We start from the raw sequence: 72,089 nt of genomic DNA, 5'->3' as shown, positions 1-72,089 counted from the left end.
GGTATACGATTACTTTTTCTTCTATGTTTTGAATTAATTTGTTTTGTGGAGGTATAATTTACATGTAATAAAAATCACCTATCTTAAATAAATTACTTGATGAGTTTTAACAAATATATATGGTCTGTAAACATCATCATAAGCATAACAAAGAGCATTTATATTATCTTCTGAAATTCCCTCATGTCCCTTTGGAGTCAATGAGTTCCTCATACATTTTCATTGGCAACCATTGATCTGTTCTCTGTCACCACAGTTTTGCCTTTTCTAGACTTTCATACATTAATTAAATCATGTTATGTAATATTTTATGTCTCATTTCTGTCACTTAGCTGAATGCTTTTGGAGCATGAGCTCCATGTCGATGTATGCATAACTAGTTCATTTCTGTGTATTGCTGAGTAGTATTTTATGGAATGGATATGCCACAATTTGTTTATTCACTCATCAGTTGATGGACACTAAGGTTTTTTGTTGTTTTTTTTGTTTTTTTGTTTTTGTTTTTTTACAGTTTGGAGCTGTTATCTTAAAAAGCTACCGTAAACATTCAAATATAAGTCTTCATGAGGTCCTAGTGTTCTTATTTCTCTTGGGGACATAGAGTGGAGTTGCTGAGCTATGTGGTAAGTGTGTGTTTAATGTATATGAGAGTAAAAATATATATTCTAAAGTAACAGTGCCATTTTGCATTTCCACCAGAAATGCATAAGGGTTCTGGTGACCTCATGCCCATTTTCATTTTAGCCATTCTCGTTAGGGTGTAGGAGAATGTTGTTTGGTTTTGATTTTGACAGTTTGATTATGGTATGTCTAGGCATGGCTCTCCTTGAGTTTTTCCTACTTGGGGTTTGTTGAGCATTTTGGATGTGTCAGTTGATTCTTTCCCTCAAATTTGGGAAGTTTCTGACCAATATTTCTTCCAATATTCTTTCTGCCCCTTACCGTGACCACCCTCCTTATGGGACTGTAATTATGCATACTGGGCGGTGTTCTATAGGTCTCTGAGGCTCTGTTAATTTTTCTTCATTCCTTTTTCTTCATATTCTTCAGATTAGATCATCTCAATTGACCTACCTTCATATTTGCTAATGCATTCTCCAACCTGTTCAAATATGCTGTGGAGCCCCTCCCTCTGGTGACTTTTCACTTGTCATTGTACTTTTTGATGTCATAATTCCTGTTTGACTCTTTTATATAATTTCTATCTCTTTATTGATACTCTGTGTTTGGTGAGACATTGTTCTCATCATTTCCTTTAGTTCTTTAGACATGGTATACTTTATTTCTTTGAACATATTTAAAATAACTAATTTAGATTCTTTGCTTACAAAGCCCAATGTCTGTGCTTTCTCAGAGAGTTTCCACTGATTGCTTTTTGCTTTTTGTTTTTTCTTCTGCATATGGGTCATACTTTCTTATTTCTTTACATGTCTCCTAATTTTTTGTTGAAAACTGGATATTTTAAATGATATATATAATGTAGCAACTCTGGAAGTCAGGTTCTCTCCCCTCCTTAGGGTGTGTTGTCATTGCTGGTTGTTGTAGTTCTTGCTGTTAGTTTGCTTGGTGACTTTTCTGACATATTTGTATTCGTTGTTGAGTGTGGCCACTGTGGTTATTGCTTATAGCTTACTGATCATCTGATAATTAGACAGTTTTCCTTAAAACACTTAGAACCAATATGAGTCCCAGTCTTTGCAAAGGGTTCTGCATTAATGTGGGAACATGCCTTGAACTCTCAGGCAGGTAGTTGACATGTCTATCTTATCCTTCACTTCCTGTTTGCACAGAGCCTCAAGGTCAATCAGGCATAGGGTTTTCTCAGGCCTTTGCTGTGCCTGTACACAGCCCCATGTATGCTCGTGGCCTTTTAGATTCTCAGGGATATGTCAAAGCTTTCCAAGGCTTTATGGGCATCTCATACTTAATTTCCCTTTTAAGCTTTTTGGTTAGTTCGTTGCTTGCCCCAACTGTCATGGAATCATGGACAATTCATGGAATCAGACAGTCATAGAATTAAGCAATTGCCTGTAACTATTTTTGGCAAATCTACCCCCCCCCCCCGACACACACACACACAGAGGCATGGGTGAGTTCTGACTCAGGTCAAATAAATACAGATAGCAAATGAGATCCTCCAGGGAATCATTAGACATATCATATAATGACATTTCTTTGGGAATGGGGCTTTGAAGTAGCTCCAACCCCCTTCTACCTCCTCTGGTGGCTGTCAGATTGCTGGTTTTTACTATGATTCGGGGTTGCTGGTTTTCAAAACTACTCTGGAGCTGGAGAGTAGGGATGAGACCAGGGCAAATTAGAATACCACAGAACTTGTGTTCTTTCTGAGATTTATCTGTTTTTCTTGAACAAATGCTCCCCAGATTGCTGCAAGACTGATTAATTTGCAGAGTTCTGAAAAAGTTGATTCTAACCATTTTTGCCAGTTTTTTCATTGCTTTTATTGAGGAAAGAATTCTCAAAGATCCTTACTCTGCCATTTTCCTCATTTGGTTCTAATTTGCATTTCCATAATGACTAATAACATTGAGCATCTTTTCAAGTGCTTATGTACCAGTCTTATACTGTTTGATAAAATGTCTGCTCAAACCTTTATACATTTTTAAAAAATTAAGTTATTTTCCTGTGAGTTTTGAGAATTCTTTATATATTATGTATACAAATCCTTCATCAAATACATGTTTAGCCAACATTTTTTCCCAGTCTGCAGCATATGTTTTCAATTTTGTAACAGTATCTTTCAAAAAGCAATTTTCTTGGGGTGCCTGGGTGGCTCGTTTGGTTAAGCGTCCAACTCTTGATTTCGGCTCAGGTCATGATCTCATGGCTCATAAGATCAAGCCCTGCATTGGGCTCTGAGCTGACAGCCAGAGCCTGCATGGACTCCTCCCTCTCCCTGTCTGCCACTCCCCTGCTTACACTTGTTCTCTCTCTCTCTCTCTCTCTCTCTCTCCCTTTCTCTCTCGAAATAAGTAAATAAGCACTAAAAAAAAAGACAAGAAGCGATTTTCTATTTTGATGAAGTCCAAGTTTCTAATTTTTTTCTTTTATGATTCATATTTTGTGTCCTTTCTAAGATATCCTTCCTGAACCCAAGATCACAAGATTTTATGGTAGAAGTTTTATTTAAAAAAAAATTTTTTTTGTTTATTTATTTTTGAAAGAGGCGGAGCATGAGCAGGGGAGAGGCAGAGAGAGTGGAAGACACAGAATCCAAAGCAGGCTCCAGGCTCTGAGCTGTCAGCCCAGAGCCAGACACTGGGCTCCAATGCACAGACCGTGAGATCATGATCTGAGCCAAAGTCAGATGCTTAACTGCCTGAGCCACCCAGGCACCCCTAGAAGTTTTATAATTTTAGTCTTAGGTTTAGATTTATGATCAATTTTGAGTTCACTTTTATAAATGATGTGAAACAAGAGTCAAGTTTCATTTATTTTGTATATGCATATTCACTTGTTCTTGCACCGTTTTTTAAAAAGGTTACCTTCTCCCTCATTGAATTACCTTGACACCTTTGTCAAAAAATCAATTTATCATATATTGTGGGTCTTTTTCTGGATTCTCTCTTCTGTCCCCTTGTTCTATATGTCTATCCATGCATCATTATCACAGTTTGATTACTACAGTGTTATAGTTAAGTCTTGAAATTGTATGGTGCAAATCTTCCCATTTTCTTTTTCTTTTTTTAAAGGTGTGTATTTAACTTTGTAAGGGACAGCCTCCAGTACTTCAGAGGAGTCGTGGATTTTGTCCTCCAAATAGCCATGCATTAGAGTTCTACTTGGTCCACAAACTTGTCAACATTCTCAGTCTGTCTTTCTCAATCGTAGCCATTCTCACGGGATGTGAAGTGGTATCTCACTGTAATTTTAACTTGCCTTATCTTTATGACTAATGATTTAGAGCACCTTTCATTTGCTTTTTTGGTCATTCATAAGCCTTCTTTTTGTGAAGTTTCTTAAATTGGGATTTTTGCCTTTGGTATTGATTTCATATATAAATGAACACACACGTAGATAGACACATACACACGAATATACCTGCATGTCTATCAAACCATTTCCTCCCAGTTTATGACTTGTTTATTTCATTTTCTTAATTGTGTCTTTTGATGAGAATTAAGTTTTTAATTTTGATGAAGCCCATTTGATCTTTTTTCTTTAGCGGTTGCTGCTTTTTGTTTTGTACCTAATAATCTTTGCTGGGGCCCAGGTTGTGAATTACTTTCCCAAGTTTTCTTCTAGAATCAGTGTAGTTTTGGTTTTCACGTTTAGATTTACGACTCACCTTAAATTATATTTTTGACCACATAGGGGTTAGAGTCTTTTTTTTCTCAGATGATTATCCAGTTGTTACAGTATCCGTTCCTTTCTCCCTTTGAACCACTTTGGTAATTATCTGATGGGTTTTAAGTAGAAAAGCAATGTGATGTACTTGCTGATGTGAAGAAAATGAACTGGAGGCAGTGGGGCGATCAGGAGGAGGGTACTGCTTCAGTCCAAGCTAAGTGTGATAGTGGCCACAACCAAGGTGGCAATAGTGGAGACACAGGGTAGTCTTATTTTTCTAGACAGATGAAGACGGATTTGTGTTGATCCCACCTCCTTCCCATTTTCACTCATCTCTACAGTTTCAGCACACAAAAAGACACAGCATAATATGGTAGACCATTCCATGAATGATGAGTCAAGTGTCAGGGATTTTTGTCCAGGTTTTTGTCCATGGAGCCTTAATTAATCTTGTGAAGACTCTGTTTTTCCATTAAAAACTAGGTCATCAATAACATTCTCTTCTACCTTAAAATTAGATGATTCTGTGCTGTTCTCTGAATGCTCTAGGAAAGGTAGCCAGTGAATTCTGGATGTCAATAAACTCTCTCTGTTCCTTATTGTGTTTGAACTCTCTGTAGCCCTATAAACTTCATTCCTTAACATGCTCCTCCAAAGCATCTCCTTCTTGATTCCCTGTTTTGATGGCTGGCACTGCCACCTACCCAGTCTCTCGAATCAGATGCCTGAGACTCATCCAAGACTCCTCTGTCTCCTTGACCTTCCACTCCTGATCCCCCAAACAATGTTCTGCTTCATATTGTTCATGCTCTTATCCAAGTTGGAACATTTTCAAGAATGAAGAGGGCACTATTGGTGGTTATGCCAATAACGGCTTCTCTGGGTAAATAGAGATGTGTAATTAGCCCAGAGCTGAGAAGCAGAAAAAGTTCCAGAGTGGTATGAGAAAGCACGTTGCTTTTGAAGAACTGAGAGAATTGGAGTCTGACTAGCCTAGAGTGTGAGTGTGTGTGTGTGTGTGTGTGTGTGATGAAGGTGTGGAGTAGTGAGATGAATCTGGGAAGGTAATTGCAATGTCAGGTTCTGCAGGGGTAAAATGTTTCTTATCTTTAGAATTAACCACGAATGGTAGACATTATCAGTAGCCTACTCAGCATTCGTTTCTCCTTCTTCCTAACAAAAGCCATCCCCCATGTAACCAGTTCAGGAGAAGCTGACCCTATCCCCAGCTCCAGCAGTGGTTCATATCTATCCCTTTGCCAGGATTGCCTCATGGAGGACATGATTCAACTCTAGCCAAGGGTACATTAGGGGAATCTTTTGGAGGGTTTCCGAGGAAAGTTTTCTCATTCCTAATAGAAAACCACAAGAAGAGATTTTACATCTCAATGTCATGCCTGTAATCGCTGCAGCCATTTTAATTCCAAATCTGAGATTGAAACAATCACTGATGGCAGAGTGAAAAGATGGAAAAAAGCAGGATTCTGGGGCGACTTCATGAGCTGCTAAACAACCAATGCCTACCTTACCTCTTGACTTTGTCAAATATGAAGTGATATTTCCTTTATTACTTAAGTCCTTTTGAGCTGGGATTTTTCTTGGGGCCAGTAGCATTCTGCTATGCCATGAAACTTAAGAATGTGAAGCAATGGCCTTGACTTTGCGAGCACTGGTGGAAGTGACCTGAATGTTGCTTATTGTCACTATCACTTGTTTGACAATTATGGCTGGTATTTATTTCACCTTGTATGTTGTTTCCTTTCTATGTGAATATTTTGAATATCTGACTAGTCTAGAAACTTTCTGCGTCAAGGACAGAGATGGACCCTTTTCTTCTCTGTAGCCCCACCACACTTTACATAATCCATACATTTTTGTCAATTAGTAACCCTCTCTTTATTCCATCCACAGATTCTTTCAGATGGTGACCAAAATGCTCTCTCTTTTGGAGATAATAATTAGTCTCATCTTTATTGGCTTTCTCGTCAGTGTGGAGGGAATTACTGGATGAATGAATAGGAACACAGTGGCCATGTGGCCTGTTGCCCCCAAGTACTACTTGGAGACTAGCCTGGCATGGAAATGACCAGATGTTTGAAGCTCAGCCACTGGTGAGTGAAATAAAAAAGTTTGCTGTCACACGTTCCATCTGCACGGACAGTTTCTGCGCTGCAAAGCCACTGGTGCTTAGGATCTCACATGGTTCTTAACCCCTTCCTCAATTTGGAGTTGGAAGGCCCTGGAAGGCTAATTAGACCACACAGGTGTGTAGACACTGGTGTTCATGTGCTGTGGGCACTTCTGGAAGCAGTGGTTTGACTCAAATCATTGTCTAGGTATACAGGCACCCCTGGACCTTATGGGGACACCTGGAGAGCATGAGGAGTGGCCAGGTAAAGGCAACAAGAGCAACATGGAGCTATTTATTAGGCAAGTCTGAACAAGCAGAGGAAAAATGATGGTCCAAAATGTAGCATCTGCCAATAACGGGCTAGTCTTCCAGGTTATCAGAAGCCAGAAGCCGGGTCTCTCTCTTTCTTTCTGTCTGTCTCTCTGTAGCCCTGACAGTTGGGTTGGATTTTGTTTTGTTTTGTTTTCCTTTTTTGGGATGCAAGTACCCGACTTAAGCTTTGCTTGCTGAGGCATCCATTTCAAAGGGGCATCCGCTTCTTTTTTGTTTGTTTGTTTGAATTTCAGAAGAGCAGCAAATACTTTTTAATTTTTTTTTTATATATACACCACATCTTCTTTATGTTTTTTATTTTTTATTTTAAATATAATTTATTGTCAAATTGGTTTCCATACAACCCAGTGCTCATCCCAATAAGCGCTGTCCTCCATGCCCATCACCCACTTTCCCTTTTCACCCACCCCCCATCAACCCTCAGTTTGTTCTCAGTATTTAAGAGACTCTTATGGTTTGCCTCCCTCCCTCTCTGGTAAGACAGCTATCTCCAATAAGCACATTGCCAGCCACAGGACTAGAGAAAGAGTCAAGCCACCTCCCCAACTGAGACCCCTTTGTTTTAAAGGTCCTAGTTGATTTCAGCAACTGATCATTTGGGCTTCTTGTCATTTCTCTTCCCATACTTTAAATTCCAAGTCTTATATTTTCAGTTCACCAACAAAGAGTATGAAACACTAGGCCCCATCTTCGACCCAATAAAAGCAGAATCCCCAACCCTTGTGCCAAGATTCTCTCTCTTTTCTCTGTCTGTCTGTCTCTCTACTTGCAACCTTGATGTGTGGCCCCAAGTGTGCTATATAATTTCTGGGTCTTGTAAGTATAAACTTTTATTTTTTCAAAATTCTTTGATGGTTGTTGCTGAAGGGCATCTTGCAACCATAATAAGAACCATATGGGTTGGTCCACTCATGTAACATTGGCTTGGAAAGGGGAAGTATCTATCTGGGGGAAGCTCACCAGGACCCAGGTGAGTGAGCCTAGGTACTTATAGCCTATGGCATTACTATGAATAGGCTGAGACAGGCACAAACTCTCTCTCTTTCTCTCTTTCACTTTCTCTTCCCTCCCCTCTTTCAACATTGATTATTTTTCTAAATATAGTAGTAATATATGCTCTTTGTGAAAAATTCAAGAAATGGAGGAATGTGTAGGAAGAAAACAAAAATCACCTATACACTTATCTCCTAATATTTCAGTATAGATCTGTGCAGATTTTTTTCCCCTAGTTGTGTGATCATTTATTCAGTCATCATTTCCACAAATATTTATTGCTGTCTGTGTGTATGGGCACCTTGCTAGGCACCAGGAATACAGTTGTGGTCAAATGCATAATCCTTTATCTCATGAAACTTTGGGTGTAGCAGAAATGACACATAAACACACAACTGCACTTAGAAGGATTTCATGTCAAACTTGGCAAAGTCAACAAAGGGCATACTGAGTCTGTTGAGAGAATAGGGGTCCTACCTTAGCCTGAGTGCATCAGGAAGTGCACCTAAGGAAAGAACATCGAAACTGAGGTCAGGATGGTAAGAAATCGCTGGCCAGAAAAGGGGGTATGTGTTGGACCAAGGGGATAGTGGGGGGGGGAGCAGTCAGGGAACAGAGAAAGGGAAGACTCCCAGTAGAGGGAACAGCTTGCCTGAGGTCCTGATGAGGGGACAGTGACTAGATGAGAGATTTGTGGAGGTTGCAGAGGGAAATAGTGTCAGAACCTACAGGGTAAGTGTCAGCAAACTACAACCCATGGGTCAAATCCAGCATACCAGCTGCTTTTTTTTAAATAAAGTTTTATTGGAGCACAGCCATGTCCAATCATCTATGTAATGTCTATGGTTGTTTTCACACTACAGTGTCAGAGATGAGTAGTTGCTGCAGAGACATATGTTTGGTTCGCAAACCATAAACATTTGTTACTATCTCCCTTTACAGAAAGCTCACTATCTCCCTCTATCTACCCTTTATACAAAAGTTTGCTGACCCCGGCTTTGGGTCTTGCAGCTGGGGATGAGATAAAATTGTTTTATTATAAGTGCAATGGGAAGAATTTGCAGGAGAGCAGGGAAGAAGCCCAATCAGATCTCCTTTTAGAAGGAGAACTCTGGACATGGTAGGGAGAGCAGATTAGAAGTGGGGACTATGGGTGGATTCAGGGAGCCTCAGAGTAATCGGGAGAGAAGGGGTGGTGGTTTGGACTAGGGTTACGCCACGGGAACAAGAGAGAATAGATGAATATGAGATCTTCTTAGGACTTGTGTGGGACGGGACTTGGGGGCTGATTGGCTAGGGGAGGGAAGAAGAGAGGCATCCAGGAGCACCCCCAGGTTTCTACCTGGTACACTGGCATGGATGAGTGTGTCACTGCAGGGGAGCACTAGAGGAAAAACAGGATCTCGAGGCAAAGTCATGAGCTTTGAACTGGCATCTGCCTACTTCACCACTGTGAGTCAATCTAACCCACCCCCTATTACTGGACATGTAGATCGCTTCATTATTATTTATTGTTTGAAAACTAATGCTGTTATAAACTCATTTGTGCAAATCTCTGATTGTTTCCTCAGGATACGCTGCTAGAAGCAGAATGGCTGGATAAAAGGCCATGCATATTTTTAAGCTCTTTGATCCATATTGCTAAAATGCCCTCCGGAAATGTTATTTCAGATTATAATTCTCCCAGTATGTGATGCTGAGGCCAATTTTGGTTCAATAGGCCCCAAATTGCCTCAGAGTTAGGTGTCAGATTCTGTTCCCGGACTTTTTTTCTTTTAAATCTCCATGGCTTCTAGCTCAAGATATTACTACGTCAAAATCTTCCATGCGTGGAAGGGTTTCTGCGGTGCTGGCCTGTGAGGTGACCTTTCTGAGGGGTGGTATAAGAACATTCTTCAAAACTGCGGTGGACATCCGAGGTAGGAATCCTGGCCCGTGAACCTTTTTAGTTTCACTCCTCCTGGGTGTGATAAAAGTTCGCTTACCACCTGAGTCGCATTATACCCCTAATATATGTTAGCTGGCGTCCTGGGTTGCATCTCCTTTCTGTCTCCAAAGAGGCTTTTGTTTTATGTGCCACTTCCATCTCCTGCCAAGCTCGACAGCCTCTTATCCAACCTGGCAGTTTCAGCTGCCACCCGGTAACAGACAGACTAATGAAACCTTCTGGAGCAAGGAGCAGGTTTGCAGACCCAAGGAAGCTTTCTGGGGTCACAGTGTGGTGATGTGGGAGTCCTGGCTTTGGAGCCAGGCAGCCCCGGACCAGACCCCCTCACCTATCTCTTACCGGTGGTCTGTCTTGAGAGCCCACGTGACTGCTCTGACTTCACTTGCTCGTCTGTGAAATGGGGTTTTAGTTGCCAGTTCATAAGTTTTTGTGAGGAGTAGTGATAAAGCATGCCACGTACTGAGACCAGGCCCTGGTACCGAGTAGGGGTGGGATACATAGTGCTTTCTTAAAAAACAAAGCACGGGTGATGGTGTCTGTGGAGTTGGGGGCCTCTTGCCCTTTTTGTCTCAGTTCCCTAAGCTCTGAGACCCTGAAAAGTCTCTTAACAGACCAAATAGATTACAGCTCCTCATTTAAGATTGAGGAAGGATGTCTGGTAAGGGAGAAATGATGAGCGAGGTTAATTTTCCGTTCCCTGTTTTAGGTAGTCAGCTCTCAAACCGAGGTAGGAGAATCATGGGTGAGGTGTAGTGCAGACCCTGTCGTCCCCAGCTGTCTCTCTCACCAGTTGGATGTACAATCTGAAATGTCCACTGTTTATTTAGGTGAAAACGTTATCTTTGTTAAAATATAGGTATTTTCTAGAAGAGGTGCAAGGCATTAGCCCAAGATCTGCAGTCAGATGATCCAGGGGTAAATCCCAGCTCTGCCAGTTCTTAGCTTCGTGACCTTAGGCAAGTAACTTCACGTCTCTGTGTCTCAGTTCTGTCGTCTCATGGGAATAGTAATAGGGTTTGTGGGGGAGTGAATGAGAGCATGCGTGGGACATAGTACTCAATAAAAGTTAGCTATTGTAAGCAGCTATTACTAAATGCTGAGAAGGAGGGGTGCGTGGTGATATGATTCCACTGGAAACAAATTAAGTTACTTTCGCCTTACATGGGTGAATCTCCATAGGTTTATAAAATAGGCACTGTTTACCATTCCTATTTCACTGATGAGGGCAACTAAGTCTCAGAGAGATTAATTGAGCCTGAGTCACACAGCTCCGTCAGGATGCCCTCAAGAAACAAGCCATCCTCCACACACCCCCCGTCCGCTGCGGCCATGATAACCCTCTCAAATAATTTTTCTGCCTTCCCAAGAGAAGGTGAATGACAGTAGCTCTTGAAATCCACCCGTGCCACCTCCTGAAGACGGTCGGTGATGGAGAGCTCCCAAATGCTGTCCAACTTGGAGGAAGACAGGGCCTTTGGGTTGGAGAGCAACTTGCAAAAGCAAGGTTGGATCCCAAACCCAGAAGCCATAGAGATTTTACACGTCAGCTCCTGTGGCGATGACTCAGCGTTTAGAGATGAAGAATCATCTCTGAGACTACGTAGGCGACTTATTTACAGATGATTGATCCCTTTGTGTGCTGTGGCCAAATCCACTTCTGGCCTCATGCCTGGTGATGTGGGGAAAATACCATGGCTGCTGTCTCTTGGGTACATTTCCATCTGCTGGGTGTTCTCTGGGTGCCTGGGGGAAGTGAGTTAACAGTCTGTCAATACTATGGATTTAGTGTCTTCATGTGGGCTCTGGTGTGAGAGGTTTTATAATGCGTCCTATCTTCCCACCCCCATCAGCTACAATTATGATCTCAAACCCAGAAGCCAAGCACAGAAGTCCTCTCTCTCCTCCAGCTCTAGATCTCTGATAGAATCAGAGAATCTTTATTTTATTCAGTATGTGGTTAAGGAGTACCTACTCTGTGCCCAGCACTGTCCAGGAATCTGAGGGAAGTCTCCAAAAATTTAGTGTAATTCAGATGAAACTGAGCTCAGACAATAATAATTATAAAAATATCTCCTATTTATTAAGCATTTGCTATGTGCCACCGACTACATTACAATTCATCCTCCCCAAAGACCTTGGGCGATGTGTCCTGTTGTTATTCTCATTCTATTCAGTGAAAATAAAACACAGAGAGGTTAAGAAGCTTGCTCAGGATGGCACAGCGGCGCAAGAGGTGACACTGGATTTCAAACCCAAGTACAATCAATTCGTGCTATTCATAGTGACTATGTTCTATAAAGTCAGCATAAACACTGAATTAGTGAACACTGAACCATTGTTTCTAAGGGGAATGCAACGTTAGGTTCCTTTTGTTGTCCCGTATCAGCTGCAGATGTCTGAATTAGGTGACTCAAATTCTGCACTGCTTTGGGCATGTCAGCAAATGACCATGAAGGTGCCATAACTATTGATTTTGGACTTATAAGTAAATTTTAGCAGGCAGGCCAATTTACAAATTTGCAAATAATGAGGACTGGCTGTAGTCTCATTCCAGATCGTGTTTGTGCATTTCTTCACAATTGGTACTGTGATCAGCAGCCTCTACAATGGCCTCCAGTGATCCCCACCTCCTGGCCTTCATGTCCTTGGTAATCCCCTTCCCTTGAGTATGTTTTGGACCTCGTGATTGATTTCTAATGAATAGAATGTGACTTAAGGTAATAAGATGTCACTTTTAAGATTCAGTTGCAAAAAGACTATAACTTTCATATTGGACACTCTATTATGCTTTCTTATTTACTGTGTGGGAAGCCAGATGCCATGGTGTGAGCTGCCCTATAAAGAGGCCAACATAGCAAGGAACTGATAGAGCCAGCAAGGAAAGGAGGCTCTCAATACAGCAAGGAACCAGTTCCTGAACCACCACGTGAGTGAGCAGATGCTCCCCCAGTCAGGTTCAGATGAGCTGACAATCCTGACCAATTCATTAGTTGGAGCCTTGTATGAAACCTTAGGATGGAGGCAGCAAGGGGCACCTGGGTGGCTCAGTTGGTTAAGCGTCCGACTCTTGGTTTCAGGTCAGGTCATGATCTCACGGTTTGTGAGTTTGAGGGCTGCGTCAGGCTCTGCGCTCACTGCGCTGGAGTCTGCTTCAGATCCTTTGTCTCCCCCTTTCTGACCCTCCCTCGCTCACTCTCTCTCTCTAAAAAATAAATAAACATTAAAAAAAATTTTTTTTAAAGAATGGAGGCAGCAAGCTAAGCCATGTGCAGATTCTTACCCTAAAGAAACTGTGCAATAATAAATATTTGTTGTTTTAAGCCATTAAGTTTTGGGGTAATTTGTTACATAACAAAAAGTAATTAATGCAACTGCCTTCTTGTGAGCTGCATTTGTTATAGTGCATGGCATTACCTAATATGAACCAAATTCTTTGTATGCTCTATTGGCGTTTAATCTTCACAATGACCCAGCAAATTACTAATATTGTTCCCCTTTTATAGATAAAGCGAATATCCATCAGAGGTGTTGGGTAAATTGCCCAAGGTCACACAACTAGAGGTATAACAGGTTTTTAACTTCAGATCTGTTCAACCCCAAAGCCAAGCTGGACCTGACTTGTATAATACTGTGGAACTCAGATTGGAATGTAGACTTCCTGACTTCAAAGCCCATTTCTCCTCCCTGTTTGTCAAAAACAGCAAAACAAAAAACAAACGAACAAAAAAAAACCACGCAAAAAAACCCAAAAAACAAAACCTACTAAGTCCATCCACCCACAGGCAAAAGAATGTTGAGATGAAACTGAGCAAGAGTGGGTGTGAACACCCATCCCCCAGCCTGGCCAAGGTGAAGTGATGTCCTGTGTCTCTACTCCTCCTTCCTAATCTGCACCTGCAGAAGAAGCCCTTTGAACTAAGTCCTGTGTCGTTGTTATCCCTCACAGAATCTCCAAGTCAGGAATCTAGCTGTATTAGTCAGTGAGGGCGGCCATAACAAAATACCACAGACTGGACAGCTTAAACAACAGAAATTTATTTTCCCATGGTTCTGGAGACCAGAACTCTGAGCTTATGGCACAGTCGGGTCAGTTTCTGGTGAGACCTCTCTTCCTGACTTGTAGACAACCCCCTTCTCACTGTGTCCTCCCATGGTCTTTTCTCTGTGTAGGCATGGAGACAGTCTCCTACAAAGACACCAATCCCATTGGATTAGGGCATCACCCTAATGATCTTGCTTAACCTTAATAACTTCCCTTTTAAAAGTCCTGTCTCGAAACACCATCACATTGGAGGTTAGGGCTTCAACTATGAATTTGGCAGGGGTCAGAGTCGGGGGTGGGGGCGGCACAATTCATTCTATAACACTAATCAACACTTGTTTATTGACCATTATGTCCAAAGTCATGTGGAGGGTACTCATGCCATTCCCAGGGCATGAGCCTGAAACCTGGTGCTAAGGACCAAAAGGATATCCAGTTATCCAGTCAGCTCCTCACTCCCAGCAATGTTGTCCTAACAGACACAGAAAGACTAGTGGCCCCTGCATGAGATGCCTGCCCTTCAGGTATATCAGTAAATGGTCCAGCAAGTTCAGCCTCTTCATTGCACAGATGAGAACCCTGAGGCTCAGAAAGATAAAACGACCTGTGCAAGGTCACAGAGCTGGTCAGTGGCAGGACCAGGACTGGGTCCAAGTATCCTAGCCCCTAGCTTCATGCTCCTTTACCTTGGCCAGGCTGGGGGATGGGTGTGCTGAGAAACCCTTAGAAGGAGAACAAATCCTTCCAGTCTCCTGATGGGAAGCAGTGTCTGTGTGGAAGAATGTAGTGTGGGGGAGGGCAGTTATGTAAGGCATGGGGGGCAATATGGATACATGTGGGTGTTGGGAGTGTTTTGTGTGGGATGTGTGTGGGTTAGTGGGATATGTAGGAGTGTCTGGGGTTGTGGGGAGTGTTTGTGGATGCAGTGGTTATGTAGTGGGACTATGTGTGTCATGTGTACTAAGTGTGGGGGATATTTCGTATGTGTGTGTGTGTATGTGTGTGTGTGTGTCCTGTTGTGTGTGTGGATGTTGTTGGGCAGCACAGGTCAGCTCAGCTGGCACCTTTGTCTTCCGTATTATTCAGTATCTTCTCTTGGGCCCCCTTTTCCTATATAAAAGTCCCTCCTCCGGCCTGCTGGAGTAGAGATTGGTAAACTTTTTCTGAAAAGGACCCATTAGTAAATATTTTAAGCTCTGTGGGCCATATGGTCTCTGTCACAGCTACTCAACTCTGCCATTGTGGCTTGAAAGCATCCATAGAGAGTGTATAAACACAGGGCCTGGCTGTGTTCCAATATAACTTTATTTACAAACAGATGCCAGACTGAATTTGACCCAAGGGATGTAGTTTGCAGAACCCCTGGTTATGGTGCTTCCTGTATCCCTGACAGTGACCCTCTCATAACTCACCCATCCTTTTTCTTACTTCACTTTGCCAAGTTCTCAGATTTTAAACCTAAGACTCCTCATATGTCCGTCAGCACCCCTTCCTCCTGGCCCTAGGCCTCAATGTCACTATCACCACCACTGCCACCATCTCCAGCACTGCCATTATCCTGCTCCTTTCCAAGCACTGCACCAGACAGACGTCTCACAGGCATTATCACATCTAATACCTTCCATACCAATACCAAGAGGTAGGTAGTACTCTCCACCTAACATGTGAGTTGACTGGGGCTCAAAAAGCTAAGTAACTTGTCCCAGGTAACTGTGACTACTTAGTGATTTCGACCTGGCTCTCCTGATTTATAAAGCTCAAGCTCTTAACAAATTCTCTACTAGCTCCTAAATAGATGGTCTTAAGCTAGCACAATGAGAAAAGTCACCAAAGGGAAAAGAACAGAGTAATGTGTTGTATCTCTTGCTCCTAAATGTGGGCTTAGGGATCTAGAGCCATGGGCACTAAGCCAGTGGTCATGGGTAGGGCACACATTAAACACTCCTTTTGCACATTTTTGGCCCACCACCCTGAGATTTTGATTTCATAGACATAGCAATCTGCATTTAGAATAGCACACAAGGTGATTCTGGTGTAAATGTTCTGGGACCAGTGGGACCCACCGCAACTTCTGAGATCCTACTGGAAAACCCTGCAATCAGACTTGATGTAACTAAGATGCCTTAGAATGCCCACCTCTGGGCTCTGGTCCTGCAGGTGACTCAGAGGTACGGCAGCTCTTGCTGACATAATGCCGATGATGACCTAAGAATATGCTCCTTGGAAAGTGTGACTGCCCCATGTGAAGTCTAGTCTGAGGAGAATGGGAGACGAGAGCCCTGCTTTTTTTTTTCCTTCTTTTTCCATTCCTGTGTCCTTCAGCCCAATTCCTGGCATGTCCATGCATACCAAATGAGTGAATTTATCAGAAACCTTTAATGTCTTAATGTGGACATTTCTAACCCCACTGGGGCTTTGAAGGGGAAAGAAAGGGGACCATCTGAATTTGAACCTTCTGTAATATCACTAATACAGATAAGTGATGACTCTATTTAGCATGAGAAAAATTGGCCTTTATGGGAATGTGGAGGTTAATGCAGATTCTGCACATGATTTTCTCTGTGTGGTGATGGGGCACCCCCACCTCTCCCTTTGCAGCACTGTCTTAGCGGAGGCAGTGAGGGCTCTATTTTGGAAGATGGTCCTGTCCTTTCAAGCAGACAACTTGCTTGCTTTTTGGTCAATTCTCAGTCATCTGCTCCAGACCTGTTCTTTCCAGAGGTGTCCCACTCTTCCCATGAATGAGAAATGAATGCGCCATTGCAGTCTTGCAGGTGCAATGTATCATTCTGAGCGTATGCCAGGCTCCTCAGCTCACACTCCAAGCATGCCGTGAATGCTCAATTGGGACCAACCTGACTTCTCATCTGGTGGATACGGTTTACCCAGGGGTGGTGGAAAGTGAGTAATGCTGTGTAGTTTCATGAAGATACTTGTTCTAATCAAATATTTCTAGGTCCAGTGTTCCAAATCTCCTTATGGTATGTGCTATGGGAAGAAATGGTGTGTGTGTGTGTGTGTGTGTGTGTGTGTGTGTATGGGTAGAACAGATCGAGTTTATCTCGCCATCTGTTAGAATAACAGAAAACACAGCTGAGACAAAGACAGAAAACAGGTCAAGATATCCCATCTGTGACCCAGAATAACCTGTAGCTTAGGATATTTCATGTAATGACTTAAACCTCATCAGACCCTAGTACTTAGGAGCACAGCTGCTGGAATAAAACTTGGCTCCACTGCTCACTAGCTCTGTGACTTTGGATACCTTCCATAACCTTGGTAAGTCTCTGTCTCCTCATCTATAAAATAAAAGTAATAAGTACTTCTCTCATTGGGTTGTTGCAAAGATGAAATGAAACACTATATGCAAAAGTGTTTACATGCCAGGTATGTAGTAGGTGCTCCATAAATGTTAGCTTTCTATTAATTAGGTTTTCATTCAAAATATGTATACAAAGAGTCTTTTATGCACCAAGCCCCTGACACCTCATGCCTAAAGGAGTCAGACAGGTAAAATGATATTTAGACAGTGATAAGTGCCATGGTACTGGGGAGTAGCAGGGTGCACACACATTGTTTTCCCCAACCACTCCCTGAGCTGAATGAAGATTGAGGTGTGGGATGTAAGGACTGGCATGGGGGACCCGATGACTAGACAACTCCGGAATGAGAGGCATAGGGAGATTAGTGCTGACCTGATAGTGTTAAGGCAGAGTTTTTGAGGTGAGATCATAGGTGGGGTTCTTTCAGGACCACACAGAATTCTGAGGCCCCCTCTTTTCCCCTCATATAAGTGAGTGAACACTGGGGGATGGGTGGTTTTACAGGCAATTATTATTATCTTTGCTATAAAAGGTTGCTAGCTTGGGATCAATGGATGGGATGAAGAGGGCTTCTGATACTCCAGAATTTTTGTGCAAAACAATGTACATGTATGCAGGGTGAAAGTACATAAATTTCATCCCATTCTCAAAGGGACCCAGGACAAGAAAAAGTTTGAGACTGCTTGTCTTCATGATTCATGAGAAGAGTAATGATACCAGTCCATGTGATTGTATGTCTGGTGTCCTTGTGTACCTATGAACAGTACTCCCTTTTACCCTCCAAGCAGTCTAGACAGTTTTGAGTTCCCTAACTCACTTTTCCATCTGATACATGTCTACATCTGTTAGATGACCTGCAGCCCTGGATTGAGAAGAAGGGTCTAGAACTCTGTTCAAGTAGGATGTTGGGACCACTGGTTATACTGCTCACTAACTGCCTAGGCTAATGTCCTTAGGTATGACTGGACTGCAGAGACAGGAGTGACTCTACTTTAGGGATCATGGGTAAGTTTTTAGAAGATTCCTTCCAACATGCTGGAGAACATTCCCACTCTTTTCCATACATGCCCTTTCCCATACTTCCTCATTCCAGACTGATAATTTGACATTGAGCTTACTCAGGCAGTAGGCAGGATGGAACAAAACAACAAAGCACCTGGATAATCAACAAGATAGATGATCAGAGCTGACAGCCCCTAACACTGGGGACTTAGGTGGTGAAAATCCCCAATCTGTTTCCACTGAACCAAGCTTGAGAGATGTGTCTGCATGTCTGGGAGGCTTATCTACAATGGTAGCTGGAATATCCTTCCCTTTTGGGCACTTAAAATGCCTGAATTTTGCTTCCTTATCAGCAAAACAAACAGAGGTAAATGGAAAGTAAATGTCAAATAGCATAAAAAATGAACAGAATTAAATATAGATGAATGACCTTGTTTTAGAATGCCCACCTCTCAACTTTCTACCTCTTCCTTGTTTTCTCTCTTTAGTTTCCTTATGGTTCCTTTCTTTGCACAAGAAAGACTTACGCTAATGACTTTGGGCTCATTTGGGTCTTCTAACCTTTGCTAGCCAGAGAAGAAAAGTTTAGTTCAGGATAGAAGGATGGAAAGAAGAAAAGAGCAAGAGACTGAGAATCAAAGTGTCCATGGAAACAGATACTCTAAATTTGCTTCTCTTTGTTGTTTTTGGGGGGCTCAGGTTTGAAGATCTAAGTCCTTCAGCAAATCCTGTTACATTTGCTCCTTGGATTTAGTATAATAGGTAGAAACCCACCAGAGATAGCCTTCCCAAATGACTGTTATTGATCATAAAAATTATTGAACATAACAAAACCTTATCCAATATAAAACGATCTGACCTTTTTAAGCCAAACCTTCTTATTAAGATACAATACCACATAGACATATACACATTCCTTTGGGATGGAAGAGGCCACAGTACCCCAACCTTTCCCCACATCACAGGGGATTGTGATGGTTCACATAGTTTAAAGCGCTGGGTGCTCTCTCCTCCAGAAGCCACCTAACCTAGCAGTGGGGATTGGATCTAGGGTGAGGTCTAGAGTCCCCAGCCCGAGATGGGACCCTCAAGCACCAGGAGAGCATCAGCATAGCATGAGCATGAAGTGAAAGCAAGCATCATGGTGCCGTGGAAGCTCAACATCTCATCCTTAATGAAACCTACTAGTTTGACTACTGCACGTGCTGGCCTACTACCTCCACTTGTCAGGCTATAAAACTGTAGACTTTACATGCATGCAAATCAAGCAACTTTAATGTGTTGCCTGTACTTGGTGACTCTCCCTGGGATGTTGGAAGCTCTAGTGAGTTGCTATGATAAGGTATTATGGATCTTGGAATCATAATTTAACATATACACCATACTGTGCCAAGGCCATGGTTCAGATTGAGTCTACCGGCATGGTTTTTATTGTTGTTGTATTATTTCTCCCCTGATAGTATTTGTTGTTGTTGTTGTTGTTTGGATGCTCCCATTTTAAAACAGTAAGATTTCTGGGGCGCCTGGGTGGCTCAGTCGGTTAAGCGTCCGACTTCGGCTCAGGTCATGATCTCGCGGTCCGTGAGTTCGAGCTCCGCGTCGGGCTTTGTGCTGACAGCTCAGAGCCTGGAACCTGTTTCAGATTCTGTGTCTCCCTCTCTCTGACCCTCCCCCGTTCATGCTCTGTCTCTCTCTGTCTCAAAAATAAATAAACGTTAAAAAAAAAAAATTAAAAAAAAAGTAAGATTTCACATTGCAATCTGATTTCTGTTTTGGTTTATTTCTTTTCTCACAAGATCTAGCTTCCCTAGGTCCTCATTATCATCTGCCAAACAGGAACAGCCATTTGCTCTCTATTTGGCTCCTGTTTCTGCCTGGCACAGTTCTCTGTCCCTGCAAGCTTGTCACTCCGCCACCTTGATTTGGAAGACCACGTTCTCCTCCTTGGTAAATTTGATGGCCCTTAAATCCATCTCTATAGTGTCCATCCACACTGAGGATGTCCAACTCTCCATCTAAGGAAAGACCTTCCCAAGGACCACCTCTTTCCTCTCCAGACAGATCTGTAATGGTGATTGCCACCTGCAGGGATTGGCACACCTTAGGCATAATGTGATGACCTCCTCAGATTGAGAGAGGAGAGCCCATAACTCCCTTCAAATGAGGGTATGGGTTAAGAGCACCCCCCACCCCACTGTGAGTAAAGGGAAAGGGAAGCCTCACCTTTTACATCTCAAAAGTTGTGTCATCTAACCTTCTCATTCTATAAATGAGAAAACACAAGCCCTGTGATTATTCCAGGGTCCCACACCTAGTCAGTAGTAGATCCAGGGTGAAGATCCAGGTCTTCCGATCCATGGTCCAGAGTATTTACCTTCTCCTTCATCTTTTGTCACCATTTTGAGTGTGTTGTCCTGGAGCAAAGCCATGGCTGTGTCTGTTTCTCCCCTTCCTAGCCAGAGGCTCCTTCATTTGTTTTTACCCTCTGGGCTAGACTAGTCTGTAGTAATGAATTTCACAAGTACTGCAAGTGTGAGCTGCCCGGGGTTATGTCTTCTGGTTGAAGTCTCTAGCAGTCAATATTTTCCCAGGATGGTATCTCTCAGCAAGACTTAAGCCAATAAATGGTAAACAGGCAATCAACAAGTACTTATTACTCTCCTAATCTTTGTGTAGCTTTCTGAAGAAGTATTACATTTAATTCCTCTTAGAACAAGTGACAGACATCCCTGCCAAAGTTGCTTAAGTAAAGGGGAATTTATTGGCCCCAGAATGCAAGCATAAATTTCAAGTCACAGGAAGGGCAGGGCCATAGCCAGGGCTCAGGAAAACTGGATGCAGACTCAGCAGTGTGAGGCCTCCACTTGGTTCTCACATCCACTATGCCTTGGTGTTGGCCTCATTCTTTGCATGGTAGGACAATGTCCATGAACGTCCCCTTATTTTACCCTTTCTGCTCATACCACTGGAGAGAGAATGACTTTCATATTTGGAAGTTTATGGAAATTCTCTGATTGGACCAATCAGCCATGGCATGGGTGGGGAGGGAGAGAGGTACTTACCCAACGTGGACCAAACAGCTGTAACCTGGGCAGCTTCAGTTATTTTAGGACAGCTTCCTCTTATGGAAGGGAGCGAATGTGAAGAGGGCAGTCCCAATAAAGGAATAAAGGAGGCCTAGAAAAGCTGTCTTAATCTGCTCATGCTGCCATAACAAAATACCATGGACTGGATGGTTTAAACAACAGACATTTATTTCTTACAATTGTGGAGGCTAGAAGTCCAGGGTGCCAGAATGGTTGGATTCTGGTGAGATCTTTCTTCCTGGCTTGCAGATAGCCACCTTCTCACTGTCCTCACATGAGCTCTCTTTGGTGCATAAGCAAGGAGAGAGAGAGCACCAACTCTCTGCTATGTCTTATTCTAAGGACACTAATCCCATCATGAGGGCCCCAACCTAAGGACACTAATCCCATCACAAGGGCCCCAACCACATGACCTCATCTAACATTAATTGCCTCCTAAACTCCCTATCTCCAAATACTATTACATTGGGGGTTATGGTTTCAACATACAAATTTGGGGGAGGGGAACACAAGTATTCAGTCCATAACAGAGTAAACACTGCATCTAGCACATCTGCCCACAGGATATCACAATGAAATGGGCACTTAAGATCTAAATATAGAGGAGTGGTGATGAAAGACTGCATGTCACTGATGTGTTATTGATGTGTCACTGATTATTCAGAGGAAGCTGCCAAAAGGGCTGGTATTATAGAGGATGACACCACACATACTGGGCTTCCCAGAGTGGGTAGTGAGGTAGAAAGAACCTGAATTAAACACAATCCTTTCTCCAAGGAAGATGTCTAGATGGCCCACAGACATATGAAAAGATGCTCAATATCACTCATCATCAGGGAAATGCAGATCAAAACCATGATAAAATGCCACCTCACACCTGTCAGAATGGCTAAAATCAAAAACAAAAGAAACAACAAGTGTTGGGGAGGATGTGGAGAAAGGGGAGTCCTCTTGCACTGTTGGTGGGAATGCAAACTGGAGCAGCCACTGTGGAAAATGGTATAGAGAGTCCTCATTAAAAATAGAACTACCCTATGATCCAGTAATCCCACTACTGGTTATTTGCCAAAAGAATACAAAGCTACCAATTCAAAGGGATACATGCACCCCAATGTTTATTGCAGCGTTATTTACAATAGCCAAGGTATGGAAGTAGCCCAAGTGTCCATTGACTGATAAATGGATAAAGAATATATGGAATATATATAAATATATATTCATAATGTGTATATATATGTATGTATATTATGTGAAATATTACTCAGCCATAAAAAAGAATGAATTCTCAAATTTTGCAATGACATAGATGGACCTAGAGAGTAATGCTAAGGGAAATAAGTCAGTCAGAGAAAGACAAATATCGTATGATTTCACTCATGTGGAATTTAAGAAACAAAACAAATGAGCAAAGAAAAAAGAGAGACAAATCAAGAAACACTCTTAACTACAGAGAACACACTGACGGTGTTGTATGCAAGTGTTGAATCAGTCTGTTGTACACCTGAAACTAATATAGCACTGTATGCTAACTACACTGGAATCAAAATTAAAACAAAAAACAAAAAACACGATCCTTTCTCCTGGAGTCTCAGTTTTACTCAAAACTGGGCGGGGGGAGGGGAGTCCATTAAAACCAAAACACAACACAGATACATTATGGAAGATAATACAAAATTTAGATGACCTTCAAAAGAAAAGTACAATTTGAAAGATAAAGAAATTTGAGCTTTTGGGCCTGGAACTCCAGTCCTCTTCTCCACACAAATTCAAACCCTGCTGTCCTGATGAAACTTGGAGGAAGAAGTTTAAAAAGTCTGGAGGGTACCTGGAGTTCTTGAGCATTGCCTATCAAGAAGCTCTGTGGCCTTGGAATACTTGAGCAGCTCCCCTGGGCTAAAAGAATTAGAGGTGGGAGGGGACAGATGAGACAGGCTGTAGAAGAAGGTCCCCAAACCCCCCTCTGGCAATAACACTCTGCAGATTTTGTTTTCTTTTACTTAGGGAAGCAGGATTGCACTCATGGTGCCACAAACCAGATGAAGTTTAATTAGCTTATGGTTCTTTACCCTCAGTTATGGGATTTCTAGACTGTCCTTGTGATTTGCATATCACCTTCAGTACTTTCCAGGTAAATGCTGCTTAAGTAATGCAAATGAGTAGAGCTATTTTACTAATTAGACTGCAGGGCACCAGGCCCCAAACAAACAAGAGAAGTGAGAGAGATAATGGGGATTCACTGGGATGAGGTCAATGGAGGTGGGAGGCCTGGGATAGCTATTGGATACCCGCCTGCTGGGCAGTTTAGGCTAGAAAGAAATAGGTCCTGAATCCTGAAGATGATCTTCTCCCTGGGACAGCTCAGCAGCATCTAACTTTGTGGCAGGCATTTTGTTGTCGTTGTTACCTGTTGCGATGGAATCCACACCCTTCTTATCTGAGACACACAGTTCCACTTGTGTTCTGCGCACCTTCCTCCTCTCCTCATCTTGGATTAATTGATTGCCAGTAACTGTCACTCCTCTTGTGTAGTTTCAGCCTCTTCCAGCCGCATGGAAGATTAGAGGCTCTTCTCATCCATCTGCTGTCCCTTTGTCCATTCCTCTCAGGCCACACTGGCCTCCTTGCTTCCAGGCCTGCTCCTGCTCCAGGTCCCTTGCACTTCCCGCTGCTTCTTGCTAGAATGCTTTTCTCCCAAATATTCACAAGCTTCCTTTCTTCCTTCAAGACTTTGCTCAGTTGTCATCTTCCTGATGAAATCTTTCTTGGCCTTGATGGCCTTGAAATCTGAACTTTCTGCCCTCCTTCCCCAAACTTATTATCCACATTCCGCCTTTTTATTACCATCTGCTGGAGTGTGTGTGTGTGTGTGTGTGTGTGTGTGTGTATTACTTACTTATCTTCATTGTTCTCTTTCTCCCTCCATCAGAATATAAACCACATGAGGGCAGGCATTTTTTTTTTATCTTTGCTTACTAATAGATTCCCAGACCTGGCACATAATGGGCACTTAATACATATTTGTTGAATGAATGAACTTAGTCATTTGAGTATCACATCTACAGTTTTTTGCCAATATTTTTATTTTAATTGGCTCACCTTTTAAACTCAAATGAATTTCCTTACAAGGAAACTTTATAGCACTCTTATTAATGGAAAACCAGTATTTCTTTCTATAAATAAAAGTTATGCCTCAACACATTTATAAGAAATACATAGTTATTAGATAACAGAAGTTTATTTCTAGAGCACTCAAGCTCAATTTAGTACCAATGGCATTAAAATGACATTTTGGGGAACATTGCATTAATGTCCATATTCCCTGAGGTTTTGTGGTAGATGGTCTTGTCTACAACCACTCATTAGCAGCAAATTGTCTCAGTTTACACATTGTTCTGACAAAAATCTTCTGGCACAAAATGGATATCTTATAATGTAATTCAAATCTGGCATCAACTAGCTGGAGTTAGTGCAAACCCTACAAGTTAAGAGAAATGTCTTTCACAAGATTGCTTCCACTTCAGATACCAGTCACAAGTCTCAGGGCACACTTCTGACTTCTATAAATTTAGGGGTTCCTGTGACCCCCTCAGTTTCAATAATTAGCTAGCACAACACATAGAACTCACTGAAAATGCCATACCTGTGATTATAGTTTTATTATAAAGGATACAAACTCAGGAACAGCCAAGAGATGCACACAGCAAGATCTGGGGATATGGTGGACACAGCTTCTACGGCCTCTCTTCATGGGATCTAGACACACCACCCTCCCATCATATCAATATGCTTGCCAATTAGGAAGGTCCTCTGAGCCTTGGTGTCCAGAGTTTCTACTGGGGTTTCATTATCTAGGCATCATTGGTCATGTGATTGAACTCAATGTCCAGCACCTTCCTCACTGGGGGTTGGACTGGCCCAAAGTTTTAACCCTCTAATCATGTGGTTGGTCTTTCTGGTGGCCAACTCTCATTGCAAAACTATCTAGGGCCCACCAAGGGTAGATACATTAGCATAACAAAGACACTCTTGTCACTAAGAAATTCTAAGGTTTTTGAAGCTTTGTGCCAGGAACTGGGGACAAAGACCAGATATATATTTTTATTATATCATGCACATATGCACAGATGAATCACAAATTTATTGCTTCAGCTCATATACCTCCTCTGAAATTAAGACCCTCAGATTCAACCGCTATCTGGGTAGCTTTTTTAGGAGATACCATGGTACCTCTAATCCATCAATGTCTGCAAATAAACCCCTATCCTCATCCCACCACCCCATCCAACAGATTCTTCTTCCTCTTGTATTTCTTCTTAGTAAATGTCATCACATCACCATCCACCCAGCTGCCCAAATCTGAAACCTGGGTTGTACCCTTCCATAACCCCGCCACTTATCACACAGTGTGATAATTTCCTATTTGTGTCTCTTGCCCACTAGCTTGTGACAGCAGTAATTGTATCTATCTTATTCACTTGTATGTCCTTGCACCTGGCACATAGTTGAAACTCCATAAATATATACAGATTTAATGGGTGAAATGGTTCAAAATTAGAGCATTTCAAAATAAAACTTCTGAATACTTTCTGAACCAGTAATTACCAACTTTCCTATAGATGATGCTCTGGTATAATCTAATTTTGAGAATTAAATAACTTATGTATGCTCATAATACTTGGCTTACAAGTATCTTCATTCATACATTCATTATGTATTTATTGAATATCTGCTAATGTCACAACAGTGCTCTGGTCTCTGGGGCTGGAGATGAGTGGTGACCCAGTCAGTCTACAGGGAGAATCATATATATGAATACAGTTGTAGTAAAATATCACAGGTCCTTTTAAAAAACATATGACCATGGGGGGCACCTGAGTGGCTCAGTTAAGTGTCCAACTCTTGATTTTGGCTCAGGCCATGATCTCACAGTTTGTGGTATTAAGCCCTGCATCAGGCTCCGTGCTGACAGTGCAGAGCCTTCTTGGGATTCTCACTCTCTCTCTCTCTCTGCCTCTCTCCCACTTGTGTGTGCTCACTTGTTCTCTCTCTCTGTCTCTCTCTCTCTCTCAAAGTTAATGAATAAATTTTAAAAGAAAATATGAGCAAAGTCCCATGGAAATACTAAGTGTGGTAGATTGGATTATTGTACCTTTCTATAAAGAATTATACACCCATGCTCTCTGCCACATACCTCCTAGTGACTGTCACAAGAGTAGGCAGAGCAAATATTCCCATCCCATTCACTTGGGACTTGACTATGTGACCTGCTTTGACCAATTAATTTAGGCAGAAGTGAAGTGACAATGAGCCGGTTCTGAACAAATACTTTAAGTAGCATAGCAAATTTCTGTCAGACACCTCAGACTTTTTCCTTTGACCATAAGGCCATGTCTCAGGTAGTCATTGGTCTCTCAGCCTGAGTTCTAGACACAGATTTAAACAAACCATAGAACAGATTTAAACAAACCATGGAGTGAAGTTCAGCCTAGTGTTGCTGAGCCAAGCCAATTCACAGGCAACCTACATTCCCATGGACACAAAACAGAGTCTTGTTGTAAGTCAATGAGATGCAAGGAGTTGGATGTTTGTTACACAGCATTATCACTGCAGAAATCTGACTGATACACTGAGTCTCCATCTAACTACTTTAGTGAGTTATGAGACCAAGGGAAAGGCTACATGGCTGTGGCTATTTCCCAGGACACAAAATGCCCCAAATTCTCTGCTGTTTGCAGACTATTAAAGAAAAAGTCATTACAGTGAACTCAGTGCTTTATTCCCTGCACCATGAAGCTTGGGATCCAGACATGGCAAGAAATATAAACATGGGGCTCCCTAAAAGCATGTGAACTATTCATACTTGAAAATTTACTTTATATTTATAGATATTTTCCCCACACCTCAAGTTTTCATAATGCAAACTAAATGCAGTGGCATTGATCAAGTAGAGTACATAATTTTACATGTGCAGAACATTAGAGTTCTGATATAATCCCAGAGAAACCTGCACCACTTGGATGAGAAAAGCTGGTCTCCCCAGGCAGGGAAGCACATTGCTACCTGTCAGCGTGGTGAGTTTCTCAGTATGGGTTGTTGTCCATTTGTAGTTGCAAATTCTGTCACAACCTCTTTCATTTGTGTTAACAATGTACAGCAAAGATGATAAAATTGTGTAAAAGAAACTCTTTAACTCCTAATCCCTTTTTCTCCAATGCTACAACTGGCTCGTTGGTTTGTTTTCAGTGGGAAGCAATCAAAAATCATGGTTACAAAAAAAGCCCTATGAATTAGAGTTCTTTGAATTAGACTTTGAATCCAGGCCCCATTAAGATTAGTATAAAAATGACTTAAGCTCTCAGGGGCACCTGGCTGGCTCAGTCGGTTGAGCATCTGACTCCTGATTTATGCTCAGGTCATGACCTCACAGCTTTATGGGTTTGACACCCCACATTGGGCTCTGCACTGACAGTGTAGAGCCTGCTTGAGATTCTCTCTCCTCTCTCTCTCTCTGACCCTCCTCCACTTCCACTGTCTCTATCTCAAAATAAATAAACTTAAAAAAAATGACTTAAGCTCTCAGCTTCAATTTCTTCATTTGTAAAATGAGGATAATAATAATGCTTATCTCATAGGATTATGAAAGGTCAATGAAGTAATCTTGTGAGGCCTTAGTACAATGCCTAGCACACAGTAAGTGGTCAATAAATGATGGAAATTATTATAAGGTGAATTTTGTTACTGCAACTTTTTTTAGGGAACCAGCTGTTCATTATAGAAAGACAGGCTGCATCATGGCATTTAATTTGACCTTTTTACTATTAAAAAAAAAAAAACCACAGGACCTAAATCTTGATTAACTTATACACTATGTTTATAAACAGCTAATCTTTCTCCACTTTGGTTCTCTGAGAGGAGTAGGGTCAATGGCACAGAAAATGTAGACTTGCAAAACAAATGCTTCCAGAACCTCAGTTTGGTTGAGATAAAATAGACTGGCCTCTCTGGTAATGAACTGTGGGCAAGTTTTCAGGCAAATATGTAGCACACTTGGATCCTTCCACACACACACTGGAGTGACAGCAGCGTGCTGTGGAGCAGCCAAGGTGAAATGTTTCTCCAGTGAATTTGCCAGGAAGATAAGAAGCACATTCCAACAGCCAATGCATTGCCCAAATGGCGGGTCACCTCATTCTCAGATCTACTCCTTTCCTGACTGCAGAGAACACCAGGGTGGACAGCCTTGGGTTTATGGAAAACGTGATTGACAGGGAAAGGTAATTCTCTTCAGGAACTGCAAGTTGATAATGGTTCTGATTTATGAGAAAGAATTTGTCATAAGACATATTTGATGGTTTACCTTGAAAGGTCTTGCAGAGTGTGTGTGTGTGTGTGTGTGTGTGTGTGTGCGCGCGCGCGCATGGTGTGTCCCCACACATGGGCAGGTACCTCTTGTTTGAAATGAGCAGTCAATTGTAGGAGACTTACAAATTATAGGAGACTTCCATTTGAAATATATCTCAAGTTCCTCCCCTGAAGAAATATAATATTTCACCCCTTTACCTAAGCACTCTGTGTCCAAGTCCTTTTACATCCTCCCAGCCACTTCAGAATATACCGAACTCAGAGGTGAAGCTAGAGCAGTTTGCAAATTTATTTTCTGTACTACAGAGCTTGGAACTTGATCTTGTTCAAAATATATATACACACTCTCTCAAGTTCACTCAGAAAAGAAACAATTAGTTAAATGTGTAATCTCAGAGCAAAGATCAGTATGACTCACATGAAAAATTAATGAAGGGTCACAGAGTAAAAATCCACCTTATTTTATTTTTTTAAAAGAAAGTATAAGACCTTTCACCTCTCTGAGGAAAAAAAAACAATAGGGGAGATAAAATATATGGGGTTTATTGTTGTTTGTTTTTTGTATTCTGCTTTTAAAATGTGTAGGTTAGAGTGTTTCATCTGTTTTGGAAATTTGGGGGCCATCATCTCTTCAAATATTTTTTCTTTTCGATTTTCTCTTCTTTATTTCTGAGATTCCAATTGCACTTGTGTTAGTTAAGTTTATACCTTTCCACAGGTCTTTGATATTGTTATTTTTTTCAGTTTTTCTCTCTGCTTTAATTTAATAATTTCTATTGACTCACTTACAGGTCACTGATCCTTTGTTATGCTTTGTGTAGTCTACTGTTAAACCCATCTGATAGTTCATATATATATATATATATATATATATATAACATATTACACATTACACATATATATATTACATATATATATATTTCAGTTATACAATTTCTATTTGGTTCTTTTGTATATTTTTCATTTATATGATAAAATTCTCCAATTCTAACAACATTTAAACCTTTCTTCTGAATTCATTCATAGTTATAGTAATTATAAATAAGTTCTTTTCTGAAAATTTCATCATATGGATCACCTGTGGGTCTGAGTCTACTGATATTCAGGTTTTAGGTCTCTTTACTGTGGGTCACATATTCCTGCTTCTTCAAAATAATGTTTTTAAGTTTATTTATCTTGAGACAGTGAGAGCAGGGGAAGGGCAGAGAGAGAGGGAGAGAGAAAGAATACCAAGCAGGCCCCATGCTGTCAGCACAGAGCTGGATTCAGGACTCGAACTCGCAAACTGGGGAGATCATTACCTGAGCGGAAATCAAGAATTGGATGCCTAACCCACTGAACCACCCAAGTGCCCCTTCTGCTTCTTCACATGTCATAATTTTTTATTATATTTCAGACACAGTGTGTAAAAGACCAGCAGAGACTGAAGGAGATTGTCACAGATTCCAGAAAGGACTCACCCTTTTGTTTGACATGCAGCTATTATTAGGGGCCGAACTCATCAAGCTAATTAGCAGTTGAGCTGAATAGGGGCTGCATGGCCAGCAGAATTAGTTTCCTTTATCCTCTGGTTTAAAGGTCTTAAGGGAGATCAGGCCCCTCTCTTCAGCAGGGTTTTGGGACTTAAGCACCACAAGACTTGGCCATCTCTCTGTGTTTTCCATACCTGTTCCAGGCTTTCTGATGATTTCATTTATTGAATAAAATGCCTGTGGGGGAAATTGGTAGATGGGGAGGGCTAACTCTGACTTTGCGACTCTTCCAGATTCTAATCTTCCATGACAGCCTATGCAGGGCCTTTAAAAGCTTGGCTGATTTCTCCTTGTTCCCACTAAACTGTTCTGCCCTCAGCAGGCTTGCTTCTCCCCCAGACTCTGCAGCTTATAGAGATTAATATGGTCTCTGGTCTGTGCTTATCTAAAAAAGCTCAGCTCCCTCTTTTGTGGTTTGTTTGTTTACATGGTTTTCTGTTGTTGTTAGGGAGCGATGGTCTTTTATGGATCTTTATATCCTCATAGTTGTAGTATTAAATTTGATTCTATAAGTTAAATAGTAGATTCCTTCAACAACCCATTTTATTTTTAAAATAAAGTAATTGGGGCACCCGGGTGGCTCAATAGGTTTAAGTGTCCAACTTCAGTTCAGGTCATGATCTCACAGTTCTTGGGCTCAAGCCCCTCATTGGACTCTGTGCTGACAGCTCGGAGCCTGGAGCCTGCTTCAGATTCTGTGTCTCCTTCTCTTTCTGCTCCTCCCATGCTCACACTCTTTCTCTCTCAAAAACAAATAAACATTACAAAAAAATTTTAATAAAAAATTAAGAAAATAAAAAATAATAAAATAAAATAAGGTGATTAATGATTTATGAAAACATAATCTGCTTGCAGATGATTTTTCACATCTATAGCACTCAAAGCCACTAGCCTTCAAGATTGGACTTCACTGCCTCCATGAAAGATTGAGATAGGGATTATATGAACGATCTAATTTATAGGAGGGAAATGAAGAGCAACTAATATTTATTAAGTGCTCGGTTTTAGTACATCCCCAATAGCTCTTCTTGGTTCTTTAGTAATCACTTTATATTTTAAAGTCAAAAATGTTTATAGGGCATTTACACTGAGGTGAAGGGAATCGGTAGAGATGAAGGTTGTGCCGGAACCATCAGGTCAAGATCCCAGCCAGGGAATGTAAACAGAGATGAGGAATAGGTCTTTCTGAGGGAGGAGGGGAGCTGAGCAGCTAAGGTTTTGGACTTGGGAATGAATTCACACGTTCCTGATTTAGTGTGTACCAGGAACCAGGAGGGGAGGCATCTGAACCCCCATGCGTGGGCGGTCAACGCTCATGCTTAGTTCTCTGTTCAAAAATAGGACCCTCATGGGGTGCCTGGGTGGCTCAGTCGGTTGAGCATCCAACTTCAGCTTGGGTCATGATCTCACAGCTCATGAGTTCAAGCCCCTCATCAAGCTCTGTGCTGGAACCTGCTTCAGATTCTGTGTCTCCCTCTCTCTCTCTGCCCCTCCCCTACTTGCACTCTGTCTCTCTCTTTCAAAAAATAAATAAGCATTAAAAAAATTAAAAAAAAAATAAGAAAGAAAATAAAAAAAATAGGGCCCTTAGGGACCAACCACCAGGGTGGGAATCTCGAACACAGGGCAATCTCACAAATGTGGAAGAGCAGCTCTGAATTTCTCACTATGCTATGGACATTTCAGTTACTTTCCCTGCTCTGTTTCCTAGGAATGCTTTTGTTTGTCATGGAAACAATGGCACCACATGGTAGTATCCTAAGGTAAAGGGCTAGATTCAATGCTTTTAATGCAGCTGGGGCACAACTGATGAAATTGTGGGTAAGCCACATTACTCTCTGTGGGAAATGGCACATTTTGAACAATGTTCTCCCAAAGTCACAGTGATGCCTGCTGAAAAGAAAATGAGCAATTCCTCCCTGTTCTTGTCACTTAGCCCTTATTTCCACTCCGCACAATTCCACCTGCCATGTTTCCTTTCCTCTCCTCTCCTCTTTCCTCCCTCACTTCCTAACCCCTCCCATTTCCTTCTCTTCCCTTTCTTTGGTTTTCTTATCTCTTCTATTCTCTTCTCTCCCTAAAATCATCAGTTCTGTTGGTTTCACTAATATTCCTTTATTACTAACTGGGGGTGATCAGTGTTATCATCACCCTTTTATGCTTTCACATAGTGCGCTTACATTTTCCAAAACCCTTTCATATGTAATAATAATGATAATGATAATGATAAAGATGATACCTAATACTTATATAGTGCTAACTTTTGTTGGTTGCTATTATAAGTGCCTTACATGTATTAAGTCATTAAAGCCTAATAAAAGCCCTTTGAAACAGGTATTATTTTTATCCTCATTTTGCAGATGAAGAAATTAGAGCACAGAGAAATAATATGCTCGTTCAATTTACCAGTAGTAGAACTGTGGTTTAACCCAGGGTATATGCCTTCAAGCACTGTCCTAAATCATCTCTCATTTAAATTATCTTATTTAATTTTTGTAGTAAGCCCATGAGATCTTTAGGGAAGATGCTATTCTTCTTATTTTAGAGATGAAGAAACTGAGACTAGAACTGGTCAGAACACTCTGAAAAATGGACTTGTACTTGTACTAATTCTTTGAGAAGGCTAGGTCTTCTTCAGTCTTGGTGTGGCAGGGAAATGTGTGTGTGTGTGTGTGTGTGTGTGTGTGTGTGTGTGTTACCTTAGAGCATTAGATGTGTAGAAAACGTCCCTCCCTTATATGTTTATTTCAGGCCAAGGGCGCTTGGGTGGCTCAGTCTGTTAAGCATCCAACTTCAGCTCAGGTCATGATCTCACAGCTCATGAGTTTGAGCCCTGCATCGAGCTCTGTGCTGACAGCTATGAGCCTGGAGCCTGCTTTGGATTCTGTGTCTCCCTCTCCCCCTGCCCCTCCCCCATTCACATTTCATCTCGTCTCTCTCAAAAATAAACAATAAAAAAATTTTTTTAAATATGTGTATTTCAGACCAAATGTATCAATTGGGATACTTTGGGCTGAAAATAATAGAAAACCTAACTAGCAATAACTAAAACCATAGGTAGGTGTATTTCTTACTAAAAGAAGGGCAGAAGCCTCAGGGATGGTCAGTAACTCAGCGAGGTCATTAGAACTCAAGACTTTCCATTCTACCGTCCTCAGAATTTTAGTATTTCAGCCTCATCCTGGAGGCCTCATGATTGCAAAGTAGCTGCCTCAGCACTAGGAATCACATTTTCTCCTGACTACATACAAAGGCAAAAACAAAGGCAGACAAGGTGCTGAGAAAGTGCTTCATGTGTGTCTCTTTTTTATCAGAGAAGAAAATATTTCTCAGCATACTTCCCCTTTTATTTACTAGACCAGTATTCAATCAAGTGGTCACCTAAGACCACAAACAAAGGCTGGCAAAGGGACTATTTGATAAGAGGAGGCTGACTTTGTCATGATTGAATTAGCAAACGCAATCACAATTCATCTCTCAGGGCTGCATACTTAGAAACCCAAACAAAATCAGGGTTCTGTTGGTGGCATATTGTGTGCCTAGTAATTTACTTTAAACTACTTCAGTATAAGTGGTGTGATGGGTATGTGTGCAAGTTAATGCCAATCGACACTCTAAGAATGAGTGGTTAATTAGTATATGAAGAGTCCTTATCTGAATCCATACCTTTGGTTTGTTGATTAGCAGAAGGAATGTGAGGAATAAGTTTTTATTGGTGAAATGAGCTGTGTTTAAGATCAGTTAGGACTGGGTAGCAGAAGGCACCGCTGGTGCATGAATGAGGTAGAGGAACGTGGCACACTCAGCTGTCAGTACCAGAGTGGAAGTTTGAGAACCCTGTGGCCCTGTGTTTTCCCACGGAGGACCCTACCACCTGGCCTGGTGGTGGGGCCTCCCATTATGCTTGAAGGAAATCTGTTTCGCAGGAAGCTGCTCTTGTAAAGGGTGTGCGAGGCAACCTGCAGGCAGGGCGAGGAGGAGTCTCTTCCAAGACACGGTACTTGTCTGCCTGCTTGCTAATAAACACCTGTATGCTTGGTGAATGTTTCCTGAGACTTGCTTCCTCTTCAGGATGCCATCTAGGATCAAGGTGGCAAGAAAAAGACTGTATAACTTCTTCCTGCCTCTAACCACCAGAGGCTACCAACACACCCACAAAAGAATCTGCTTTGTGCCACACAACCAAGCTGCCCCAGGTCTGTTCACTCCCATTAGCCAAGGAGGAAGGGATGATGGTTGTTGGAGAGGCTACCAGACCAAGAATATCACATGACAAGATGTTAAATTGAAATAGTTTCAACTGAAGCGCCACAATACAATAGATACAAAATTCCAAAGTGAGGTGCTAAACCAAACTTTAAAAATAACCAATTTCAGGGCATCGGATGTTCAAGAGTGGATTTTGAAGATACGGTGACAAACTGTCTTTGGGTTGATCTGCTTCTACTTAGGGAGCCCCACCTTCCAGTGGGAGAAGTGGGGAGTGGTCTATCCTGCACCTGAAGTCTGAAAAGAGAGCTTTATCAGGGGCACCTGGGTGGCTCAGTCGGTTAAGTATCTAACTTTGGTTCAGGTCATGATCTCACAGTTCGTGAGTTTGATCACCACATGAGGCGCTGTGCTGACAGCTCAGAGCCTGGATCCTGCTTCAATTTATGTGTCTCCCTCTCTCTGCCCCTCCCCCACTCACGCTCTGTTGCTCTCCCTCTCTCTCAAAAATGAATAAACATTAAAAAAATTTTTAAAAAGAGAGCTTTATCAGAAGACCACTTCACATGCTGATATATGTCCCTTGGAGCTGGAGGTGGGCATGACAGACTGATGATTGATACGCACTTGAGAAATGTGAAGAATTTCTACTGTAGGTGGCAAAGCAGAAGGAAATGGAGTTGCCGCCATGTTGGGGAGTAACTGTTCTCTCCTCTGTCGGTAAGTAAAAGGAACCTGACTACTGGGGACCACATGTAGAATCCTCAGTAAGTATGTTATCACAAACTCTCTTAAAAGGAATCTTGCCCCAAGGGCTTTTTCTAGAGGGCAAGTTACTCCAACAGAGAGGTAGCATGATGTAGCACTTCAAAAAATGAACTGAAGCTGAGGAGGGAACTGAGAAGCATTGACATGATGAAGAAATTTTGTTTGCATCATGGGAATAGCAGAACAGAGGAACCCAACTGGACAGACACTGAGGAACCCCAAACATGCTCAAAAACTAAAGAACCTATAGAAACCCATGCTGGCCCCGAGAGCCTGGAGTCATCTTACGACAGTGCCAGACAAGGAAGTCCTTTGCTTACTTTCTTCCATCTACCCCATCCCATCCCTTTCTGTACGCCAATGGTGAAGAAAACAGAAGCCATCATCAGTAAGCTGAGGAAAGAGAAGTAGAGAAAGAGATGAAAAGCTGAACCCATGCCCCACTCAGGAGCTGAGAGGCTGGCCTGTGGCTGGTCCTACCTGAGGGAAGGACAAAGGGAAACCATAAGTCTCATTTGTACTCCACTTTTGGTTGTTACAAAGGACTAGGCATCACAACTACCAAAATGAGACCATATTTGCTGGTGTGGTAGAAACTTCTGTCCTCCTAGAGTTATCCAGAAAGTCATGAGCCTGCTAGAGTTTCCATCTGGGTCACTGAGCATAGTCAAAAGCATAAAGGGAGACTTCCCAGATGGGTGTAAACGAAGTTAGGCTCTTATTAGTTCCCAGGCCATTCACTGCCTTTGCTCTTCTCTCCAGCTTCTGCTGCTTCTTTATCTTGGTTTCCATATCAGTTATCTACTGCTGTGTAACAAATTGCCACAAATTTAGTGATTTAAGAAGAAAAATCAGCACACATTTATTACCTGTTTATTATCCATGTATTATTAACTATATATAACTATATTAATTATTTATAATTAATTAATTTAGTTATATATAGTTAATATATATTAATATATAGTTATAATATAACTATATGAATATATTAATATAGTTAACTAATATATACTTAATATAGTTATAATATAGTTATTATATTATAAATATTATATTATAAATAATTAATATAGTTATTATTAACTATTTATTATAGTTTCTGTGGGTCAGGAGTCCAGGCCCTGCTCAGCCGGTGCCTCTGGCACTAGGTTGGCTCACAAGGTTTAACTCACGGTGTCGGCTGGGACTGCAATCTCATCCTAAGGCTCTACTGGAGAAAGACTGCTTCCAAGCTCACATGGTTATTGGCAGGATTCAGTTCCTTGTGGCCTATTGGACTGAAAGCCTCAGTTTCTTGCTGGCTGACAGGCAGAAAACCACCCTCAGTTTCTGTCTGCTTTTTTGAAGAAGGTCACCTTCAATTCTTTACCGCATGAGCCTTCTGAACATGGCCCCTTGCTTCAGCAAAGCCTGCAGAAGAGTCTGTTTTTTTTTTGCAAGACTGGTGCCACAATCTTTCATAGTGTAATTGTAACGTGACACCCCATCACATTTGCCATCATTTCTATTGGTTGGAAGCAGGTTGCATGTGGGATTACACAGGGCGTGAATTCCAGAAGGCAAGGATTGGGGCCATCCTGGAGTGGGCCCAGTACTATAGCTTTTAATCTCTATATCCTGTGTGTCTCAGGCTTTGGAGGTGGGGTGAAGAGGAGTTACTAAAATAGTTTCGAGGTGGAATGTCTATTAGGCAAACATAGTGGACTGTTGCCCAGATCAAACAACTCATACGGTACCATCCCAGTGGATTATTGTGGTAGAAAGTATCTGTGTCTTTGCTCAGTTTACCCCACACCTCCTGCTGTACCTGTTTGGAGTGTGCCAAAGCCCAGAAGAGGCCGAGTACAGGCTCCAGTCAGGGCAATGGCTGAGGATGTGAGAATAGACATCCCAGCACTGACTTGTATGAAGCATCTGCTAAATGCTAAGCACTTTACACACATTATTTCAAATAGTCCTCACAGTCTGATGATGGAGGCACTCTTGGTGGCCTCATTTTGTAAATAAAAAAAGGGGAGACTTAGAAGTCCGAAGTAACTTGCTTGAGGTATGTGATGGAACCAGGACTTCAAATGAGGTCGCTTTCCTCCCAGCCTGGCTTTTACTGCCACCTTAAAGGAAGTGTAGACACCTGCATAATGGGGGCAGCACGCAAACGGCACTTTGTTTGGAAACAGGAGACCTGGGTTCGAGTGTGGCTCGGCATTTTATAATCTGTGGGATTTGGGACTCCTTACTGGGCCTCCTGGGGCCTCTTTTTTCATTTTTAAAAAAGAATTATACACACTTTCATTATTCATGTACAAAAAATTGAACCTTGACCTTTAACTCACACCATGCACAAAAATTAACTTCAGATGGATCAAAGTCCTAAATGTAAGCAATAAAACTATAAAACCTCAGTTAGGCAAAGATTTCTTAGATATGCTATTGGAAGCACTTTAAAGGGAAAAAGTTGATAAATTGGACTTCATAAAAATTAAGAACCTTTGCTTTTAGAAAGATGCCAATAAGAAAATGAAAAGACAAGCCACCTTTGGGGGAAATAATGTATGTCTGATAAAAGACTTGCATCTAGACTATCCGATAACCTCTTATAGCTTAGTAATATGGCAAAAAATATATCATAAAAAATGCAAAAGATTTGAATGGACACATTACCCAAAAAACACACTGAAATGGCAAGTAAGTACACAGAAAGATGCTTAACATCATCAGACATTAGGGAAATGCAAATGAAAGTCAGAGTGAGGTATCACCCCAAGCTCACCCTGTCATCAATTATATCTTTCAGTCTTTACCAAAACCCTTTAAGTGGGGCTCTTATTATTCCCATTTTGCAGATAAGCGTACCCAAGGTCACACAGCCAAGATGCAGGGCAGCAGGTTTACAACTCTGGCACTCTGGTTCTGTCACTCTGTGACTCACTGGCACGGCCATGTTGGCTCCATGAGGGCAAGGACCTTGCCTGTCTTGTGCACTGCTAGAGCTCCAGAACCTAACACATAGTAGGCACTCAGTAGTGCCTGTTGAATAAAAGCCAGCCAGTGCACAGCAGGGCTCAGTCAACACTTTTTCCAACCATCACGGATGGATAGAGCCTTTGTGAATGGGCCAGACACATCCACTATAGTTTGGAATGCTCTTTTATGATACCTTTCATTTGGTTTGGTCTCAGTAAACTCTACAAGTAGCCTTGGGTAGATCCTCTCCATCTTCCTCTTTGGCCCCTTCATTCCTCTTTCTTCTTCTTTTCCTTTTTTCCAAAGGGCTGATATGGTTTTACTTCACCTTGTCCACTGGGAGAAGACACGTGGTGATGTTGACCTCCAGCACCAACTGCCTGGCTTACCAGCATGGTGCCACTAGCGACTGTGTGTGCAGACCTCAAAGCTTTCCTGGACAACCCCAAGGGCCCCGTTTCACCTGTGGCCAGCCTTTGTGAGACTTCACTGCCTTCCACAGCGAGGGAATCTGGTTGACCCAAGCAAGATTTATTAACTTGAAGTTCCTCCACTGAGGAGCACAAAACGCTCCTTTCTAAGAAAGGACCCAGAAAAGTCTAAGAAGAGTGCCTCTAGAGAGGGAAGACAGCAGGATCCAGGATGGGCAGGGCCTGGCACCAGGGGGTTGGCTGGGACCCGCTTCCCTCAAGCTAAGGGTAGGAAAGACAGGACCACAAAGTTTGCTTCCTCTCCTGCTAAGAAGGAAGGATGGAGGTTAAGTTGGATTTGCTTTCAACTCTTGGATCAACATTGAGCCCGCCTTGTCTGCCAGGCCATATGGTTTGCAGGGAAGCAGCCGGGACTGAGTTTTGGCAGATGGAGGGAGCTATGCTGAAAATGACAGAGTCTAGCAACTGGGGAGGCTGGGCACTGGCAAGCAAGAGCCTGGGGACAAGGAAAACCTGAGAGAGGGACAGGAGACAATGTAAAAAGAAGTATTTTTCTGATTAAGAAAGGGGGCAAAGCATTATTTGTCTTGGAGAGGAGAGTATAGAGGAGTTCTGATTAAGGATGCTTGCATGGTACCGCACAGTACTTCCTAGCTTTCCTTCATGGTTTTTGTTTTCTGGCTACATTTATGCACTAGCTATATTGTATTTAGTTAATATTTTTCTTTGTACTGACTCTTGAAAAACTTAAATATATTTTTTAAAAAGGAAAATGTCATAATGGCCTTTTCAAAGTGGAAAGTTTGTCATAATTGGACAGTGATCATAACTATAAGTAGAAGGAGGACAACAGGTGAGAAATTCTAACTAGCTACTATTGCCTATTGAAGATTCTGGGTTTGGACCTACACCTTCTTTTTTTATTTTTGTGTAAGTTTATTTATTTATTTTTAGAGAGAGGGAGAGAGAGAATCCCAAGCAGGCTCCCATGAACCATGAGATCATGACCTGAGATGAAATCAAAAGTTGGGCACTTAAGTGACTGAGCTACCCAGGCACCCCTGGGCATACACTTTCTTAAACAAATTAGAGTGTTAAAGACATAACAGAGTCAAACTGGGACTTCTTCTTTGATATAATCAGAAAGTTTAAAAAAGGAATAGTTTTTCTCACTGTGTGAATCAGTGCTGTTTAATGCAGCAGTATATCAATGATGCATGTTTCACTGGAACATTCTGGAAAATCTTGTGGGAGGCTCGGGGCAGAACAGTCATGGCCCTCAAAGTTAGAAGATGGTGTTCCAGCTTTAGCTCTGCCACCATCAGCGTGGACACATTTCTTTTTTTTTTTTAATTTCTTTTTTATTTTTAAAAAAGTTTATTTTGTGGGAGAGAGAGAGCAGGCAAGTGGGGGGGGGGCAGAGAGAGGGAGAGAGAGAACCCCAAGCAGACTTTTGCCACTATCAGCACAGAGCCTGACATGGGGCTCAATCCCACAAACTGTGAGACCATGACCTGAGCCAAAATCAAGAGTTGGATGCTTAACTGATTGAGCCACTCAGGCACTCCTGGGTACATCTTTCTACTATGGGTCTCAATTTTTTCATCTATTGGGAGGAATGGAGTTGAACTTACCAAGAAATACCAAATTGACTTCATCTTTTGGAATTACATATTGAGAATTGTCCTGAAGCTGTATCTAAGCTTATCCAGTGGGAAAGAATGCCAACATTGATTAGTGACATATGCCACTGGAGAAGATCTGGGAACAGTGAGCTATGTGTTGGTCATCTACTATTCCTAGGTTAGTCAATCTCTAAGCCATCCCCTGATTCTGACAGCCTATGCTTGTATGATTTCCCTAATCACCCGAGAACATATTTGGCTTGCTTCTTTGCTCACGACTGATGGCAAAGCATGAAACAAGACAATTTTTGTAAGGGATAGGCAAACAAATCATTTCTGTCCAACACTCACATAGCACCTATACTGTGCTAGGCACTGAGCTCAGGATACAAAGATAAATAATAAGATTTGGTCTCCATCCTGGAGGAGTTCACAGTCCTGGGCAGTGTGGGGAGGGTTGGTGACAGACATATAAATGGATTTCACATAGGTTTCAACATGATGTAGTAAATACTATGTTAGAAGTACAGGGGGCATGCCAGGGAAGCTCAGGACACAGACTTGGTTAACAGTTTCCTGGAATATATCCTGACATGAGGGTGATGAAGTCCGCATTCTGGCAGTTCTCAAGGATTCATGGAAACTGACTGTTATAGGTTGAACTGTGTCCATATGTTGAAGTCCTAACTCCTGGTACCTGTAAATGTGAATTTATTTGGAAATAAGATCTAGACTGTTTTGCAGATTGTTACGAAAGGAATTGTTTCCTCACCCCTGCCCCCCAAATATATGGGAGTGGCAAATCCCCAGTACTTCAGAATGAAGACAGGGTTTTTACAGAGATAATTAAGTTAAAATGAGGTCGGGGGTTAGACCCTACTCTGATATGACTGGTATCTATACAAAAAGGGGAAATTTGGACACAGAGGCAGACATGCATGAAGGAAGAGGATGTGAAGACACAAGGAGAAGACAGCCATTTATAAGCCAGGGAAAGAGACCTAGAACAGATAGATCCACAGATGTTACCCTCATGGCCATTGTAAGGAACCAACCTTGTCCACTGCTTGATTCTGGACTTCTAGTTCTAGAACTGTAAGACAGTATATTTTGTTGTTTAAGTCACCCAGTTTGGGATGCTTTGTTACAGCAGCCTTAGCGAATTAATAGACAGATGTATTTAAGTCAAGATGATGTCATACTGAATGAAGGTAAACCCTAATCTATGACTGGTGTTCTTATAAGAAGAAGAAATTTGAGACACAGAGACAGAGAAACATAGACACACACATACACACATACACACACACACATACACACATACACACACACATACACACATACACACACACATACACACACACAGAGGGAAGAATTCCATGTGACAATGGAAAACACACACACAGACACACACACACACACACACACACACACACAGGGAGGAATGCCATGAGACAATGGAGATACAGATTATAATGATGCATCTATGCATCTACAAGCCAAGGAATGCCAAGGATTGCCAGCAATCACCAAAAGCTAGGAGAGAGGCATGGAACCAATTGTCCTCCAGAGCCCTCTAGAAGGAGCCAGTATTACCAACACCTTGATTTCAGACTTCTAACCTCCAGAGTTGTGAGAGCATAAAATTCGTTTCAGGCCACCCACTTTATGGTGATTTGTTATGGCAGTCCTAAGGAGCGAACACACTGACCCTTTATCTTACCTTCTCCTTCCACCCCATCCCACCATTTATTTGTCCTCCTTTGGGAAACCTATGCATGAAATAGATTACATAGGCTACCAACACCATATTTATCAGATGAAAATGTGAGGAGACTGGACCTTCAAAATATTGACTTATGGTTTCTCTCAGTGTTTTTGTAACCACCATCTTTTCTCCCCAGACTTTTCCTCACACCTGGACAGCTGTGTGCCATCTCCCATTGCTTCCAAAGAATGCAACAGTAGGTCTTGGTTTCGAGTTCACAGGGTGATGTCTAGAGGCCTTATGATGGGAGCAAGAGGACAGAGCAGTCATCTGTGTAGGCAAGTAACCAGAGACCGAGAACAGGGCCCTCTCCATGGATATCACCTGGGTCAGGATCAGCCCTCCCCAGCTCCGCTCTGGCTTGTGCAAGTCCCCTGAAGCTCAGACACTAGCCAGGGGAGACCAAGTGAGGAGGGAGATGCAGGCTTGACTGATCTTGCTTCCACCGCTAGCAGAATGAGACATACACTGGGGGGCAAGGTGAGAAGAGAGACCCAGAATACAAATGAAATTCAAGTTCAAGAGGGAAAACTTCAAGAGGCTTTGTTTTTCTTTTTATACTTCAAGACTGAGCACAGAGATATATACCTGCAGAAAGAATGTGATTCTTTTCTTTCCTTAGAGGGGAAATAAACTTAGGAATGGTTTGAATTTGTGATCTTTTTATTTTTTTATTTTTTTGGCAAACTTCCTGAGGTATGACATATATCTAAATCAAAAATAGGCAGTTCAATTAATATTCACAAGGCCAAATCCCCTGTGTGACCAGCACCCACAACAATAGAACATTACTAACATTGAAGAAGACTTCCCACAACCCCTTCCAATCACACTAATCCCCCCCAGAGGGTAACGACTTTCCTGACTTTGAGCAGATTTGTTTACACTGTCTTTAAATTTTGTATAAATGGAATCAATCACAAGGTATTTTGTGTGTGACTTCTCTTGCTCAACGTGCTTGTGAGAGTCCTCCATGGTGTCACATGTCACTCTAGTTCATTGCATTCTATGACTATGAATACGCCAGGATTGCTGTACCCGCTCCACTCCAGGCAGGCATTTGGGCGGTTTCCAGTTTTTAGTGCTGCAGTGAGCATTCCTGTACGTGTCTTTTGGTGCATAAAACTGGGCATTTTTGTTGGGGACAATCCGAGGTATGGAGCTCTTGGGTCATAAAGAAAGTGTGTGGTTTAGGTTTGCTGATATGCCAGTTTTCCAGACTGGTTGTATGAATTACACTCCCACCGACAGTATATAAGACTGTCAATCTTTCCATATCCTTCCCAGCACTTGGTATTGGTTCCTTTTTCATTTTAGCCATTCTAGATTATGTTACGATTTTAGTCAGCTTATTTCTGCAGTGAACACAAGTGGTGAGGTGCTAATTCCAACACTTTGCATAGCTTTTTCCTGGTCACTTCCTGTTGTAGGGGGCCCGATCCCCTCCTCCACTCCCCCTGCCAGGAAACTGGGGAAAATAAGGACACCTATGTTTTTACCATAGGGTCTTTCAAGATCATCTATCTCACCTACTCATTATTTAGATGAGAAAAACAACAAACAGGGAGAAATGAGTTTTCCAGAATCTTCCAGCCTGCTAATATCTGAGGCAGGACTAAGATTCAGGCCTCCTGATCACGAATCTACTGCTTTTTCTACCTCCCTGTGCTGTTTCTTTATTATAATTTCCAAATTTCACTATCAAACTTGAGAGTCAAGGATATTCTTTGGAAGGAATAAATAAATATCAGCCTATATCTGGACAGCTAACCCACCCATGCACCCCACCCCTCTGGGTGGTTAAGTCCAACCAGGGTGACGGTTTCTAGATAGAGTGGATGAGCTACATTTTTCAGCTTAGATGGTTGCAGGGGATTGAGGTGAGATTGCACTTCAAAGCTTCTGGAAGCCTCTCTAATCCTTAGTTTTCATCATCCTCAGCATCTGCCTTCAAACTCTGTGCCCTAGTTCCCGAAAGAGCCATGAGATCAATCAAGGTGGAGTGTGGTGATTATGCTTTCTGTCTCTCTCTCTCTCTCTCTCTCTCTCTCTTTCTTTTTCTCTCTCCCCCCCCCATCCAGTGTTTTTTTATGTCAATAAATTGATCTAGTCACTTTTTCTTTCATGAGGATAATTCCAGCATTTATTGAGTGCTTACTATGGACCAGACATCATATCACTTAATGCTCTCAATAACCCTGTGAGGCCAGTGCTATTTTATCCCCATTTTACAGATGAAGCATGGGCATGTTAAAGAAGCCACTTGTCAGAAGACCTGCTGAGAAGTCATTAAGCCAGGGCCTAGACCCAAGAATCCAAGCCTATACTTTCAACCACACGCTGTAGCCTCCATTGCTGTGAACCATCATCATGGGATTGAGTAGGGAGAATATGCTGCCCAGGGCATGCCTTTCTTTAAGAAAACCACATAAAGTAAAATCTGAAGCTATAAAGAGGATGTGTTTCCTTGCAGAAGGAATGCAGTGTGGTTTAAATCCAATGCTCTATCGAGAGCACTTAAAGTGTTTGTTTTCACAGAATTTACTACTTGACTTAGGGTCTTGGCAGAGTCAGGGAAACTCAACCAGAGTGTTGGGGAACTTCTAGCCTCCAGTGATCATTGGGAAATTAAGATAAAGTATCTCTTTATCAGAAGAGGGGCAGGGAGGCATTGTGTAATCATAGATTTTGAAATTGCTTCACAGGCAGGAATACCTATGGTGCAAAAGTAGTGGGGAAAGAAAACTGAATTACACAGGACAAATTCAAGAAGGCTTCCACACAAATGGAGGCATACCTGCCATTCTTTTCCTGAGAGTAGAGAGGAGCCTATGGCAGAAGTAAGGTGGGAGGTTTAGCAGGGAGAAGACAAATGTGCCACTTGTCCTAATGGCGGAATGGTGAAATAGTTAGATCAGCTTCTGTTAGAGAGAAGGATGTTTAGGAAAGAGAGTCACGAACCAGTAAAAACTTGTGTGAAATATTGGCTGAAGGTACAGGTCGCTGTTGGAAATTTTTATTTTAAACATGTGGAGCCTGCTTCCCACACCATCCCTCACATCACTGTACCCATTCCTCTGCCTAAAACCTCTTGGTCTCCCACTTCACCAAGAACAAAACTCAAACTCAGTACTATGGCCTACATGTCTACCTGATCTGGCTGCTGTCTTCTCCCTTGGACTCTTCTCATGTCTCATTCCATTCTCCCCTGTATTCTTCCAGCCACATTGGTCTTGTTTCTGTTCCTTGAACATGCCACACGTGTGCCTGACTCAGGTCCTTTGCATTCGTTGGTTCCTCTACCTGGACTACTTCTTATTGGCTTTGCATGACTGGCTCCTTCTCATCTTTCCAGTCTTAGGTCCTATTCACCACCTTAGAGAGCCTTACATTTATCAGGTGATCCTACTGTCTTCATAGAACTTACCATAATCTCTTACCTTGTTTATGTGTCTCTTTACTTATTTATTGCCTGTCTGCACCCACTAGATTTCAAGCACTAGTGAGGAAAAGAATTTCCTTTTTTTTTTCAAACTCAGTATCATAAGCACTTAGAGCAGTGTTGGGGATTGCTGGACATTAGACAAGAATTTGCTAAATGAATGAATAAACTGAGTAGACCAAATATCTCACTAACCATGCAAAAAAAAAAAAAAAATTCAGACTCCTAGTTCTCACTGAGAAACATTAGATTTAAAACAGAATACAATCAGTCCTTTTTTGAAAACCAGCCTAAGCTTTCTCTAATGATCAGATGTACCATGTGTCTCTCATATAAACCCCTCAAATACAAATATCTAAAAGGCAATGAGGTCAATTTCTGGAATGATAGTGTGAGGAGTTTTGTGAACACGCTCCCCAGTGGAACTGGTGAAAATTATTAGAAATGGCTGTGTAAAGCCTCTGGAAAGGGTCCTAAGAGTATACAGCAAAGAAAGAAACATCTGTTAAAAAACTCTATGAAAATTTTGTATGAAAAGTGAGAATCTGTGGTATGTGTAACAAAACCACTCCCTCTATCCCCATTCCAAATTCAGAGGGCCTTCACTCTTGAGGTGTGTAGCCAAGAACACAGGACTCCTACTCCCAGCTTCCACATGGAGGGCTTTCTTCCCCTGAGGAGGAGGAAATCTACATTTCTCATCCTGTCCCCGGTGATCTGCTAAGTCCCAGCTGAGTGTGGTCTAGAGGGGGAGTCCTCCTTCTACTCATCCCCTATCCACAGAATAAGGCTGCAGTTTGGACATTGGTGTGCTGAGAATCCTGGGACCTTGGTCACCCTTGCTCTGGATCATAAATTGGGGTGTCATGTTGAGAGAAGCAAGCGGAGAAGACCTCAGGTGACTGCACCTCCTCCACTGAGTGCTCAGATCGTAAAGTGGGATCTTTATTCCAAAGGGAGCATGACATTGTCTCCACTCCCAGCTCCAGAGTGCTAGTTCCAAAATTCTGCCTAGGGTAGAAACAGCCCATAAAACAGCACCTAATAATATTTTCCCAAAGGAATCAACTTTGTTTGCAATGCAGTGTGGTGTTCAAGCCTCAGGGTCCTCTCAGAAGCAGTGGAGTAGTGGTGAAAAGACTGACTAACTTGTGGGAGAGTCAGGAAGGGAGATAGCTGGGAGGAGCCCTCCCAGAGTGAGAACACCAATCCAACACTGACTTTAGGAGTTGTTCCTTCAAAGAAGCCCAAATCGGATTGGATTAGTCTGCTGGGCAATTTATGCCAAGGGCATCGTTGAAAACAATAGAGCAATCAGTGAGCAATCAGTAGCAAAAACTATGCAAGAGTCTTTCCCTAGCCTTTTCTATTCCTGTGCTATCCTGCCTCACCCTCACAACCTTCCAGGAAGTTAGGTAGGTTCTGTGCGTTGAAGATAGGTAACATTGGACTTTGGTAGGTAAGTGGCTCACAGTGCTCTGTAGAGCTTTCTACAGTTTCTCAGAATGAAAACTGGATTCTGTGGTCAAAATCTTTTGGAGGAAACACTGTGTTTAAAACATATAGCACATGCTGAGCACTTCTTATAAAACAGGAACTGTGCAAGGTGACTTAGACATGGTATCTCATTTAATCCTTTTGACAACCTTATGATATAGGTCCTGTTATGATCAACTCATTTTTCCTGTAAGCAATTCAAATTTTGACAAGTTAAGTAAACTTTTCAATGACATATAGCTGGTAAGTGGAAGAACCAAGATTCAGATCCAGAGACTGTCTTTCCAAACCCACACTCTTATGAAAAAGCACCACAAAGTTTAAAAGATTGCCTTGCCTGAGGCCTTCTCAGAACCTTAACTCTACTAGAATGTACTGTGTAAAATAAAATGTATTAGAATGACACAGAAAAGGCTCTAAATCATGGGCCATAGAACTCTCTAGTCACCATGTATCTAGGAGGACTCTGAACTATTAGTGCCCTAAGTAACACACATGAGTTTTCTCTGCCTTTCCCTAGCCCTGAAGCCCTAAATCTTCTAGATAATTCTTACCTGTCTCTTAAAACATCAACACCTCATTCTTCCCAGGTAGCTTCCCAGGTAGCTTTTCTGGATCTCCAGGCCTGATTTTGGTGTCCCCTTCTACAATTTCATATTACTCTATGCAGTGATTCCCAACAGTGGGCAAAAAGTACCCTTTCCCCAGGGGACATTGGCAGTGTATGGAGACATTTTTGGTTGTTACAGCTGGTGTGGGGTATGGTGCTATTGGCATATAGTGAGTAGAGGGTAAGAATACTCTGAGTATCCTATAACGCATAGGAAACCCTCCCTCCCCCACAACCAAGAATTAGCCAGCCTAAAATGCTGAGGTTGAGTGCCGAGGTTGAGACACGCTGCTCTACGATTTCAGTCACTGCAGTTACAACACTACCTGAACCTTGTATTTACTTGTCTGTGTTGGTCCCTCACTCTACTGTCAGCTTCTTGACTAGAAATCAGGGTTTCTCAGAATATATAGGCCACTGACAGATCTCAGCATAAACTGTTGAAGGAAAGAAGTTAATGATAGTTTGTAGTAGGTGCACTGGGGCATACTAACTAGCCCACGGCCCCCCATTCTTGACCACTCCTACATATTACAGTGGTGGGTCCTGGCAGCTATATTTGCCCTATTTGACGCTGCTTCTTTGTCCTAGTTATTGGAACAGAAGTGGGGATACCAGTTCTCACCTTAGCCCGTCATATTTCTTCTCCAGGGAATTTAGAATTGCTGCTAAAAGGCAATACTCAATCTCTACTGGTTACTTGAAGTTGGGAGCTATAGAGCAGCCATCTTTGACCATGGCATGTGAAAACTCTGATTGGAGGAAGAGGATAAATCCATGGTGGGTGGGCACAGACACAAGAGAATGTGGCATTCCCCTGACAGTAACTTTGGTTTCCAACAATGGCTTTCCACCTGCTGGTTCCACTGAGCCCATGTGTGTCTCTCTTCCACATTCTTTTCCAGGGTCTCATTTTTATACCTCTATCATAGACTCCCTCTATTTTATTTTGGTCTGAGTGGGTTTCTGTGTACACAGAACCAAAGAGTCTTGACTAAGTGACAAGCCAGGAAACATAGCCCAATTTTCTTAACCTTTAATACAAGGTTCTTACTTTCCCCAAACCATGAGAGTTTGGAGAAGAAAAGAAAAAGCAACAGAGTCCAGTTAGAAGGCACCTTTATCATCCCATTTTCAATGGTCTACAAAGGGTAGCTGGAAAGGCCATCCCTATTTTTAGATGATTGCCCAGAAAGAGTGACTAATGCCTGGGGGCTTACTTTAGACTCTAAACTATATAAAGTTGCAGAGGCATGAGCTCCCCTCTGTAAGTGAAAGGAATTAACAATTTACTTCAGTTTCAATGCATCAAAAGAGGCTCATGGAGACAATTATTTGCTGAAGGGCACATGACCTTGTTGGACCTGACATTTATTTTATCTTCCTTTGAAAACAGTTAAGATTGCACAATTGATATTTCGCACTTCTAATCTTTTGCTTCTTGGTGCTTACCACAAAGAAATTAACAATACTAGCAATAGTAAATGATTAAATCTGGATGTTGGCTCAGAATAGACTCAGAAATTTTTTGTTTTTGAAGGAAAACAGAGAAATCGAAAACTTCTCTGGCTGTATGAAGGTTTCAGGGATATGGCCACACAAATGTGAAGCACTCCTGATTGCTTCTAGCTGTGATGGCTGGGGAAGCATAGAAAACAGCAGCCACAACTGCTGGTGTTGGCTCAGCTATCAAGTTTGGCCTGAGAACAAATTCTGTCAATGGGGTGTTTTCAAATGCAATGCTAGCCATTCCCAAAGTGAGCCTACCCTCTGCTTGTTCTTTGACCTCCTCCCATAAATCTGGGATAGTTTTCTAGAGAAATAGCTTTTACATTCCCTCACCTATTTGGTCCTTGATTTACCTGGCATAGATGCCAAGTAACATTTACACGATGGATTAAGGACACTCTGAGATCATCACTGTTCTCCATGGCAGACTGTGCATTAGCAAAAGCTTGACTGTGTTCTTGTCGACAACCAGCCATTTCTTCTTTTTCTTTCTTTATTTTTTTTTGGGGGGGGGTTAAATGTGTATTTATTTTTGAGAGACAGAGTGCAAGCTGGGGAAGGTCAGAGAGAGGGGGACAGAGGATCCGAAGCAGGGTCTGCGCTGACAGCAGAGAGCCCAACGTGGGGCTCGAACTCATGAACGTTGAGATCATGACCTGAGCTGAAGTCATAAATCAACCACTGAGCCATTCTTCATTATAAAAACTCCACCCCCTTTTTTGGAGGGTGGGGGAATGGTTAACTCATCATTGTTTCCAGGTCTCAAAATACTTTTTTCCTCATCTATTTTCTTTGGTGACCCCCAACTCCAAACACCTTTCTCCTTGCTGCTGGTTGAATTACAATTTTTTCAAAAATCTTGTTTTCTTACAGTCTTTATTTTAGGCTGTAGATCTTCACTGGTACAGAGTGTACAAGGTGAGCCCTTGGTTTGGCAAGCCTTTTGTCTCTGCTCCCTAAACCTCTGGTGTCAGGATTAGATGAGAAATAAAGAGTTTGAAACATTCTATTCAGTTGATTGGCAAACAATCATTTCAGATGCAAAAAACTCTATCTGCATGAAAAGATTTTGTACACTGATTTTGAAAAAAAAAAAAGAATAGGAAAAAAAATAAGATGATTCCTTGGATAATCAGAGTCAGAATTTCTTTGACTCTCTGGAGAAAAATCCCATGCTAGCTCCCTCACATTTTTTTTCCTTCAGCAGCCTGTATTAGAGTAAAAGCAGCAGGAGGAGAAAAAAGTCTGTAATTTTAATGGGACTATGGAGACCACTTTGAAATATTGAACATTTCCATGAGAACAAATAGCTTCTACCTGATGTCATAGCCGCTTGTTCTCTTTAAGGATCGAAGCGAGTAGGCGAGTTTTCCTGACGTAGGATATGGTTGGGTCCTTCAGGACATTGAAGGATGTCACTTGTGGGGCATGGTCGGCTCCCTGGACTGTGCCTGTTCCCTGAGCCAGGACTTTGATTTCAGCGTTCCTTTCTCTAAAGCCACGGCCACTGCAGCCCAGCAGTGACTCAAGCAGATGGCTATTGGTGACAAGCCTCTTCTGATTGGTAATAAAAATACCAGAAGCTACACTGCATTGTGTACAAATACGTGAGGCTATTGCAGATTCCTTTGTATCTCTAGATTCTATTTTGAGAGCGGGTTGATCTTCTCCATGCAGAACCCTCACAGAATGAGCAATCACGCCAGGTGGGTGCTTGAAGCGCTATTGCAGTTTGTGAAAGTCAAGATTTGTTTGTTTGTTTGTTTGTTTGTTTTAATCAGCCTTCAAAACCATACCCTTACCCTCTAGGATTTCTGACTGACTGCCCATGATCTGGGGTGGGGAGGAGGAGAAAGAATTTGGATCTTATACAAAAACCATCAGAGGCTCTTCCCAGTTGAAAAACGAACTCAGATTGTACTGCCTCTCTCTTCCCTTAAGAGATGCTGCTAAATGAACAATACTGTGGGAAAATGCAAAACTGCGGATGGGAACGGAATTTGGGGCAGAATCTGGGGCGCCTGGGTGGCTCGGTCGCTTGAGCGTCCAACTTCGGCTCAGGTCATGATCTCACACTCCGTGAGTTCGAACCCTGCATCAGGCTCTGTGCTGACAGCTCAGAGCCTGGAGCCTGTTTCAGATTCTGTGTCTCCCTCTCTCTCTGATCCTTCCCCGTTCATGCTGTATCTCTCTCTGTCTCAAAAATAAATAAAACGTTAAAAAAAATACATAAATAAATAATAAATAAATAAGTTGGGGCAGAATCTAAATGCCCAGAATCCACTTCCTGCTCAATGACTCTAAGAACAGGTGAGAGTTGAAGTTTGAACTTGTTTTGCTTCATTTATGGCACTGGTTCACAAACATTTCAGCATCAAATCACCTGGGGAGCTTTTATAAAATTGCAGATTCCCAGGTCAGAACCTCACTCAGAGGTTCTAATTGAGAAAGTTTAATTTTTTTTTTTAATGTTTATTTATTATTGACAGAGAGAGAGAGAGAGAGAGAGCATGAACAGGGGAGGGTCAGAGAGAGAGGGAGACACAGAATCTGAAGCGGGCTCCAGGCTCTGAGCTGTCAGCCCAGAGCCTGACGAGGGGCTGGAACTCACGGATTATGAGATCATGACCTGAGCCAAAGCCAGACGCTCAAGCGACTGAGCCACCCAGGCAGCCCCTCTGATTGGAAAAGTTTAGACTGGGGCCAGGGATTCTATATTTGGGATGAGAAACCTAGGTGACTCCAACCTGCTACTGCTACACTAAAATGTGATATTAATAAGTTTAAAAGTCATGGGGCCAACTGTGACCCACGTCAGCTAACTGCTAACTCTGTGGCCCCAATCTACCAATCATGAGGGTTCTGGGTGGGGGTGTGAGAAGCACGGGCATGGAGAGAAAAGATAACAGATAAGGGATCAGAAGGTCTGGTCTCCAGTCCTTGCCCTGTCATTTATTAGCCATGGGACCTTGGGCAAATGTCACTGGGGGGCTCAGTGCCTCATCTATAGAATGGGGCCTATAATTCATGCCTTGCTTACCTCATTGGGTCATGAGGATCAAATTAGAAATAACTGGGTAAAAAAATGACATGTTAGAAGTCACAGTATTTTCATAGAGAGGCAGTACTTTCCCTCTTGAGTCTAATGATGGCCTACTCACACTCAGCATCCCCAGACCCAAGCACCTCTGCTCAATGAACCAAGGGAAGCCTGGTTTATTGTAAGAGCTGATTCCACATGCAGTTATCATGACCCGGAAGGAAGTGGTTTTTAGAACAGCCAGCTGCATGCTATAAAGGGAAGATTCTGGGGCTCCATCCTGCATCAGAGGCTCTGTGAGTGTGGGTGGGAATTTTAACATTGCCAGAGACCATTCTTCTATAAAAAGTGGGAGACTCACTGGGCAAGGGAATAATGGACGCTGGGGGCCTAAGAGTTGCACACACAGGTCCTCTTTCCTGCTTCCTGTGGCCCAGGAAAAAAAAAGCATCTTGGTGCCCCAGTCTTTTCCTTCATCTCCTGCCCTTCTCCTCTATCCCGTCTACTCTTATTACCTGCCCCCTGGCGGGTCCAGCTATACATGACTGCAGCTTTTGCCGTTTTGCCCTGAAATCATCTCCCTCTATCAAAACTTGTTCCCTTCCTGTTGGTTCTCAAGCAAATAGTTTCCAAATCCACTTCCCTTGAAGGTGTGTGGTACAGGTTCTGGCACCCCCAAGACTCAGCTTTTGTTTTTAAACAGATTTTTTTTTTTTTTAATATTTTATCATTTTTTCAAAGCATTCTGTCAAGGCATTTCTAGAGCAATTCTAGCAAAGGAATATGAGTCATTAGCACCAGGTCAGATGCTAATGGGCCAGGACAATATTGGGGACAAGGATCCCCACCCCTCAGCCTGCATAGCTGAGGAAGCCAAGCCAGCTCTCCATGCCTGTCAGTCAGCCTGATTCCAAAACGCTGATTCCTGGGCTCTCATCCTCTCCCTGGCCCACTCCCTTTCTCTATTTTAAAACAATGCGACAAAGTGTTTCTGCTTTGCATAGGGAAGGCCTCCTTTCCTTGGAGTTTTGTCATTTTATCACCCAGCTCCAGAGAGTAGCCAGCGGGGCTCTGAGCTGAGACGGCGGCCTCGGATTTCCCAAAGCCTCCAATTCCTCCCCCAAGGGGTTGGCAGCCTCCCTCCTGGGCAGGGCCTGGCTCATGGAGCCCTGGTTTTCTGTTTATTGATTTCTAGTTGTGACATGGGGCTCATCATGTCAAAATTCTCAAGGCTGATGTTGCCCCAAAGTACCATTAATGAAAACTCCTTCCATGAATACTGTGTTTTGATGAGGGCAGTGAGTCTTCAGGCAACATTTCTAAGGATTGTTTTTGCTTGGTTTGAGGGATGGTTTTTTTTTTAACTTCTTTCTTTTAAATTGAAAAGAACATAAAATTGACAGTAGATTAAGAAAGGATAAATATGTAAGGTGAACTTGAGGAAAAGACTAATTTTAACAACCTCCAAGAGGGGATGAGAGGTGATGGACCCTCCAGTTGGTAAAGCATCCGAGTCAGGCAGCTACGGGTGAGGGAATGCTTGGTAGTAAGCAAAACTGAGAGCACCAGAACATAACTACTCTTTTATGATATCCTAGCTTTTACAGATATTCTCCCAGGAATAATAGTTTTCATAGTTTTATTGCAATAGAGCCATACCCATTCCTACTGTCTGCAACTGTATGCATGCTACACAGTGATGACAGCAGATCATATGCTCCACTACATCAGAAATATTTGCTGTCTTGTCCTTTACAAAAAGAGCTTGCCCACATCTGGTCTAGATGCTGTATCCTCTAGATTACTACTTTATAAACTTTTCCCCTTAGCAACAGAATGCTTTTTTTTTTTTTTTTGAAAGAATATTCCGGGTGCCTGGGTGGCTCAGTCAGTTGAGAGTCTGACTGTTAATTTTGGATAAGGTCATGATCCCAGAGTTGTGAGATTGAGCCCCACATCTGGGTCCATGCTGAGCATGGAGCCTGACTTGGGATTCTCTTTCTCTCTCTCTCTCTCTCTCTCTCTCTCTCTCTCTCCCTCTCTGCCCCTCTCCCCTGCTCACACATACTTTCTATCTAAAATTTAAAAAAAAGAAGAAGAAGAACAAGAAGAAGAAAGCTGGAAGTATTACAATTCCAGATTTCAAGATATACTACAAAGCTATTGTAATCAAAGCAGTATGGTACTGGCACAAAAATAGACAGATAGATCAATGGAACAGAATAGAGAGCCCAGAAATAGAGCCACACTTATGTGGCCAATTAATCTATGACAAAGTTAAGACTACATTAAAAAAAAAAAAGCTTTTGCAGAGCAAAGGAAACCATCAACACAACAAAAAGGCAACATACTGAATGGAGAAGATATTTGCAAATGCTATGTCTGATAAGGGGTTAATATTCAAAACATACAAAGAACTTATACAACTGAAGGCTTAGAAAACAATCTGATTTTAAAATGTACAGAGGACCTGAATAGACATTTTCCCAAAGAAGACATACAAATAGTCACCTGACACATGAAAAGATGCTTAACATCAGTAATCATCAGGAAAATGCAAATGAAAACCACACTGAGATATCACCTTACACCTGTCAGAATGGCTAAAATAAAGAAGACAAGAGATAACAGATGTTGGCAAGGATGTGGGAAAAAAAGGAACTCTCATGCACAATTGGTGGGAATGTGAATCTGTGCAGCCACTATTGAAAACAGTATGGAGGTTCCTCAAAAAATTAAAAATAGTTCTATTTCTAATATGATCCAATGCTTCCACTACTGGGATATTTAGTGAAAGAAAATGAATACACCAATTTGAAAAGATATATACACCCCTATATTTATTGCAGCATTATTACAATAGCCAAGATATGGAAGCAACCTAAGTGTCCATTGATAGATGAATGGATAAAGAAGAGGAGGTATGTATAAAATGGAATATTTCTAAGCCAAAAAAAGATAAAATCTTGCCACTTGTGACAACAGGGATGGACCTAGAGGATATCATGCGAGGCAAAATAAGTCAGACTGAGAAAGACAAATACCATATGATTTCATTCGCATGTGGAATCTGAAAAACAAAACAAATGAATAAACAAACAGATAAAAAGCAGAGTCAGACCTATAAATACAGAGAACAAACTGAAGGGCAAAAATGGGTGAAGGGGAGTGGGAGGTACAGGTTTCCAGTTATGGAATGAATAAGTCCTGGGAATAAAAGATACAGCATAGGAAATATAACTAATGGTATTGTAATAGCGTTGCATGGTGGCAGATGGTAGCTACACTTGTGAGCATAGCAGAAGGTACAGAGATCACAGTGAATCACTATGTAGTACACTTGAAATTAAGGTTACATTGTGTGTCAACTATACTCAAAAAAAAAGAGTAAAGAAATCACTGCACAATATATGCTTCTTGAAGGCAGGGTACTGCCTTGGTTTCTTTGTGTCTGTCTAGTGACTGACACAGAAAATACACTCAAGATAAGTATGAAGGACGAATAATGGAATGAAGTGCCTCTAATTAAGACCCTCCATGGTCACTTTTGAATCTCTTTCTGCCCCCCGGGCATCTAATGTCTCCCCAAGAGTGATTTGTACCCACTGTCTCCTCTTCCTATATTCTCATTACTGGTTTCTGACTTTAGTCCCATTTCTCTGCTGGAACTGTTGTCACCAAGGTCCCCAATGATATTCTTAACTACCACAGTCCATGGACATTACTGAGCTCCTATCTTCAGGCGAGCCTTTGGGCATTTGACAATTTCTGAATCTTCCCGCCCCTTGGGCTTCTCATTACACCACAACCTCCTGGCTGTTTTTGCTTGTTTTTGATCTTGCTTCCCTGTCTCTGAAACTGGCTCCATTTTGCCTGCCCCTAAACGATGGTGTCCTATAAGTACTGACATTGCAGCAACTGAAATCTAAATGTCGAGTGCTACAAGTCACAACTTCAAGTGTATCCTCCTTCCTAAATTTTGGACTCATTTATTGATTCCCTTATGACACAGCCCCGCCTGGCACCCCCAACTCAAACTTTCCTAATCTGAATTCACTGTGGCTCTCATAAGCTGTTTCCTCTGATGACACGATTGCCTGGCCTATTCTTGTCAACTCCAACCTGGGTGCTTCAACTCGAACAGCAAACACCAGATTCTGCCCACTTTGCAATCTAAGAGTTTCTTTTTTTTTTTTAAGAGAAAAACCATTTTTTGTTTAATAAATTATACAGAAATGGGTTTATTATTTTGTGACAAAAATGCAAAGTATGATGAATTATTAATCTCTTTCAATTTATTCAAATTTTTTAAATTTTATTTTTTTAATTTACATCCAAATTAGCATATAGTGCAACAATGATTTCAGGAGTAGATTCCTTAGTGCCCCTTACCCATTTAGTCCACCCCCTCCCACACCCCTTCTAGCAACCCTCTGTTGTTCTCCATATTTATGAGTCTCTTATGCTTTGCTCCCCTCCCTATTTTTATATTATTTTTGTTTCCCTTCCATTATGTTCATCTGTTTCGTCTCCTAAAGTCCTCATATGAGTGAAGTCATATGATATTTGTCTTTCTCTGACTGACTAATTTCACTTAGCATCATACCCTCCAGTTCCATCCACATAGTTGCAAATGGCAAGATCTCATTCTTTTTGATTACCAAGTAATACTCCATTGTATATAAATACCACATCTTTTTCGTCCATTCATCCATCGACGGACATTTGGGCTCTTTCCATACTTTGGCTATTGTTGATAGTGCTGCTATGAGCATAGGGGTGCATGTGTGCCTTCAAAACAGCACCCCTGTATCCCTTGGATAAATACCTAGGAGTGCAATTGCTGGGTCATAGGGTAGTTCTATTTCTAGTTTTTTGAGGAACCTCCATACTGCTTTCCAGAGTGGCTGCACAAGCTTGCATTCCCAGCAATCTAAGAGTTTCTTGACTCCGTCCCCTTTATTCATCTCTTATCACTCCCTTGGGATGATGAGTGTCCCAGTTGGTCTCCTGAACCTTAGAGTGTAGCCCATTCTCCTCGGTGCAGCTGGAGGGATTATGTCATCCCTTGCTCCCCCAGTGCCCACATACTTACAAGCTCTCCGTGGCATCCCACTGCTCATGGCATCAAGGCCAGAGTTTATCAACTTTACTTACAAGGTTGTACAAGGGCTTGTTCCTATGGTCTCTCTGATCTCATCATAGATACCTCTCTTCACTCACGGCCTCTGAGCCATGCTGCATGCCATGCTTCTTCCAACCAAAGAGGCTTAATCCAACCTTTGCCTTTGTCTGATATGGCCATCCCTAAATAACACTTATTCATCCTGTGACTCTGAACCCAAACACCACTTTCTCTGGGATGCTACTTTCCCTGACTGAATCAAATGCAGCCACCATGGGATTTTGGGGCACCATGAATGTCTCCTTCCTAACTCTTGCACTTGTCTTATACTTTTGTGCCTGGTTTTGTAATTATTGCTTGATATATATCTCCTACTAGACCCTAATCTCCGTGTGGGCAGGAACAAAGTCTGAATTTACTCTTCCACTTATCCCAGTGGCTACCCCAGCACTGCATGTCCTGTAAGTGGTACGTGAAAGTGCAAATAGTCATTGAGTGAATAAAATTGTGTCCCTTTGTAGAATTGTTCCCCTTAAATGTCTCCTGAATACATTCTACCTGAAAGATACACCAGATCTTATCTGGGCTTGCCCTTAAATGATTCCCCATTGGCTGCAGGATAAAGTTAAGCCTCATGCCATACAAGCCCTGTCATGATCTTGACCATTCTCTGGGCTCATCTCTTGGCCTCACTGTTGGGAACTTTATGCTGTTGCAACCCAGGCCTCCTTCCTGTTTTTAGCACACATCATCCTATGTCATACCTTTGTTCCTTGTGCAGACTTCACTCAGATTCACTGACTGTTAACATTTCGCACATTTGCTTTCTCTCTCTGTCTATATGTGTATGTGTGAGTATATGTGTACTTGGGGGAGGATTTGAGAGTAAGTTGAAGCCATCGTGACACTTCGCTGCTGAGTATTTCAGCGACTGGCATCTAAGAATAAGGTCATTCTCCTCTATAACCACAACATAATTATCACACTTTGGAAATTTAGCATTAACAGAATACCATCATGCAGATTAAATTCATATCTCCCCAATTGTCTGAGTAATGAAATTTATAGCTCCTTGTTTTATTTTGTTTTGTTTTCCCTCACCTAGTTTTGCTCCTCCCCCATCCCCTGTTCTAGGTCTGGTTTGCTGCCTCTACTTCCTCATTTCCACTCTGATTTCAGAAAGGGCAGAAGTTTCAAGCTGTACATCAAAACCTGTTTCTTCTATCTGAGCACAGAGCTTGTCCTCATTCCGGGCTCCCTTTGAAGTTGGGTGTGTGCCTGTGTGGCCAAGTTCTGATGGGTACAACCTTCAAGGTCAAGGTTTTTAAGAAGTAGAGAGATCTCATCTGCATTCTCTCCTTTTACCAGCTGAATGTGGACAATGAAGATAAGGCTCTAGGGAACAGTGGAGACACAAGATAGAAGGAGCCCTGGGTCTTCAAATCACTGGACAGAGGAAAGTGTCACGCCAACCAGGGACACATGCCTTGGGTTGTTAGATGGGTAGAAATAAGTTTCTATTATGTTTGAGCCCTTATACAGCTGTGGATCTACTTGTTACAGCAGCCAGTATCACCAAATGAAGTTAAAGGTCCTTCCGTGGAAAGGGAGTGGATGGATCTTCTCACCCAGAACCTCTTACCTCAGGAGAGAAAGAGCAGTGCAGGGGAGGCTCAGATGTCACAGGCCAGGAAACAGGTAGTCCCAGGAGCTAAAGCCCTGGGACAGAGAAGGAGCACCAATAGGTACAGGAGCTCAGCCCACAGGAAATCCAATCCCGGGTCTCTCTCTTCCAACTTCTATGCATGCTTGTGTCTAACTATGCCTTTGTGCAATGAGGAGTCCATTTCTTAAGTTGTACCAGAGAAATTAGTCAACACAGAGGCTTTTTTCTAAATGCAGAAAACTAACAAAATAGAGAAAATCCATAAAAGTTTCCTTTGACAATATGAAGATAATATGAACAAAGAATTACAGCCATTATGTGAACTTCTCATTTTGTCTAGTTACTATGCAGCACAATAAGAAGACTTATCATTAAATATGTCAGATTTGCTTTGTTGTCAGTTTATTTGATCACGACGCCAAACTTTCATCTTGAATGTACAGCCTGCATTGTTCATGCTGCAGCTCACAGCTTAACAAACTAGAGTCAAACTCACTATCCTCTATCATAAACAGCTTTATGGCTGAGTAAAATTTGAGAACATTTCATCAGTATTTACGTTTTATGGGTTTTGTCAACTTGCTTTAATTTTCGACCGTGTGGACTGAATTAGAAAGATGCTAAGCAGTGAGACTGTTGCTGAGCCAGAGATCTGAGGCTTTCGAGGGATCCTTTGGTCTTAGCAAAGCCTGGCTGCTTCATGCCACACTCCTGGTCGGTCAGACCAGGCTGAGGTTTGCCCATCAGTCTGACTTTGCTTCCAAGACCTCCGCATCTCCTTACATTAAATTAATTGTATATATTACTTGCAATATTGTATATATTAAGTGCATAATAATATACCAACGTTATTAAAGTGTTCTGGCAAAACTACCCTATGTGAGCAGAGGAAAATATCACAGTCCAATACCAGATGATGCTAATAAAATAATAATAACAGCATCCAACACTTACTGAGCAGATACTATGTGCCAGGTACTGCCCTAACTGTTTTCCAACTTAATGAATGTTTACAGCAATCCCAGGAGGGAGGAAGAGTGGCTCATTACTTCCTCACATAAATTTTGAGACAATACAGAACTTCCCAAAATCACAAAGCCTGGCTAGCTAGGGCTAACCCATAGATGAGGTAAGTAACCTCGCTCACTCCTTCCAACTTCTCTTTTACTACACTTTCTCCTTTACTACATCTTGAGAAAATACCAGTCCTGGCTTAGGTGAAAGGGAGAGGGAGGGGGATCTGTGTTCACTGCTCCTCACTGCTCATTGAAAACTTGGGGAGTGTTGACATTGTTGTGGGGTGAGGTAGGAGAGCTCATATCGCACCTGTTCAACAATGATATATTCAACAAATGTATATTGTATTCAACATGTATATATAAGATAAATATAACACACACACACACACATAAAACAAATATATGTACATATATATTGCTGGGTGCTGAGGACAACCTTGTTCTCAACAAGCTTATGATTTCCTTGGGGAAGGCTGAAGGGTGAACAATTACAATACACTGGAAAAGTGCTGTGATGACAGAAGTGTGGGCCTCTGCGGGAAGGAACCTCTAACCCAAATTTAGGGGCAAATGGGGAAGGCTTCCTGGAGAAAGAGGCATCTATGCTGAGACCTATAGGACAGGAGGGAACAAAACAAGAAGAAAGAAGGCAAGAAAAGAGAGTTCCAGGCTGCGGAAGCAGCACCACACTAGCGGTCTCTACCAGGAGAGACAGTTACATACGGCCCATCGACACTACACTGGCTTCACCAGATGAAGCGCTAAACAGCCCTTTCCAGAAAGTTTTCTCCTCTCTACTACAGGGCCTGATTTTCTCGACATTGATCCATTGACAAATGTTTCTATCAATAAACCAATCAGATTTATTATTTACTACACAGAAGGCACCGGGTGAGGCCTAGAGGAGAATTCCAAGAGCTCTGAAACTCTGCTTCTATTTTCAAAGAGTTTACTGAGTGTGGGTCTGGAACATTCTCAGAGGAAAAAAAAAAGAGAGAGAGGAAGAGAGAGAGAAATTTAATAGTAATCCAGACATTAAAGGAGGAGGAAGAATGATAGGAGGCTGAAACACTCAGCCTGGCTTTAGACCCTCACTCAGCCACACCCTCACTATGCAAGCATGCTTGAGCTACTCAACCTTTCTGAACTCCGGCTCCCCATTCATCGAGTGGGAAAAATAAAAGGTCCCTTTCAGGAAGATGGCAGGGATTAAATAGGGACCGCCTGTACAGCACCTAGCATGCTGCCCAGCACAGAGCAAGCTCTCGATAAATGTCTTAACCATGATCATATTATTATAATTTCCATTAATTCGCCCCATAAATACTTGGGTGCCTCCTCCGTGGTGCCTCTTGTACTTTTTATTTCAGGACTCCTGGGTTCATGACACACCAACCATCACCCCAGCACCCGACTCCTCTTCTTCCATTGGACTCTGCCCTCAAGCCTGCAGCATATAGCCAAAGAAACACAACTCATGAGCCCTGGGGAAGCTGGTTCGCCTGTCTAGAAGCCGTCCTCAGAGTCTCCTGGGCACTTCCCCAAGTCTCCCTGGCCTGTTTGTCTCTGCACACACAGATTGCTTTCTCCTGACCGCTTGCAGCCCTGTCTTTACTTGGCCATTAATTGTACATCATCCCTGACATCTTTTACCATGTTCTGCTATATTTTTATTTATTATTGATTCTACACATGCCTAACATTTGCTAAGTCCAAACCATGTGCTGACAGCACTTAGCAATGGTCTTGCTGAAGGGATAAAAGACTATTAAATTGGGTTGAAACATCTAGTTTTAAACCATTATAGAGTGCATGCTCAAACAGAATCAGGAACCAAAGGCGTATTTGTTTAAAAGAAAAAAACAAAAAACCAAAAATGCTAGCATCTAGTCAATTACCCAGTAAAAAACAAGACTTATGTGAGAGTTTTAAAATAACAACACTGAAAGCAACTCTTATTTATTTGTTTGTTTGTTTAATTCATGGATGATGGTGAGGAGGTCTCCTGTGTTTTTAACCTCGGTGCCTGGGGCAACCGGAGCACCATTCGGAGAGGCTGGAGGATGACGGGAGAGCAGGTATGATGGTGATGGTGAGACACAGTAAGTTTAAGTTGCAGACAAGTTAATTTCAAGGCCATAGTAGGCCACACAAGTGAAAATGTCCAATCAAGCAGCTGGCAGTCTGGGAATGGAGTTGAGGAGAGAGGACAGGGCAGAAGTGGATAGAGGCATCCTTCCCAGAAGAGATGGCCACACTTTAAGCAGAAGTCTTTTGGTGCCAGACATCCAAGGAAGGGGCACACATTTACCAGGGTGAGTAACACATCGCCAGGCCTCCTTGGACTTCTTTGCCCAAATTGGAGAAAACAGACTGAGACCCAAGAGGTCTGGGGCTAAAGCCCCGGGGGCTTACCTTTGAATTTTCCTGTTCTATCTTAAAACATCCTGTGAATTTTCCATTCCACTCCACAATACACAAATAATATTTTAAAATACTTTTGAGTAAAACTGACTGTGATGGATGACAGGTGGCATTTAGCCTGTGGCTTCACATAGGACAAATTATCCCAGGCATAAGAGGGAGTTCACACTTCAGCTTGAAAAGCAAGGCATTCAGCAAGGAGCCAAGTGTTTGTTTTTGCTTTTGTGTTTTTCCCCCTCTTTGGCAGGGATCAGATCATGAGATTGGCTAGCCAATTAGCAGGGCAAGCATGGGAGTGAGTGGAACCCCAGATAGGGAAGTTTTGATGAGGGTGAGGCCATCAGGTTGCTGAAAGGGTATGTAGGTGAGGGGATTGCCTGAGTTGCATCACATTTTGGGGACTTACTGGACAGAGTGAGGGATGCCAGAAGGGAGAATGAAGTGTTGGGATCCTGGGTCTTGGCACTGTTATTGACCATAAGTGGAAGGGGAGGGAGAATGACTGGGGCTAGGCCTTCAGGGCGCTGTTTGCTTTGGGGCTATGTGAACCAAGGACTCTAGAAGGTTCTCTGCAGGGCCACTAACAGGCTGAGATTTCTCTCCAGACTGGAAACAGATTGCTGGAGCTTCCGTCCCACGGCATATTTCACTAACAGATTGGGTGCGATCTTCCCTGAGATGGGGGTGTTTCAAAAGCAGAGGAGGAAAGGGAAGCTGGAAGTGGGGGAAGGCAGCCTTCAGCTTCAGTGTGGCTTCAGGACAGTTCTTGCAGATGTGGGCAGAGCGACAACTGCCGGTTCTCTGAGCCTCTGGAAATTTAGCAAACCTGGGGACGAAGGTGGGGGCAATGCAGATTATACAAGAGGATCCCGAGAGCCTTCTGGACACAGAGCCTCGCTCAGGATGGGTTTACTGTGCGTGTGAAAGGCACATCTTTCTTTCCTTGCACCAAATTAAACCAATTTGATCAAAATTTGTAATGCAGAAGAGCATAATTAAATTGAAGATTTTAATTAGGCACAGTTTTGATGAAACTTAACGGAGCCGGCAGGAATACTCTTGCTGTCTATTAGACATAATCCTGCCTGGTGAAGAGCTCTTTAGTTGACTGTCTTTAATGACTGCCCAGCACTCAGCCTCCTCACTGGTGCTCCAGCCAGCCTAGAAGCAGAGAGGTGAGAGGGGCCTGGGGAGAGGAAGGAGTGGGGTGTACATCCACAGGGTGGCAGCTCTCCTCAAAGGAATAGTGCTGCTAAACTTTGGGGGTACCCAATTATCCCCTTTTCATCTGTCACAGTGGAGAAATCGTACAGAACTATGTTGAGGGCAGTTTCACAGTAATGAGTCAGGAAGGAGAGGGCAGGGCTCCCCACAGCCTGAGAGGAACCTCTGCTGGCCTTCTTTGCTAATTGCTGGCACCTCTCAATGACACTTCACAAAGCTAGAATCTTCCACCAGCCTCGGGCAGAAAAGCCCTTAAAGAAGGCCTCCCCGGGGTAGAGATCTGGGAAGAGCCCTCAGCCTGCCTGCCCAGACTTTCATAAACACTGCATCGCTGAAGGAAGGAAGGAATGAACAAAGCAATTAATGAATAAGTGATTCACCCTGGAACTCTGCTGACAAAGAGAAGGAATTAAAAAGTATGGGCTGGTCATGGCTGCTGCCTTTTTACAAACAGTGGCTGGGCTTCAGAGAGAAATACTCCCTTTCTTTCCTCATCTCTCCCTTCTTTCCTTTATCCAGCCAATTTTCTGGAGGGCTCCTTGCAGCAAGCATGCTCCCAGGCACTGTATATTTTATGGCAAGTATGTAAGGGTCCGTGTTCTCTGCCCTTCTGGAGCTACCAGACTACTGGGAGAGAGAGACAGTAGGTATATAATTAGGAATTAGGAGAAACTCTGAGAAGGAATAACAGAGAAGTCTTACTTTGGACGAGGCCAAGGATCAGCAAACCCCAGCTGAGGGGCCAAATTTGACTGATGCTTATTGTCATGAATAGAGTTTTATTGGAACGTAGCCACACCTATTCATTTGCATTTTGTCTGCCGATGCTTTTGCTTCAAAAGCAGAGCTGAGTAGTTGTGACAGAGACCTTATGTCCTGCACAACCTAAAATATGTATCATCTGGCATCTTACGGAAAATGTGTGCCAACTCTGGTTTAGATGGCCAGGGCAGGCCTCTCGAGAAGATGAGATTTAGCTCAGACCTGAAGAAGTTAGCAGGGTAAGGAGTTCCATACAGGAGGAAGATCAGCAGGGGTGGTCCCACAGTAGAGAGGAGTTGGGTGTGTTCAAGGACCTGGAGGAAGGTCTGTTTGTTTGACTATAGTGGTGATGGAAACACAGGGCCTGGATGAGTTGCAAGTGGAGAGAGGGCCCTTTCACTCTGAACGTTACCATTCAGACCCTGAAAAGGGATTTGAATGTGGATCTAAGTGCCCCAGAAAGCCCTCAGAGGGTTTTAAGCAAGGGTGTGATGTACTTTTTTTTTTTAATTTTTTTTAATGTTTATTTATTTTTGAGACAGAGAGAGACAGAGCATGAATGGGGGAGGGTCAGAGAGAGAGGGAGACACAAAATCCAAAGCAGGCTCCAGGCTCTAAGCTGTCAACACAGAGCCCGGCGCGGGGCTCAAACTCACGGACAGCGAAATCGTGACTTGAGCTGAAGTCGGACGCTCAACCGACTGAGCCACCCAGGCGCCCCGATGTGATGTACTTTTTAAAGAACCTTCTGGCCCCGCTGATCAGAGGGGCTTGAAGAGGAAACCATCCCTGTCTTGATTCGATAAAGCAAGAGACTGTGGCAGCTTGGATCGAGGTCACATAAGTGGAGGTGGGGAGTCATGGGCAGATTTGGAATACATTTGGGAGGTAAAATTGACACAGTTTAGAAATAAATTAAGTGGCAGAGGAGACAGAGGAGAAAGGTCAAGAATGATACCACCCAGCATTTTGGCTAGAGGGACTAGGGAAAGGATGATACCATTTGCTGAGGTTGGGAGAGGAGAAGCCTGGGTGGAATGATTTAAGAGGTCAGCACTTTTTATCCTCCTTAAAATTGATATTCTTGTGAGACTCCAAGTGGAGATGACAGAGACACCATTGGATATATGACCCTGAAGTGCAGACGAGAGGCCCGGGCTGAAGAGAAAAATTTGTGAGTCATCGGCATATAGATGGTATTCAAGCAACGGGACTGGATGAGCTCACCTAGGGTGGGAGGTAAAGGGAGAAGGAAAGGGGGCCCATGGCTGATGATTTTATGCAGGCTGCTTAACTTCAGTTTGGCCTGTTACTCATTGGTATTTATCAAAGCACTAGGCTGAGGGTAAATTACTGAAGAGACTTAATTAAGGAATATGCTTAAAGAAATGCCATGAATTATTCTTAAGCATATGCAGCTACTCTCAGATGATCTCCCCCGCAAAGGGGAAGCAAATGAAGAGCCTTATATCTCTTCATAAAAACAAAATACAAGTGGCATATGCATTGTTTGAATGGTTTCCTTTTCTGAGCATTTATACATCCTTCTCCAAGTTGACTGATAGTTGAGTTGTTTAAAGTGGTAGTTCTTGATCACAGCTTCCTAGCAGAGTTATCTGACCAGCTGGTTAAAACTATGGATTCCCTGGGTTCCCACCCAGAGTGATTTCGTAGGTCTGGGGTAAAGTTCTAAGAATCTTTATTTTAATGAGGATTTTAGGAGATTCTGATATGGGAAGCCCATGATTTGGCATATAGTAACCATACTTTTCTCTGGTATTTCAAAGGCAAACTTGAGATTGCCCCACTCAAACAACCATATATTCTGAACTGACGATCTGAATTTGTGAGCTAGGGGTAAGATATAAATATTGTACTTATGGGGCACCTAGGTGATGCATTCAGTTGAGTGTCTGAGTCTTGATTTCAGTTCAGGTCATGATCTCACCGTTGTGAGATCGAACCCCGTGTTGGGTTCTGTGCTGACAGCCCAGAGCCTGCTTGGGATATTCTCTCTCTCTCTCTCTCTCTCTCTCTCTCTCTCCCCCCCCCCCACTGCCCACCCCCGCTTGCACTTTATCTCTCTCTCTCCTTCTAAATAAATAAATAAAAACATGTAAACATTGTGTGTATGCATACAACGGAATCATGAGTTATCATGTCCCTGCTTGCTTCCTCTTTCTCAACACGTCACTGAGGCCTCAAAATCTTAGTTCATAAAAATACTTCAGCCAGCGCACACATATATACAACATTCACACATACACATACAAGGTCTTTCTTTCTCTTTCCTTCTATTTTCTTCTTGTGCATATGCACATCCATCTGGGTGTGCAGGTGTGTGCACACACATGCCCTCTATGAATCTTTGCCAACACTCCCTAGGTTCAGGTCCTCAGCAACTTTCAATCAAACTATTAGTTTCCTGATCAAGTAACAGTTTCTCAATTGCTCACTTTGCCAATCCAGTCAATACAAGCTGTAGTCCATCCTCCAAATTGCTGTTGGAGGTATCTTTCTTAAACAAATCTGATTCCTTCAAGCTCCTACTTTGTGAGAAAACCCTCTATTTGGTTCCTCAGTGCCTGTTGAGAAGAGTCCATACCCCTTGTCATGACATTCAATGACTGCTATAGAGGGACACCGATCTTCGTGATCGAGGCTTCTTCCATTCCTGATTACCAATTCACTCCTTCCCATCCACTCTTACCCACCTACTCCAGCCCAATCACACCTGCTTATTCACACCTGCCCCTTCACATCTGCTCAGTCACCTCTGCCCCTCTACACTGTCTATCAACACCTGTCCACACACATTCACCCATGTACACTTATCTATTCACCTGCCCATTAACTCCCATAAATACACAACTCCATGTCTTGGCCTGAAATTTATTCATTCCTATAAGTGCCTGGTTAGCTTTTACTCAGATCCAGCTCAGATGTTCCCTTCACTCTAAAGTCTCCTTCAGCTCTAGAGGTAGAGCATGATATTTTCCTCCTAGCAATTCGCACATATCAAACTAGCACTTTGCACATATCTTTACTGAAACATTTACCATGTTGCATTGTGATTATTTGTTCCTTTCTCACCAATCCCCACTTCCTAAATCAAATTGTGAAACTATTCATCTTTATCCATAGTGCTTAGCTCAAATCCAGGCTTAAATTAAGCCCTTGATAAATGTATTGAGGAACTTTCCTCCCTGTTGCCTTGCTGTCAGGCTTTCAGTGACTGAGTTCTCGAGGTTGATCATCGTGCCTATCTGTGGCAGCCCATCTTCCATCTCCAATTTGTTGGAGCCTAGGAAAACAGATTGCTGAGCTTCTTAGAATTTGGGGGAAAACAAGGGCCAGTGGGTTCCTAGAGGGCACCGGAGTGACTGCCTCTGAGTAAAGTGCTTCAGCTTTCGTGCTCCCTCTGAGTAAAGTGCTTGAGCTTTCCTGCCACCTCATATCTTGCTTCCTTCTGGGTTCTCAGTTGTGTTGTGGTAGTTTAGGCTCTTGCATACCAATCTTTAGACAATCAGGAAGTGCACATTATGCACACACCAAGTAGAAACACATTTTTCCTTGTCTTCATTCCCAAAAATTAAAATAGAGAACAATGCAGATGAAAGGCCATGAAAATTCACAGTAGGTGGTGTCCTTAACTTAGAGTCCAAACATGGACTTCAGAACCCATGAATCCTTGCTATGCTATATATGACATATGTGCATATGCATGTGGATTCTTCTAGGGGTAAGTTTTATAAGCTTTATAAGATTCCCAAAAGGGCCTGAGACCTGTGGAGTTAAGACCTACAAACTTAGAATATGTTTTTGGGTCTTTCTTTTTTCACACCTGTCTTTAAAATTAGCACATGAATCTTAAAAGACCATGGGAATGTGAATTATCCCAACACTATATGTGGGCTCCCTTGTCCTCCAATCTTTTCAAGCATCTCCAAACTTGCTTCTTTCACCTACTATTTTACCCTCCGAGCCAGGAGAAAGCAAGGCAGTATCGTTTCTAATGAGTCTTGTAAATAAACCTGACTTCCGCTGTATTGGATCACTGTAAAGCAATTCCCTGAAGCCCAAGGGATTAAATAATAGAGGAAAATACTCTCCACTAAACCATGCAGATGGTAGAAAATATTCTTGCTATGGTAATTTACACAGATTACTCCATGACAAATTGGTTGTTTGAGCCAATCATGTTGATCAGTAAAACACTGTTCAGGTTTTCTCCTGAGTTGAGAAATATTGCAAATGCATTGTGAGGCCCGGGGTCTTTGTTACTGACTCACCAGCATGCAAATGCACTTTAAAAAATGCTCAGTGGTCTTAAAGCCAGAGCAAGCGTGTTCTGCTTACCAAACAGTTGTTTTCAGTCTTCCACATAGAAACTGCCAGGATCCATTTAACATTCTTTGAGCGGAGCTGCCACCAGGGTCACTTGGAAAAAGGACATGAGCTACCACATGGTGGTGGATGACCTTGGTGGTTTCATCTCTCCTCCATCTTCCACTGTCCCCAGTCTGTTCTTCCTCATGTATTTCCATCTCACTGCATGATGCCCATCCACCCACTTGACCAAAGAGGAAACTATGGACACCATCTTGACTCCTCTCTCTTCTCATTGCCACTCCTAAGTCCTGTTTAGTTTACCAACTCTCTTTTCATATCTCCTCAGTTCCTTTGGCTCAGGTCACCGAAATCTCTTGTCTGGATGGTAGCAGGGGCTTGCTAACTGGCCTCCCTCCCTCCAACCTGTAACACCTTCTGAAAAACAAGTGCCTGTGTCCATTCCAGGTATCTAGATGCCATGTGTCCATCTCCCTACTGGTGGGGGTGGATAGTATTTCACATGTCTGCCCATTTAACCCCAGCCTGCATTTCATAATCCACCTTGGGATAGGATCTTGGGATAGAATTCTCTGCTGCAAATTATGGGCCTTTGGAACCAAGTTGAGATTATGCTCTAAGGATTCAGTCACTTGTTTCTGTGATGGCAAGAGGTTTAAAGACTCAATTTAAGAAAGGCCTTCTTTGGTAGCAATAGTTTCTTGATTGACTATTCCCAGTCTTCCCCCCACCCCCAGGAGAACTCTTCTTTCCTTTTTGGAGGTCCTGGTGAGACTGTCAGTGAGGGTGTCCCAGTCTCACCATAGAAATTATCTGTGACCCAGACTGGCCAGTCCATGTGCTCCCGACTTCCTGGACCACAGAGACTGGCTCATGTCTGGGTATGGAACCAGGCCAGGCCAATTAGAGTCTCTGGGATTGGTATTTGACACAGAAAAAGAGAAATCTTCTTTCCTTTGAGGATGCTAACCTGGGAGGATGTAGGTGTGTGGCTGCTGGTAACCATTATGCCATTGGTGAGATCTTATCTGCAAAATGTAGTCAATCAAGACACATGATGACGGTGGTGGCAATGGTGGTGGTAGTGAAGGTGGTGACAATATTTATCAGGCGCTACCCATATGCCACCATCTGTGCTAAATACTTTACATGTATTAACTCATTTAATCTTTACAGACCTTATGATTGTTATTATCATGATTGCAATTATTATTGCTATTATTATCCTTATTTTACAGATGAGGAAACTGACACTGAGGGCTTAAATCACTCAAGGTTTAAAAAGCTATTAAGCGGGGCAACCTGGCTCCTGAGCCCATGCTCTCAACCATTTTACTTTGCTGCCTCTAGCAGTATTGACCAAAGAGGAGAACGGGGAGGGATACACCAGCCCCAGGACAGTGTGGAGCCCCTGGATCCAGCCATGTCTGAACCCAGGGCTCCTGGATTCTCAGCAGTAACTTAATATATTTCCTTCTTTTCTTTCTTTCTTTCTTTCTTTCTTTCTTTCTTTTACTTAATCCAGTTTGAGTTGGATTCCTATCCCTTGCAACTTGCCTAAAATCCTCTGCCTTCCATCATCTCTCATTTCATCTCTTGTCTTACTACTTGTCTTATGGAATACTAATTTTTTTTAAATATTAGAACATTGTAAAAATTTGAAGAATATAAAAAGACATCATGAAGATATCTTTAAAGGAGAAGCTATCTTAAATCATAAAATTTTTGAGATGAGAAGCTTATCATAAAATTTGCATGTGATACAACCAATTCAAGAGAATTACTATCTTTGTTTTCTTCCAGTCTTTTTTTCTAAACATTTGCATATACTCATATGCACAGAGAAGGTCATATATATATTTCTTCTCCTTCTTTTTTCACTTAACACTATATCACGTGCATTCTCCCTTGTGAAATATTTTCAAAAGCATAATTTTAATGGTATCTTAATTTGCATGTATGCATGGGTGTATCTTTCCACCAACTTATATAGGCTTCCTAGTGCTTGACTTCATTCCTGCTCTAACCTTCTGCTCTGGAACAGGAAGGATACCAAAGACTGTGAGGACAGCCTTGGCCTCTGCTTGTGTTTCTTGGCCTGTGTCTTAGTGTTCAGGGCCCTGGTGACCAGCCCTAGAACCCACATCAGCCCTCGCTACAGCTCAGCCTCCCAGCCAAGGAAGGTGACTGTCAGAGATGTCAGAGGCAGAGGCCATTTGCTGCTACTCATTCCTCTGCCCACGAGCAGAAGCCAGGAAGGCTCTGCAGTCAGTGGGCTGGGAATAAGATATGCACACGGAAAGGTCCAAGCTTCTGTCACAGATCAGCAAACAAAAAGCCAGGATGGCTCGGCAGCTCCAGGCATGATTTATTCTAAGGCATGCAGAGTTACCAGTTAGCACAGTAAGAAACCTCTTGTTCCTGCCTTTTTAGCTCCACACATCAATAACAATTTGCTTGGCAAAGCCCCAGGTGCTGGATCTAAATATGCAAACCGCCAGGGGGAAACACGAGGATAACGTGGAGAAATTAGATTTAAAATATCAAATAAACTCTTTTCGCTGTATCCCTCCCAGTTAGTGCTGTATAAAGGCTCATATCGTTTATGAAGCATTAAATGCCACATAAATGACTAGTTATTGATGTGTGGATGAGAGAAAATGAATGGAAAGAGTAAAAATAGCACAACTATGTATGATGCAGATGTCAGTCTCCTATCTGATAAATTTCTGGATGTGACCTCAAGCTATGAGCAGGAGTGATTAAGAAGGTAGGCTTCAAATGCTCCAAAAGGCACCTAAGGAAAAGGCTAGAGACAGAAGGGGCCCTGGGTAGTCTATAGCCAAGGAGAATATGAAGCCAGGGTTCAAAACAGGGCAGTCATTCCAAGTCAAGTTAAAGCACAAAAGCAGACACATCCACCCATCCATCCATTCACGCATATTTCACTATCAATTATACTACAGCCTTTACAACTATTCATTAACTCAATTTTGGACTTACTATTAATTACTATTATTTACTGAGGGCTAACTTTCTGTTTGGTGTTGCAAAAAATGCTTTACTTCAATCACCTCATGTAATCCTCATAACCATCCTTTGAACGGAGTGTTTTTATCTCTTACCTATTGATGAGAAAATTGTATACCAGAGATTTTTAGTGACCTATGGAAGGTCCGGCAGAGAGCGTGTGTCAGACCCACAGACCCATCGATGCAGCCATTCTCTCCTCGATATCATAGCTGTTGAGTTTGTACCATGTACCAAGCTTTGGGTTAGGCATCGGGGCTGCAAAGGAACCTTAGACATGGCCCCTACAACCCTACTGCTGGGGTAGTTGAGAGTGAACTCGACTGGAGGAGATTTTGGGGTCAGAAGGCTGGTAGTTCCAGAGGTTGTCACCGGAACACCTAAAAAGCAGTGTTCAGAGAATCATGGTGACCTCAGGAAGAGATACTTAACTCTGCTTGGGTGGATGGGGGTAACTCAACCTGGATCTTGAAGAATGAGGCAAGGAAGTAGGAAACATACCCTGGGAAGGGTGGAAGCACAAGCAAAGACAGCAACAATAAAAAAAATAATTAGAACGT

This window comes from Prionailurus viverrinus, chromosome A1 (assembly GCF_022837055.1).
Source record: "Prionailurus viverrinus isolate Anna chromosome A1, UM_Priviv_1.0, whole genome shotgun sequence".
Lineage (NCBI taxonomy): Eukaryota > Metazoa > Chordata > Mammalia > Carnivora > Felidae > Prionailurus > Prionailurus viverrinus.
The sequence above is the reverse complement of the archived record's forward strand: the minus strand, read 5'-3'. Positions refer to the sequence as shown.